Source organism: Procambarus clarkii, chromosome 11 (assembly GCF_040958095.1).
Source record: "Procambarus clarkii isolate CNS0578487 chromosome 11, FALCON_Pclarkii_2.0, whole genome shotgun sequence".
Lineage (NCBI taxonomy): Eukaryota > Metazoa > Arthropoda > Malacostraca > Decapoda > Cambaridae > Procambarus > Procambarus clarkii.
Window position 1 is genome coordinate 14,901,404 of NC_091160.1, and position 72,089 is coordinate 14,973,492.

At 46.0% G+C, this 72,089-nt stretch overlaps 4 non-coding genes across 4 annotated transcripts; all 4 read right to left on the reverse strand.

Annotated features, from left to right (window-relative positions):
• Window positions 1-41,341: 41,341 nt before the first annotated feature.
• Window positions 41,342-41,448, reverse strand: LOC138363839 (small nucleolar RNA SNORA5). Its single transcript, XR_011228157.1, has one exon. It is a non-coding gene; the product is annotated as a small nucleolar RNA SNORA5 (small nucleolar RNA).
• A 103-nt stretch (window positions 41,449-41,551) lies between these two features.
• LOC138363838 (small nucleolar RNA SNORA5) lies at window positions 41,552-41,658 on the reverse strand. Its single transcript, XR_011228156.1, has one exon. It is a non-coding gene; the product is annotated as a small nucleolar RNA SNORA5 (small nucleolar RNA).
• Window positions 41,659-41,881: 223 nt separating this feature from the next.
• LOC138363831 (small nucleolar RNA SNORA5) lies at window positions 41,882-41,988 on the reverse strand. The gene has a single exon (XR_011228150.1). It is a non-coding gene; the product is annotated as a small nucleolar RNA SNORA5 (small nucleolar RNA).
• Window positions 41,989-71,464: 29,476 nt separating this feature from the next.
• On the reverse strand, window positions 71,465-71,572 carry LOC138363830 (small nucleolar RNA SNORA5). Its single transcript, XR_011228149.1, has one exon. It is a non-coding gene; the product is annotated as a small nucleolar RNA SNORA5 (small nucleolar RNA).
• Window positions 71,573-72,089: the final 517 nt, after the last annotated feature.

Here is a 72,089-nt window from a genome sequence, read left to right on the forward strand (position 1 = left end):
ATAGTGACAGTATTGGGCAGCGCCACTCATCCTGTGAGTGGACACACCGCCATAGTGACAGTATTGGGCAGCGCCACTCATCCTGTGAGTGGACACACCGCCATAGTGACAGTATTGGGCAGCGCCACTCATCTTGTGAGTGGACACACCGCCATAGTGACAGTATTGGGCAGCGCCACTCATCCTGTGAGTGGACACACCGTCATAGTGACAGTATTGGGCAGCGCCACTCATCATGTGAGTGGACACACCGCCATAGTGACAGTATTGGGCAGCGCCACTCATCCTGTGAGTGGACACAACGCCATAGTGACAGTATTGGGCAGCGCCACTCATCCTGTGAGTGGACACACCGCCATAGTGACAGTATTGGTCAGCGCCACTCATCCTGTGAGTGGACACACCGCCATAGTGACAGTATTGGGCAGCGCCACTCATCCTGTGAGTGGACACACCGTCATAGTGACAGTATTGGGCAGCGTCACTCATCCTGTGAGTGGACACACCGCCATAGTGACAGTATTGGGCAGCGCCACTCATCGTGTGAGTGGACACAACGCCATAGTGACAGTATTGGGCAGCGCCACTCATCGTGTGAGTAAGACACAACGCCATAGTGATAGTATTGGGCAGCGTCACTCATCCTGTGAGTTGACACACCGCCATAGTTACAGTATTGGGCAGCGCCACTCATCCTGTGAGTGGACACACCGCCATAGTGATAGTATTGGGCAGCGTCACTCATCCTGTGAGTTGACACACCTCCATAGTTACAGTATTGGGCAGCGCCACTCATCCTGTGAGTAGACACAACGCCATAGTGACAGTATTGGGCAGCGCCAGTCATCCTGTGAGTGGACACACCACCATAGTGACATTATTGGGCAGCGCCACTCATCCTGTGAGTAGACACAACGCCATAGTGATAGTATTGGGCAGCGCCACTCATCCTGTGAGTGGACACACCGCCATAGTGACAGTATTGGGCAGCGCCACTCATCCTGTGAGTAGACACACCGCCATAGTGACAGTATTGGGCAGCGTCACTCATCCTGTATGTGGACAAACCCGCTGGGTTGTTCATCTTGTCACTTGTACACAGGCACAGCTGGGACTTGCTTAACTGTCCCAAGTTAACAGCTTATCAAGCAAGAAGATTAACATCTGTCAACCCTTAAAATCTTACGTTATCTTGCGGGTGCAAAATGGGGAAATCTTTTTAAGAGCAGTATCAATATTTCACAAATAGTGTTTTCTTAACTTAAACAATGTGGGGTTTATTATTCTACACATATTTCTAATGTCTCTTAGATGTTCACATTCTCTCAGGTAGTGGTCAAGGCGGTGTCCATCACTCTCATCACAGAATCTGCAACTCCGCGGCTCAGCTGTTGTTTCCATTCCAAATCTCTATTGATATTTGTATTAAAGACAGATTCTCGCTATTACCGATTCTCTCCCGCGGCCACATCCTCTTCGTTCGTCTATAATGATTGGGATTGCCAGCTGCAACTATGTTGTACCATCATACAGATTCGCTGATTTGTGCTTCTATCCTCCTTTCCTCAGTTACCTTGGCACGGTGATGTTGCCTGACAATACCCAGGGTCATTGGGCTTCCGTATGGGAATAATTATTGCGTATTTCCATTATGTGGGCAACACTCCACTTAGGAATGACTTGTTAAACAGGTGGAATAGTGGATTCCCAGACACCTCACACAGTGCATTATGTCGCAGGTGATGCCATCTTCACCAGGTGCTGTACTTTTACCCTTTTTCATAGCCCCCCTTACCTCCTGGGCTGTGGTTGGTTCCCCTTATTCGTCATCACTAGCCTGTGCTCTTGTTATCCTAATTCTTCTGTCATCATGTCGCAGGAGCTGTTCCCTGCTGATTTCCGCAGGGAGGGAGGAGGAAGATGCTGCATCACTCCTTTGTGAATTAGTTCCTCAGCCTTACCCTGGGGGTCTTTGTGAGCCGCAGGCCGGGTTCTGCCCACATTAGCTACCTGAATTTTTGCCCACACTTGTCTTGCAGATGTTTTTCTTCCACTGGAGATAGTAAAGTTAAGCCATTGTCATTCCTGCTCTTTAATCTTCTCTTCTCTGGCAACTTAACACACAGTTTTAAACAGCTCTTGGTTGCTTTCAGTGAGATATCTCCAATACTCTCTACTCATGTCTCTTACATTTGCATTGAGCATCTTTATGTAATCGTCCTCATATCATTGTATTTTCTTACTTTGAGGGTTACTTCGCCCAGTCGTACTGCTCGGAACTCTGAGACAGCTCTCAATTTGTTTATTAAGGTCATCAACAAGTGTATCAATGTCTTCTGGGATTTGGCATTCCGTGAACCAGTCACTCATCTTGTTTATGAAGTGCGGCCTCATATCCGGTCCTAGTGATAACCTTTTTCTTTTATTTGTCTCTATCCTTCTCTTGCTCATGTCGTTGGTGGTAATCAGTGCCCAGTGAAACAGAGTGACAGTTTCCGTCCATTGACATTGGGCTGATGGCAGTTGGCACCAAAGTGTGGGTGTCTGGCATTAAGGTCACCGACCAGCAAGGTAGGTTCTTCATGAACAAATTTAGGCAGTGTGTCAAGGTCAAGTTTAGTCTGTGGCACATATAGGTTGATCATATGAAGGGAATTATTGTTTAAGTGAAGGGTTATCCCCAATGATTCATACTCATCCCCCATGTGCAGGTCATCAATAATCTGTGCGGGAATGTTGTTGTTTACAAAAGTGATGAGACCCCGTTTTCTTCCCCAGAGGCAGGGAGAACTTGCGATAACCGCTGAATCTTTGGTTGAAGTCATCACCCACCAGCGTCTCCTGTAGCACTATGACGTCAGTTTGGTGTTCACGGACGTACTGTATGATGTCATTAAATCTATTCCGAACTCCATTGCAGTTCCATTGTAGTATAGTGAGATGTTCTTCGATGTGATTATCCATTTTGAGGTTGTTTGTCATCAGATGCGCTATGCGTGTAATTATTATGTTCACGTGTGTTATCGTGTATTCCATGGTGTCTGGTGTTGCTGTCTGCACTGGTGTTGCTGCGTACACTGTTGTGTTGGTGTCCTTGTTGTGTCTGCTGACGTACCTCGGCAGCATGTGTCGCATCATCTTGCACCAGGTTCTGGCTTCCAGACCTCCACTTGACGAACTCTGCTGTTGCAGGATTTTGAGCATTTGGTCCTAAGTCGTCTTAATCTGGCAGAGGGCTTTCTCAAGTTCCGTTTGCTTTTGTAATATTTGGCGGACGACTGGACGAGCTTGTATCATATGGTTTAATATTGCTTTGACACAAGCCAGAGTGACGACCTCCTGGGGGTCAGGATAGGGGTCAGGATGGAGGTCAGTAGGTGGGGCAGTGGCAGTGTGGGTGGCTGGTGTGCCTGGAGGGGGAGACGGTTGGGAGACAGAGGAGAGGTCTAGTTCATTGGTAGGGGTTCGGGGGTCGGGTGGTGGTGTGACACCTTGGGTAGACCTTCACATCATTCCTCTCATGGCACCGGTAGCAGCAGCACGTGGCGCTCACAGAGAGATCTAGGCGGTACGCTGTTTGAGCGCCCCGCACCTGCAACCACCTGCCCCTGCATATTACTGTTTCATGGGACCACCGTTTAGAACTGTCTGACATCACAACCATCACTGTGATCAGCAACATGGCTTCAGCACAAGTAGCACCTGTTGCTAACTTGCGCCGCAGCGGTCAGCCGCCGCATGGTCGGCCCCCACATGCATATTCTCATGGCAACTATGTGGGGCCACATTCTTAGTGTGGTAACTATCTGGGGCCACATTCTTAGTGTGGTAACTATCTGGGGCCACATTCTTAGTGTGGTAACTATCTGGGGTCACATTCTTAGTGTGGTAACTATCTGGGGCCACATTCTTAGTGTGGTAACTATCTGGGGCCACATTCTTAGCGTGGTAACTATCTGGGGCCACATTCTTAGTGTGGTAACTATCTGGGGCCACATTCTTAGTGTGGTAACTATCTGGGGCCACATTCTTAGTGTGGTAACTATCTGGGGCCACATTCTTAGTGTGGTAACTATGTGGGGCCACATTCTTAGTGTGGTAACTATCTGGGGCCACATTCTTAGTGTGGTAACTATCTGGGGCCACATTCTTAGTGTGGTAACTATCTGGGGCCACATTCTTAGTGTGGTAACACTATCTGGGGCCACATTCTTAGTGTGGTAACTATCTGGGGCCACATTCTTAGTGTGGTAACTATCTGGGGCCACATTCTTAGTGTGGTAACTATCTGGGGCCACATTCTTAGTGTGGTAACTATCTGGGCCACATTCTTAGTGTGGTAACTATATGGGGCCACATTCTTAGTGTGGTAACTATCTGGGGCCACATTCTTAGTGTGGTAACTATCTGGGGCCACATTCTTAGTGTGGTAACTATCTGGGGCAACATTCTTAGCGTGGTAACTATCTGGGGCCACATTCTTAGCGTGGTAACTATCTGGGGCCACATTCTTAGTGTGGTAACTATCTGGGGCCACATTCTTAGTGTGGTAACTATCTGGGGCCACATTCTTAGTGTGGTAACTATCTGGGGCCACATTCTTAGTGTGGTAACTATCTGGGGCCAAATTCTTAGTGTGGTAACTATCTGGGGCCACATTCGTAGCGTGGTAACTATCTGGGGCCACATTCTTAGTGTGGTAACTATCTGGGGCCACATTCTTAGTGTGGTAACTATCTGGGGACACTTAGTGTGGTAACCCTATCTGGGGCCACATTCTTAACGTGGTAACTATCTGGGGCCCCATTCTTAGTGTAGTAACTATCTGGGGCTACATTCTTAGTGTAGTAACTATCTGGGGCTACATTCTTAGTGTGGTAACTATCTAGGGCCACATTCTTAGTGTAGGAACTATCTGGTGCCACATTCTTAGTGTTGTAACTATCTGTGGCCACATTCTTAGCGTGGTAACTATCTGGGGCCAAACTCTTAGCGTGGTAACTATCTGGGGCCACATTCTTTGTGTGGTAACTATCTGTGGCCAAATTCTTTGGGTGGTAACGATCTGGGGCCAAATTCTTAGTGTGGTAACTATCTGGGGCAACATTCTTAGTGTGGTAACTATCTGGGGCAACATTCGTAGCATGGAAACTATCTGGGGCCACATTCTTAGCGTGGTAACTATCTGGGGCAACATTCTTAACGTGGTAACTATCTGGGGCCACATTTTTAGTGTGGTAACTTTATCTGGGGCCACATTCTTAGCGTGGAAACTATCTGGGGGCCACATTCTTAGGGTGTTAACTATCTGGGGCGACATTCTTAGTGTGGTAACACTATCTGGGGCCACATTCATAGAGTGGTGACTATCTGGGGCTACATTCTTAGCGTGGTAACTACCTCGGGCCACATTCTTAGCGTGGTAACTATGTGGGGCAACATTCTTAACGTCGTAACTATCTGGGGCCATATTTTTAGTGTGGTAACTTTATCTGGGGCCACATTCTTTGCGTGGTAACTATCTAGGGCCTCATTCTTAGTGTGGTAACCCCATCTGGGGCCACATTCTTAACGAGGTAACTACTTGGGGCCACATTCTTAGCATGGTAACTATCTGGGGCAACATTCGTAGCATGGTAACTAACTGGGGCCAAATTCTTTGTGTGGTTACTCTCTGGGGCCACATTCGTAGTGTGGTAACTATCTGGGTCCACATTCTTAGTGTGGGAACCCTATCTAGGGCCACATTCTTAGTGTGATAACTATCTGGGGCCACATTCTTAGGGTGATAACTATCTGGGGCCACATTCTTAGTGTGGTAACTATCTGTGGCCACATTCTTAGCGTGGTAACTATCTGGGGCCACATTCTTAGTGTGGTAACTATCTGTGGCCACATTCTTAGCGTGGTAACTATCTGGGGCCACATTCTTATTGTGGTAACCATCTGGGGCCACATTCTTATTGTGGTAAGTATCTGGGGCCATATTCCTAGTATGGTAACTATCTGGGGCCACATTCCTAGTGTGGTAACTATCTGGGGCCACATTCTTAGCGTAGTAACTATCTGGGGCCACATCCTCTGCGTGGTAATTATATGGGGCCACATTCGTAGCATGGTAACTATCTGGGGCAACATTCTTAGCGTGGTAACATTTTTGGGCCACATTTTTAGTGTGGTAACCCTATCTGGGGCCACATTCTTAGCGTGGTAGCTATCTGGGGGCCACATTCTTAGCGTGTTAACTTTCTGGGGCCACAATCTTAGCGTGGTAACTACCTTGGGCCATATTCTTAGCGTGGTAACTATCTGGGGCCACATTCTAAACATGGTAACTATATGGGGCCACATTCGTAGCATGGTAACCATCTGGGTTCACATTCTTAGCGTGGTAACTATCTGGGGCCACATTCTTAGTGTGGTAACTATCTTGGGCCACATTCTTAGTGTGATAACTATCTGGGGCCACATTCTTAGCATTGTAACTATCTGGGGCCACATTCTCAGCGAGGTAACTATCTGGGGCTACATTCCTTACGTGGTAACTATCTGGGGCCACATTCTTAGTGTGGTAACTATCTGTGGCCACATTCTTAGCGTGGTAACTATCTGGGGCCACATTCTTATTGTGGTAACCATCTGGGGCCACATTCTTATTGTGGTAAGTATCTGGGGCCATATTCCTAGTATGGTAACTATCTGGGGCCACATTCCTAGTGTGGTAACTATCTGGGGCCACATTCTCAGCGTGGTAACTATCTGGGGCCACATTCTCAGCGAGGTAACTATCTTGGGCCACATTCTTAGTGTGATAACTATCTGGGGCCACATTCTTAGCATTGTAACTATCTGGGGCCACATTCGTAGCATGGTAACTATCTGGGGCAACATTCGTAGCATGGTAACTATCTGGGGCCACATTCGTAGCGTGGTAACTATCTGGGGCCACATTCTTAGCGTGGTAACTAACTGGGGCCACATTCTTAGTGTGGTAACACTATCTGGAGCCACATTCTTAGTGTGGTAACACTATCAGGGGCCATATTTTTAGCGTGGTAACATTCTGGGGCCACATTCTTAGCGTGGTAACTATCTGGGGCCACATTCTTAGCGTGGTAACAATCTGGGGCCACATTCTTAGTGTGATAACTATCTGGGGCCACATTCTTAGTGTGGTAACTATATGGGTGCACATTCTTAGCGCGTCAACCCTATCTAGGGCCACATTCTTAGTGTAGGAACTATCTGGTGCCACATTCTTAGTGTTGTAACTATCTGGGGCTACATTCTTTGTGTGGTAACTATCTGTGGCAAAATTCTTTGCGTGGTAACGGTCTGGGACCACATTCGTATTGTGGTAACCCTATCTGGGGCCACATTCTTACCGTGGTAACTCTCTGGGGCACCATTCTTAGCGTGGTAACTATCTGGGTCCACATTCTTAGCATGGTAACAATCTGGGGCCACATTCTTAGCGTGGTAACTATCTGGGGTCACATTCCTAGTGTGGCAACCCTATCTGGGGCCACATTCGTAGCGTGGTAACCATCTGGGGCCACAATCTCAGCGTGGTAACTATCTGGGGCCACATTCTTAATGAGGTAACTATCTGGGGCCACATTCTTAGCGTGGTAACTATCTGGGGCCACATTCTTAGCGTCGTAACTATGTGGGGCCACAATCTCAGCGTGGTAACTATCTGGGGCCACATTCTTAATGAGGTAACTATCTGGGGCCACATTCTTAGCATGGTAACTATCTGGGGCAACATTCGTAGTGTGGTAACTATCTGGGACCACATTCTTAGTGTGGGAACCCTATCTAGGGCCACATTCTTAGTGTGGTAACACTATCTGGAGCCACACTCTTAGTGTGGTAACACTATCAGGGGCCATATTCTTAGCGTGGTAACAATCTGGGGCCACATTCTAAGTGTGGTAACCCTGTCTGGGGCCACATTCTTTGTGTGGTAACTATCTGGGGCCACATTCTTAGCGTGGTAACTATTTGGGCTACATTCTTAGTGTGGTAACTATCTGGGGCCCCATTCTTAACGTGGTAACTATCTGGGGCCCCATTCTTAGTGTGGTAACTATCTGGGGCTACATTCTTAGTGTGGTAACTATCTGGGGCCACATTCTTAGTGAGGTAACTATATGGGTCCACATTCTTAGCGCGTCAACCCTATCTAGGGCCACATTCTTAGTGTAGGAACTATCTGGTGCCACATTCTTTGTGTGGTAACTATCTGTGGCCAAATTCTTAGCGTGGTAACTATCTGGGGCCAAATTCTTAGTGTGGTAATTATCTGGGGCCACATTCTTAGCGTGGTAACTATCTGGGGCCACATTCTTTGTGTGGTAACTATCTGTGGCCAAATTTTTTGCGTGGTAACGATCTGGGGTCAAATTCTTAGTGTGGTAACTATCTGGGGCCACAATCTTAGCGTGGTAACTATCTGGGACCACATTCTTAGTGTGGTAACCCTATCTGGGGCCACATTCTTACCGTGGTAACTCTCTGGGGCACCATTCTTAGCGTAGTAACTAACTGTGGCCACATTCTTAGTGTGGTAACCCTATCTGGGGCAACATTCTTAGTGTAGTAACCCTATCTGGGGCCACATTCTTAGCGTGGTAACTACCTGGGGCACCATTCTTTGCGTGGTAACTAACTGTGGCCACATTCTTAGTGTGGTACGCCTGTCTGGGGCCACATTCGTAGTTTGGTAACCCTGTCTGGGGCCACATTCTTAATGTGGTAACTACCTGGGGCCACATTCCTAGCGTGGTAACTATCTGGGGCCACATTCTTCGCGTGGTAACTATCTGGGGCCACATTCTTTGTGTGGTAACACTATCTGGGGCCACATTCTTAGTGTGGTAACACTATCTGGGGCCACATTCTTAGTGTAGTAACACTATCTGGGGCCACACTCATAGCGTGGTATCTATCTGGGGCCACATTCTTAGTGTGGTAACCCTGTCTGGGGCCACATTCTTAGTGTGGTAACTATCTGGGGCCACATTCTTAGTGTTGTGACTATCTGGGTCCACATTCTTTGTGTGGTAACTATCTGGGGCCACATTCCTAGTGTGGCAACCCTATCTAGGGCCACATTCTTAGTGTGGTAACTGTCTGGGGATACATTCTCAGTGTGGTAACCCTATCTGGGGCCACATTCTTACCGTGGTAACTAACTGGGGCACCGTTCTTAGCGTGGTAACTAACTGGGGCCACATTCTTAGTGTGGTAACCCTATCTGGGGCCACATTTTTAGCGTGGTAACTACCTGGGTCACCATTCTTAGAGTGGTATATCTGTCTGGGGCCACATTCTTGGTGTGGTAACCCTGTCTGGGGCCACTTACTTAGTGCGGTAACTATCTGGGGCCACATTCTTAGCGTGGTAACTATCTTCGGCCACATTCTTAGTGTGGTAACAATATCTGGGGCCACATTCTTTGTGTGGTAATACTATATGGGGACATATTCTTAGTGTGGTAACTATTTGGGGACACATTCCTAGTGGGGTAACTATCTGGGGCCACATTCGTAGTGTTGTAACTATCTGAGGCCACATTCTTTGTGTGGTAACTCTCTGGGGCCACATTCTTAGTGTGGCAACCCTATCTAGGTCCACATTCTTAGTGTTGTAACTGTCTGGGGCCACATTCTTAGTGTGGTAACTATCTGGGGCCACATTCTTAGTTTGATAACTATCTGGGGCCACATTCCTAGTGGGGTAACTATCTGGGGCCACATTCTTAGTGTTGTAACTATCTGGGGCCACATTCTTTGTGTGGTAACTATCTGGGGCCACATTCGTAGTGTGGCAACCCTATCTAGGGCCACATTCCTAGTGTGGTAACTGTCTGGGGCCACATTCTTAGTGTGGTAACAATCTGGGGCCACATTCTTAGTGTGGTAACTATCTGTGGCCACATTCTTAGCGTGGTAACTATCTGGGGCCACATTCTTAGTGTGGTAACTATCTGTGGCCACATTCTTAGCGTGGTAACTATCTGGGGCTACATTATTAGTGTGGTAACTGTCTGGGGCGACATTCTTAGTGTGGCAACCCTGTTTAGGGCCACATTCTTTGTGTGATAACTATCTGGGGCCACATTTTTAATGTGGTGACTATCTAGGGCCACATTCTTAGTGTGGTAACTATCTGGGGCCACATTCTTAGTGTGATAACTATCTGGGGCCACATTCTTAGTGTGGTAACTATCTGTGGCCACATTCTTAGCGTGGTAACTATCTGGGGCTACATTCTTAGTGTGGTAACTATCTGGGGCGACATTCGTAGTGTGGTAACTATCTGGAGTCACATTCGTAGTGTGGTAACTATCTGGGGCGACATTCCTAGTGTGGTAACTATCTGGGGCCACATTCTTAGTGTGGTAACTATCTGGAGCCACATTCTTAGTGTGGTAACTATCTGGGGCCACATTCTTAGTGTGGTAACTATCTGCGGCCACATTCTTAGTGTGATAACTATCTGGGGCCACATTCTTAGTGTGGCAACCCTGTTTAGGGCCACATTCTTAGTGTGGTAACTATCTGGGGCCACATTCTTAGTGTGGTAACTATCTGGAGCCACATTCCTAGTGTGGTAACTATCTGGGGCCACATTCTTAGTGTGGTAACTATCTGGAGCCACATTCGTAGTGTGGTAACTATCTGGGGCCACATTCTTAGTGTGGTAACTATCTGGGGCCACATTCTTAGTGTGATAACTATCTGGGGCCACATTCATAGTGTGGTAACCCTGTTTAGGGCCACATTCGTAGTGTGGTAACTCTCTGGGGCCACATTCTTAGTGTGGTAACACTATCTGGGGCCACATTCTTAGTGTGGTAACTATCTGGGGCCACATTCTTAGTGTGGTATCTATCTGGGGCCACATTCTTAGTGTGGTAACTATCTGGGGCCACATTCTTGGTGTGGTAACTATCTGCGGCCACATTCTTAGTGTGGCAACCCTGTTTAGGGCCACATTCTTAGTGTGATAACTATCTGTTGCCACATTCTTAGCATGGTAACTATCTGGGGCCACATTCTTAGCATGGTAACTATCTAGGGCCACATTCATAGCGTGGTAACTATCTGGAGCTACATTCGTAGTGTGGTAACTATCTGGGGCGACATTCTTAGCGTGGTAAATATCTGGGGCCACATTCTTTGCGTGGTAACTAGCTTGGGCCGCATTCTTAGTGTGGTAACAATCTGGGGCCACATTCTTAGACTGGTAAATATCTGGGGCCACATTCCTAGTGTGGTAAATATCTGGGGCCACATTCATAGTGTGGTAACTATCTGGGGTCACATTCTTAGTGTGGTAACTCTCTGGGGCCACATTCTTAGTGTGGCAACGCTGTCTAGGGCCACATTCTTAGTGTGGTATCTATCTGGGGCCACATTCCTAGTGTGGTAACTATCTGGGGTCACATTGTTAGTGTGGTAACTATCTCGGGTCACATTCTTAGTGTGGTAACAATCTTGGCCCACATTCTTAGCGTAGTAACTACCTGTGGCCACATTCTAAGCGTGGTAACTATCTGGGGCAACATTCTTAGTGTGGTAACCCTATCTGGGGCCACATTTGTAGCGTGGTAACTACCTGGGGCCACATTATTAGCGTGGTAACTATCTGGGGCCACATTCTTAGCGTGGTAAATATCTGGGGCCACATTCTTAGCATGGTAACGATCTTGGGCCACATTCTTAGTGTGATACCTATCTGGGGCCATATTCTTTGTGTGGTAACTATCTGGGGCCACATTCTTAGAATAGTAACTATCTGGGGCCACATTCGTAGCATGGTAACTATCTGAAGCCACATTCTTAGTGAGGTAACTATCTGGGGCCACATTCTTAGTGTGGTAACTATCTGGGGCCACATTCTTAGTGTGGCAACTATCTGGGCCCACATTCTTAGCGTGGCAACCCTATCTAGGGTCACATTCTTAGTGTGGTAAATATCTGGGGCCACATTCTTAGTGTGGTAAATATCTGGGGCCACATTCTTAGCGCGGTAACTATCTGGGGCCACATTCGTAGTGTGGTAACTATCTGGGGCCACATTCATAGTGTGGTACCTATCTGTGGCCACACTCTTAGCGTTGCAACCCTATCTAGGGCCACATTCTTAGTGTGGTAACTATCTGGGGCTACATTCGTAGTGTGGTTACTATCTGGGGCCACATTCTTAGCATGGTAACTATCTGGGGCCACATTCTTAGTGTGGTAGCTATCTGGGGCCGCATTCTTAGTGTGGTAACTATCTGGGGCCACATTCCTAGTGTGGTAACTATCTGGGGTCACATTGTTAGTGTGGTAACTATCTGGGGTCACATTCTTAGTGTGGTAACAATCTGGGCCACATTCTTAGCATGGTAACTATCTGGGGCTACATTCTTAGCGTGGTAACTATCTGCGGCCACATTGTTAATGTGGTAACACTATCTGGGGCCATATTCTTAGCATGGTAACTATCTGGGGCCACATTCTTAGCATGGTAACTATTTGGGGCCACATTCGTAGCATGGTAATTATCTGGGGCCACATTCTTAGTGTGGTAACTATCTGCGGCGACATTCTTAGTGTGGAAACTATCTAGGGCCACATTCTTAGTGTGGTAACTCTTTGTGGCTACATTCTTAGTGTGGTAACTATCTGGGGCCACATTCTTAGTGTTGCAACCCTGTTTAGGGCTACATTCTTAGTGTGATAACTATCTGAGGCCAAATTCTTAGTGTTGTAACTATCTGTGCCCACATTTTTAGCATGGTAACTATCTGGAGCCACATTCTTAGTGTGGTAGCTATCTAGGGCCACATTCTTAGCGTAGTAACTATCTGGGGCTACATTCTTAGTGTGGTAACTATCTAGAGCCACATTCGTAGTGTGGTAACTATCTGGGGCCACATTCTTAGTGTGGTATCTATCTGGGGCCACATTCTTAGTGTGGTAACTATCTGGGGCCACATTCTTGGTGTGGTAACTATCTGCGGCCACATTCTTAGTGTGGCAACCCTGTTTAGGGCCACATTCTTAGTGTGATAACTATCTGTTGCCACATTCTTAGCATGGTAACTATCTGGGGCCACATTCTTAGCATGGTAACTATCTAGGGCCACATTCATAGCGTGGTAACTATCTGGAGCTACATTCGTAGTGTGGTAACTATCTGGGGCGACATTCTTAGCGTGGTAAATATCTGGGGCCACATTCTTTGCGTGGTAACTAGCTTGGGCCGCATTCTTAGTGTGGTAACAATCTGGGGCCACATTCTTAGACTGGTAAATATCTGGGGCCACATTCCTAGTGTGGTAAATATCTGGGGCCACATTCATAGTGTGGTAACTATCTGGGGTCACATTCTTAGTGTGGTAACTCTCTGGGGCCACATTCTTAGTGTGGCAACGCTGTCTAGGGCCACATTCTTAGTGTGGTATCTATCTGGGGCCACATTCCTAGTGTGGTAACTATCTGGGGTCACATTGTTAGTGTGGTAACTATCTCGGGTCACATTCTTAGTGTGGTAACAATCTTGGCCAACATTCTTAGCGTAGTAACTACCTGTGGCCACATTCTAAGCGTGGTAACTATCTGGGGCAACATTCTTAGTGTGGTAACCCTATCTGGGGCCACATTTGTAGCGTGGTAACTACCTGGGGCCACATTATTAGCGTGGTAACTATCTGGGGCCACATTCTTAGCGTGGTAAATATCTGGGGCCACATTCTTAGCATGGTAACGATCTTGGGCCACATTCTTAGTGTGATACCTATCTGGGGCCATATTCTTTGTGTGGTAACTATCTGGGGCCACATTCTTAGAATAGTAACTATCTGGGGCCACATTCGTAGCATGGTAACTATCTGAAGCCACATTCTTAGTGAGGTAACTATCTGGGGCCACATTCTTAGTGTGGTAACTATCTGGGGCCACATTCTTAGTGTGGTAACTATCTGGGCCCACATTCTTAGCGTGGCAACCCTATCTAGGGTCACATTCTTAGTGTGGTAAATATCTGGGGCCACATTCTTAGTGTGGTAAATATCTGGGGCCACATTCTTAGCGCGGTAACTATCTGGGGCCACATTCGTAGTGTGGTAACTATCTGGGGCCACATTCATAGTGTGGTACCTATCTGTGGCCACACTCTTAGCGTTGCAACCCTATCTAGGGCCACATTCTTAGTGTGGTAACTATCTGGGGCTACATTCGTAGTGTGGTTACTATCTGGGGCCACATTCTTAGCATGGTAACTATCTGGGGCCACATTCTTAGTGTGGTAGCTATCTGGGGCCGCATTCTTAGTGTGGTAACTATCTGGGGCCACATTCCTAGTGTGGTAACTATCTGGGGTCACATTGTTAGTGTGGTAACTATCTGGGGTCACATTCTTAGTGTGGTAACAATCTGGGGCCACATTCTTAGCATGGTAACTATCTGGGGCTACATTCTTAGCGTGGTAACTATCTGCGGCCACATTGTTAATGTGGTAACACTATCTGGGGCCATATTCTTAGCATGGTAACTATCTGGGGCCACATTCTTAGCATGGTAACTATTTGGGGCCACATTCGTAGCATGGTAATTATCTGGGGCCACATTCTTAGTGTGGTAACTATCTGCGGCGACATTCTTAGTGTGGAAACTATCTAGGGCCACATTCTTAGTGTGGTAACTCTTTGTGGCTACATTCTTAGTGTGGTAACTATCTGGGGCCACATTCTTAGTGTTGCAACCCTGTTTAGGGCTACATTCTTAGTGTGATAACTATCTGAGGCCAAATTCCTAGTGTTGTAACTATCTGTGGCCACATTTTTAGCATGGTAACTATCTGGGGCCACATTCTTAGTGTGGTAGCTATCTAGGGCCACATTCTTAGCGTAGTAACTATCTGGGGCTACATTCTTAGTGTGGTAACTATCTAGAGCCACATTCGTAGTGTGGTAACTATCTGGGGCCACATTCTTAGTGTGATAACTATCTGAGGCCACATTCTTTGTGTGGTAACTATCTGTGGCCACATTTTTAGCGTGGTAACTATCGGGGGCCACATTCTTAGTGTGGTAGCTATCTAGGGCCACATTCGTAGCGTGGTAACTATCTGGGGCTACATTCTTAGTGTGGTAAATATGATAGGGCCACATTCTTAGTGTGGCAACTATCTGGTTCCACATTCTTTGTGTGATAACTATCTGAGGCCACATTCTTTGTGTGGTAACTATCTGTGGCCACATTTTTAGCGTGGTAACTATCTGGGGCCACATTCTTAGTGTGGTAGCTATCTAGGGCCACATTCGTAGCGTGGTAACTATCTGGGGCTACATTCTTAATGTGGTAACTATCTAGAGCCACATTCTTAGTGTAGCAAATATCTGGGGCCACATTTTTAGTGTGGCAACCCTGTCTGTGGCCACATTTTTAGCGTGGTAACTATCTGGGGTCACATTCTTAGTGTGGCAACCCTGTCTGTGGCCACATTCTTAGCATGGTAACTATCTGTGGCTACATTTTAAGCGTGGTAACTATCTGGGGCCACATTCTTAGTGTGGTAACATTATTTGGGACCACATTCTTAGCATGTTAACTATCTGGGGCCACATTCTTAGCATGGTAACTATCTGAGGCCACATTCGTAGTATGGTAACTATCTGGGGTCACATTCTTAGTGTGGTAACTGTATGGGGCCACATTCTTAGTGTGGTAACCCTATCTGGCTCAACATTCTTAGTGGGGTAACACTATCTGGAGCCAAATTCTTAGTGTGGTAACTATCTGGGGCAAAATTCTTAGCGTGGTAACTATCTGGGCCCACATTCGTAGCGTGGTAACTACCTGGGGCCACATTCTTTGTGTGGTAACCCTATCTGGAGGAACATTCTTAGTGTGGTAACACTATCTGGGGACACATTCTTAGTGTGGTAACTGTCTGGGGCCACATTCTTAGTGTGGTAACTATCTGGGGCCACATTCTTAGTGTGGTTACTATCTGGGGCGATATTCTTAGTGTGGTAACAATCTGGGGCCACTTTCTTAGTTAGTGTGGTAACTATCTGTGGCCACATTCTTAGCGTGGTAACTATCTGGGGCTACATTCTTAGTGTGGTAACTATCTGGGGCGACATTCCTAGTGTGGTAACTATCTGGGGCCACATTCTTAGTGTGGTAACTATCTGGAGCCACATTCTTAGTGTGGTAACTATCTGGGGCCACATTCTTAGTGTGGTAACTATCTGGGGCCACATTCGTAGTGTGATAACTATCTGGGGCCACATTCTTAGTGTGGCAACCCTGTTTAGGGCAACATTCTTAATGTGATAACTATCTGGGGCCACATTCTTAGTGTGGTAACACTATCTGGGGCCACATTCTTAGTGTGGTAACTATCTGGGGCAACATTTTTAGTGTGGTAACTATCTGGGGCCACATTCTTAGTGTGGTAGCTATCTGGGGCAACATTCCTAGTGTGGTAACTATCTGGGGCCACATTCTTAGTATGGCAACCCTGTTTAGGGCCACATTCTTAGTGTGAAAACTATCTTGGGCCACATTCTCAGTGTGGTAACTATCTTTGGCCACATTCTTAGTGTGGTAACTTTCTGGGGCCACATTCGTAGTGTGGTAACTATCTAGGGCCACATTCTTAGTGTGGTAATTTTCTGGGGCCACATTCTTAGTGTGGTAACTATCTGGGGCCACATTCGTAGTGGTGTAACTATCTACGGCCACATTCTTAGTGTGGCAACCCTATCTAGGGCCACATTCTTAGTGTTGTAACTATCTGTGGCCACATCCTTAGCGTGGTAACTAACTGGGGCCACATTCTTAGTGTGGTAACTATACTATCTAGAGCCACATTCTTAGCGTTGTAACTATCTGGAGCTACATTCTTAGTGTGGTAACTATCTGGGGCGACATTCTTAGTGTGGTAACTATCTGAGGCTACATTCTTAGTGTGGTAACTATCTGGGGCCACATTCTTAGTGTTGTAACTATCTGGGGCCACATTCTTAGTGTGGTAACTATCTGGGGCCACATTCATAGTGTGGCAACCCTGTTTAGGGCCACATTCTAAGTGTGATAACTATTTGGGGCCACATTCTTAGTGTGGTAACTATCTGTGGCCACATTTTTAGCGTGGTAACTATCTGGGGCTACATTCTTAGTGTGGTAGCTATCTTGGGCCACATTCGTAGCGTGGTAACTATCTGGGGCTACATTCGTAGTGTGGTAACTATCTAGGGACACATTCTTAGTGTGGTAACTATCTGAGGCCACATTCTTAGTGTGGCAACCCTGTCTGGGGCCACATTCTTAGCGTGAAACTACCTGTGGCCACATTCTTAGCGTGGTAACTATCTGGGGTCACATTCTTAGCATGGTAACTATCAGCGGCTACATTCTTAGAGTGGTAACTACCTGGGGCCACATTCTCAGTGTGGTAACACTATTTTTGGTCACATTCTTAGCATGTTAACTATCTGGGGCCACATTCGTAGCGTGGTAACTATCTGGGGCCACATTCTCAGTGTGGTAACTACCTAGGGCAACATTCGTAGCGTGGTAACTATCTGGGGCTACATTCTTAGTGTGGAAACTATCTGGATCGACATTTTTAGTGTGGTAACTATCAGGGGACACATTCTTAGTGTGATAACTATCTGGAGCCACATTCCTAGTGTGGTAACTATCTGGGGCCACATTCTTAGTGTGGTAAACAACTGGGGCTCAATCGTAGAGTGATAACTATTTTGGGCCACATTCTTAGTGTGATAACTATCTGGGGCCACATTCTTTGTGTGGCAACCCTGTTTAGGGCCACATTCCTAGTGTGATAACTCTCTGGGGCCACTATCTTAGTGTGGAAACACTATCTGGGGCCACATTCTTAGTGTGGTAACTATATGGGGCCAAATTCTTAGTGTGGTAACTATCTGGGGCCACATTCTTAGTGTGGTAACTATCTGGGGCCACATTCTTTGTGTGGCAACCTTGTTAAGGGCCACATTCTTAGAGTGATAACTATCTGGGGCCACATTCTTAGAATGGTAACAATCTGCGGCCACATTCTTAGTGTGGTAACTATCAAGGGCCACATTCTTAGTGTAGTAACTATCTGTGGTCACATTCTTAGCGTGGTAACTATCTGGGGCCACATTCTTAGCATGGTAACTATCTGGGGTCACATTCGTAGCATGGTAACTATCTGTGGCCACATTCTTAGTGTGGTAACTATCTGGGGCCACATTCTTTGTGTAGTAACTATCTGGGGCCACATTATTAGTATGGCAACCCTGTTTAGGGCCACATTCTTAGTGTGAAAACTATCTTGGGCCACATTCTCAGTGTGGTAACTATCTTTGGCCACATTCTTAGTGTGGTAACTTTCTGGGGCCACATTCGTAGTGTGGTAACTATCTACGGCCACATTCTTAGTGTGGCAACCCTATCTAGGGCCACATTCTTTGTGTTGTAACTATCTGTGGCCACATCCTTAGCGTGGTAACTATCTGGGGCCACATTCTTAGTGTGGTAACTATACTATCTAGAGCCACATTCTTAGCGTTGTAACTATCTGGAGCTACATTCTTAGTGTGGTAACTATCTGGGGCGACATTCTTAGTATGGTAACTATCTGGGGCTACATTCTTAGTGTGGTAACTATCTGGGGCCACATTCTTAGTGTGGTAACTATCTGGGGCCACATTCTTAGTGTGGTAACTATCTAGGGCCACATTCATAGTGTGGCAACCCTGTTTAGGGCCACATTCTAAGTGTGATAACTATCTGGGGCCACATTCTTAGTGTGGTAACTATCTGTGGCCACATTTTTAGCGTGGTAACTATCTGGGGCTACATTCTTAGTGTGGTAGCTATCTTGGGCCACATTCGTAGCGTGGTAACTATCTGGGGCTACATTCTTAGTGTGGTAACTATCTAGGGACACATTCTTAGTGTGGTAACTATCTGGGGTCACATTCTTAGTGTGGCAACCCTGTCTGGGGCCACATTCTTAGCGTGAAACTACCTGTGGCCACATTCTTAGCGTGGTAACTATCTGGGGTCACATTCTTAGCATGGTAACTATCAGCGGCTACATTCTTAGAGTGGTAACTACCTGGGGCCACATTCTCAGTGTGGTAACACTATTTTTGGTCACATTCTTAGCATGTTAACTATCTGGGGCCACATTCGTAGCGTGGTAACTATCTGGGGCCACATTCTCAGTGTGGTAACTACCTAGGGGTACATTCTTAGCGTGGTAACTATCTGGGGCTACATTCTTAGTGTGGAAACTATCTGGATCGACATTTTTAGTGTGGTAACTATCTGGGGACACATTCTTAGTGTGATAACTATCTGGAGCCACATTCGTAGTGTGATAACTATCTGGGGCCACATTCTTTGTGTGGCAACCCTGTTTAGGGCCACATTCTTAGTGTGATAACTCTCTGGGGCCACTATCTTAGTGTGGTAACACTATCTGGGGCCACATTCTTAGTGTGGTAACTATATGGGGCCACATTCTTAGTGTGGTAACTATCTGGGGCCACATTCTTAGTGTGGTAACTATCGGGGGCCACATTCTTTGTGTGGCAACCTTGTTAAGGGCCACATTCTTAGAGTGATAACTATCTGGGGCCACATTCTTAGAATGGTAACAATCTGCGGCCACATTCTTAGTGTGGTAACTATCAAGGGCCACATTCTTAGTGTAGTAACTATCTGTGGTCACATTCTTAGCGTGGTAACTATCTGGGGCCACATTCTTAGCATGGTAACTATCTGGGGTCACATTCGTAGCATGGTAACTCTCTGGGGTCACATTCTTAGCGAGGTAACTATCTGTGGCCACATTCTTAGTGTGGTAACTATCTGGGGCCACATTCTTAGTGTAGTAACTATCTGGGGCCACATTATTAGTATGGTAACTATCTGGGGCCACATTCTTAGTGTGGCAACCCTATTTAGGGCCACATTCTTAGTGTGATATCTATCTGGGGCCACATTCATAGCGTGGTAACTATCTGGGGCCACATTCTAAGTGTGGTAACTATCTGGGGCCACATTCTTAGCGTGGTAACTTTCTGGGGCCACATTCATAGCGTGGTAACTATCTGGGGCCACATTCATAGCGTGGTAACTATCTGGGGCCACATTCTAAGTGTGGTAACTATCTGGGGCAACATTCCTAGTGTGGTAACTATCTGGGGCAACATTCTTAGCGTGGTAACTATCTGGGGCCACATTCTTAGTGTGGCAACTATCTGGGGCCACATTCTTAGTGTGGTAACTATCTGGGGCAACATTCTTAGTGTGGTAACTATCTGGGGCCACATTCGAAGTGTGGTAACTATCTGAGGCCACATTCTTTGACTGGTAACTATCTGGGGCCACATTCGAAGTGTGGTAACTATCTGGGGCCACATTCTTAGTGTGATAATTATCTACGGCCACATTCTTAGTGTGGTAACTGTCTGGGGCGACATTCGTAGAGTGGTAACTATCTGGGGCCACATTCGTAGTGTGGTAACTATCTGGGGCCACATTCTTAGTGTGGTAACTATCTGGGGCCACATTCTTAGTGTGGTAACTATCTGGGGCCACATTCGTAGTGTGGTAACTATCTGGGGCCACATTCGAAGCGTGGTAACTATCTGGGGCCACATTCTTAGTGTGGCAACCCTGTTTAGGGCCACATTCTTAGTGTGATAACTATCTTTGGCCACATTCTTAGTGTGGTAACTATCTGTGGGCGCGTTTTTAGCGTGGTAACTATCTGGGGCCACATTCTTTGTGTGGTAGCTATCTAGGGCTACATTCTTAGCGTGGCAACTATCTGGGGCCACATTCTTAGTGTGGTAACGCTATTTTTGGCCACATTCTTAGCATGTTAACTATCTTTCGCCATATTCTTAGCATGGTAACTATCTGGGGCCATATTCGTAGCATGGTAACTATCTGGGGTCACATTCTTAGCGTGGTAACTACCTGGGGCCACATTCTTAGCGTGGTAACTATTTGGGGCCACATTCTTAGCGTGGTAACTATCTGGGGCCACATTCGTAGCGTGGTAACTATCTGGGGCCACATTCTTAGTGTGGTAACCCTATCTGGTTCCACATTCTTTGTGTGATAACACTATCTGGAGCCAAATTCTTAGTGTGTTAACACTATCAGGGGCCATATTCTTAGAGTAGTGACTATCTGAGGCTACATTCTTAGCGTGGTAACTATCTGGGGCCACATTCTTTGTGTGGTAACCCTGTCTGGGGCCACATTTTTAGTTTGGTAACACTATCAGGGGCCACATTCTTAGTGTGGTAACTATCTGAGGCCACATTTTTAGCGTGGTAACTATCTGGGGCCACATTCTTTGTGTGGTAGCTATCTAGGGCCACATTCGTAGCGTGGTAAGTCTCTGGGGCTACATTCTTAGTGTGGTAACACTATTTGGGACCACATTCTTAGCATGTTAACTATCTGGGGCCACATTCGTAGCATGGTAACTATCTGTGGTCACATTCGTAGCGTGGAAAACTGTCTGGGGCCACATTCTTAGTGTGGTAACCCTATCTGGGGCCACATTCGTAGCGTGGTAACTAACTGAGGTCACATTCTTAGCGTGGTAACTATCTGGGGGCACATTCTTTGCGTGGAAACTATCTGGGGCCAAATTCGTAAAGTGGTAACTATCTGGGGCCACATTCTTAGTGTGGTAACCGTATCTGGCTCAACATTCTTAGTGTGGTAACACTATCTGGAGCCAATATCCTAGTGAGGTAACACTATCAGGGGCAAAATTCTTAGCGTGGTAACTATCTGGGGCCACATTCTTAGCGTGGTAACTATCTGGGGCCACATTCTTAGCGTGGTAACTATCTGGGGCCCCATTCTTTGTGTGGTAACCCTATCTGGGGGAACATTCTTAGTGTGGTAACACTATCTGGGGACACATTCTTAGTGTGGTAAATATCTGGGGCCACATTATTAGTGTGGTTACTATCTGGGGCCACATTCTTAGTGTGGTAACTATCTGGGGCCACATTGTGGTTACTATCTGGGGCGACATTCTTAGTGTGGTAACAATCTGGGGCCACATTCTTAGTGTGGTAACTATCTGTGGCCACATTCTTAGCGTGGTATCTATCTGGGGCTACATTCTTAGTGTGGTAACTATCTGGGGCGACATTCTTAGTGTGGTAACTATCTGGGGCCACATTCTTAGTGTGGTAACTATCTGGAGCCACATTCTTAGTGTGGTAACTATCTGGGGCCACATTCTTAGTGTGGTAACTATCTGGGGCCACATTCTTAGTGTGATAACAATCTGGGGCCACATTCTTAGTGTGGCAACCCTGTTAAGGGCCACATTCTTAGTGTGATAACTATCTGGGGCCACATTCTTAGTGTGGTAACTATCTGTGGCCACATTCTTAGCGTGGTAACTATCTGGGGCTACATTCTTAGTGTGGTAACTATCTGGGGCGACATTCTTAGTGTGGTAACTATCTGGGGCCACATTCTTAGTGTGGTAACTATCTGGAGCCACATTCTTAGTGTGGTAACTCTCTGGGGCCACATTCTTAGTGTGGTAACTATCTGGGGCCACATTCTTAGTGTGATAACTATCTGGGGCCACATTCATAGTGTGGCAACCCTGTTTAGGGCCACATTCTTAGTGTGGTAACACTATCTGGGGCCACATTCTTAGTGTGGTAACTATCTGGGGCCACATTCTTAGTGTGGTAACTATCTGGGGCCATATTTTTAGTGTGGTAACTATCTGGGGCCACATTCTTAGTGTGATAACTGTCTGGGGCCACATTCATAGTGTGGTAACTATCTGGGGCCACATTCTTAGTGTGGTAACTTTCTAGGGCCACATTCTTAGTGTGGTAAATTTCTGGGGCCACATTCTTACTGTGGAAACTATCTGGGGCCACATTCTTAGTGTGGTAACTATCTGCGGCCACATTCTTTGTGTGGTAACTATCTGCGGCCACATTCTTAGTGTGGCAACCCTATCTAGGGCCATATTCTCAGTGTTGTAACTATCTGGGGCCACATTCTTAGTGTGGTAACTATCAGGGGCCACATTCTTTGTGTGGTAACTATCTGTGGCCACATTCTTAGCGTGGTAACTATCTGGGGCCACATTCTTAGAGTGGTAACTATCAAGGGCCACATTCTTAGCGTGGTAACTATCTGGAGCTACATTATTAGTGTGGTAACTATCTGGGGCCACATTCTTAGTTTGGTAACTATCTGGGGCCACATTCTTTGTGTGGTAACCCTCTCTGGGGGAACATTCTTAGTGTAGTAACATAATCTGGGGCCACATTCTTAGTGTGGTTACTATCTGGGGCGACATTCCTAATGTGGTAACAATCTGGGGCCACATTCTTAGTGTGGTAACTATCTGTGGCCACATTCTTAGCGTGGTAACTATCTGGGGCTACATTCTTAGTGTGGTAACTATCTGGGGCGACATTCCTAGTGTGGTAACTATCTGGGGCCACATTCTTAGAGTGGTAACTATCTGGAGCCACATTCTTAGTGTGGTAACTATCTGGGGCCACATTCTTAGTGTGGTAACTATCTGAGGCCACATTCTTAGTGTGATAACTATCTGGGGCCACATTCGTAGTGTGGCAACCCTGTTTAGGGCCACATTCTTAGTGTGATAACTATCTAGGGCCACATTCTTAGTGTGGTAACACTATCTGGGGCCACATTCTTAATGTGGTAACTATCTGGGGCCACATTCTTAGTGTCGTAACTATCTGCGGCCACATTCGTAGTGTAGCAACCCTATCTAGGGCCCCATTCTTAGTGTGATAACACTATCTGGAGCCAAATTCTTAGTGTGTTAACACTATCAGGGGCCATATTCTTAGAGTAGTGACTATCTGAGGCCACATTCTTAGCGTGGTAACTATCTGGGCCACATTCTTTGTGTGGTAACCCTGTCTGGGGCCACATTTTTAGTTTGGTAACACTATCAGGGGCCACATTCTTAGTGTGGTAACTATCTGAGGCAACATTTTTAGCGTGGTAACTATCTGGGGCCACATTCTTTGTGTGGTAGATATCTAGGGCCACATTCGTAGCGTGGTAAGTCTCTGGGGCTACATTCTTAATGTGGTAACACTATTTGGGACCACATTCTTAGCATGTTAACTATCTGGGGCCACATTCGTAGCATGGTAACTATCTGGGGTCACATTCGTAGCGTGGTAACTGTCTGGGGCCACATTCTTAGTTTGGTAACCCTATCTGGGGCCACATTCTTAGCGTGGTAACTAACTGGGGTCACATTCTTAGCGTGGTAACTATCTGGGGGCACATTCTTTGCGTGGAAACTATCTGGGTCCAAATTCGTAAAGTGGTAACTATCTGGGGCCACATTCTTAGTGTGGTAACCGTATCTGGCTCCACATTCTTAGTGTGGTAACACTATCTGGAGCCAATATCCTAGTGAGGTAACACTATCAGGGGTAAAATTCTTAGCGTGGTAACTATCTGGGGCCACATTCTTAGCGTGGTAACTATCTGGGGCCACATTCTTAGCGTGGTAACTATCTGGGGCCCCATTCTTTGTGTGGTAACCCTATCTGGGGGAACATTCTTAGTGTGGTAACACTATCTGGGGACACATTCTTAGTGAGGTAAATATCTGGGGCCACATTCTTAGTGTGGTAACTATCTGGGGCCACATTGTGGTTACTATCTGGGGCGACATTCTTAGTGTGGTAACAATCTGGGGCCACATTCTTTGTGTGGTAACTATCTGTGGCCACATTCTTAGCGTGGTATCTATCTGGGGCTACATTCTTAGTGTGGTAACTATCTGGGGCGACATTCGTAGTGTGGTAACTATCTGGGGCCACATTCTTAGTGTGGTAACTATCTGGAGCCACATTCGCAGTGTGGTAACTATCTGGGGGCACATTCTTAGTGTGGTAACTATCTGGGGCCACATTCTTAGTGTGATAACAATCTGGGGCCACATTCTTAGTGTGGCAACCCTGTTAAGGGCCACATTCTTAGTGTGATAACTATCTGGGGCCACATTCTTAGTGTGGTAACTATCTGTGGCCACATTCTTAGCGTGGTAACTATCTGGGGCTACATTCTTAGTGTGGTAACTATCTGGGGCGACATTCTTAGTGTGGTAACTATCTGGGGCCACATTCTTAGTGTGGTAACTATCTGGAGCCACATTCTTAGTGTGGTAACTCTCTGGGGCCACATTCTTAGTGTGGTAACTATCTGGGGCCACATTCTTAGTGTGATAACTATCTGGGGCCACATTCATAGTGTAGCAACCCTGTTTAGGGCCACATTCTTAGTGTGGTAACACTATCTGGGGCCACATTCTTAGTGTGGTAACTATCTGGGGCCACATTCTTAGTGTGGTAACTATCTGGGGCCATATTTTTAGTGTGGTAACTATCTGGGGCCACATTCTTAGTGTGATAACTGTCTGGGGCCACATTCTTAGTGTGGTAACTATCTGGGGCCACATTCTTAGTGTGGTAACTTTCTAGGGCCACATTCTTAGTGTGGTAAATTTCTGGGGCCACATTCTTACTGTGGTAACTATCTGGGGCCACATTCTTAGTGTGGTAACTATCTGCGGCCACATTCTTTGTGTGGTAACTATCTGCGGCCACATTCTTAGTGTGGCAACCCTATTTAGGGCCATATTCTCAGTGTTGTAACTATCTGGGGCCACATTCTTAGTGTGGTAACTATCAGGGGCCACATTCTTTGTGTGGTAACTATCTGTGGCCACATTCTAAGCGTGGTAACTATCTGGGGCCACATTCTTAGTGTGGTAACTATCAAGGGCCACATTCTTAGCGTGGTAACTATCTGGAGCTACATTATTAGTGTGGTAACTATCTGGGGCCACATTCTTAGTTTGGTAACTATCTGGGGCCACATTCTTTGTGTGGTAACCCTATCTGGGGGAACATTCTTAGTGTAGTAACATAATCTGGGGCCACATTCTTAGTGTGGTTACTATCTGGGGCGACATTCGTAATGTGGTAAATATCTGGGGCCACATTCTTAGTGTGGTAACTATCTGTGGCCACATTCTTAGTGTGGTAACTATCTGGGGCCACATTCTTAGAGTGGTAACTATCTGGAGCCACATTCTTAGTGTGGTAACTATCTGGGGCCACATTCTTAGTGTGGTAACTATCTGAGGCCACATTCTTAGTGTGATAACTATCTGGGGACACATTCGTAGTGTGGCAACCCTGTTTAGGGCCACATTCTTAGTGTGATAACTATCTAGGACCACATTCTTAGTGTGGTAATACTATCTGGGGCCACATTCTTAGTGTGGTAACTATCTGGGGCCACATTCTTAGTGTCGTAACTATCTGCGGCCACATTCGTAGTGTAGCAACCCTATCTAGGGCCCCATTCTTTGTGTGGTAACTATCTGGGGCCACATTCTTAGTTTGGTAACTATCTGGGGCCACATTCTTAGTGTGGTAACTCTCTGGGGCTACATTCTTAGTGTGGTAACTATCTGGGGCCACATTCGTAGTGTAGTAACTATCTGGGGCCACATTCTTAGTGTTGCAACCGTGTTTAGGGCCACATTCTTAGTGTGATAACTATCTGAGGCCAATTTCTTAGTGTTGTAACTATCTGTGGCCACATTTTTAGCGTGGTAACTATCTGGGGTCACATTCTTAGTGTGGTAGCTATCTAGGGCCATATTCGTAGCGTGGTAACTTTCTGGGGCTACATTCTTAGTGTGGTAACTCTCTAGGGCCACATTCTTAGTGTGGTAACTACCTGGGGCCACATTCTTAGTTTGGAAACCCTGTCTGGGGCCACATTCGTAGCGTGAAAACTACCTGTGGCCACATTCTTAGCGTGGTAACACTATCTGGGGACACATTCTTAGTATGGTAACTGTCTGGGGCCACATTCTTAGTCTAGTAACTATCTGGGGCCACATTATTAGTGTGGTTACTATCTGGGGCGACATTCTTAGTGTAGTAACTATCTGGGGCCACATTATTAGTGTGGTAACAATCTGGGGCCACATTCTTAGTGTGGTAACTATCGGTGGCCACATTCTTAGCGTGGTAACTATCTGGGGCTACATTCTTTGTGTGGTAACTATCTGGAGCGACATTCGTAGTGTGGTAACTATCCGGGGCCACATTCTTAGTGTGGTAACTATCTGGAGCCACATTCTTAGTGTGGTAACTATCTGGGGCCACATTCTTAGTGTGGTAACTATCTGGGGCCACATTCTTAGTGTGATAACAATCTGGGGCCACATTCCTAGTGTGGCAACCCTGTTTAGGGCCACATTCTTAGTGTGGTAACACTATCTGGGGCCACATTCTTAGTGTGGTAACTATCTGGGGCCACATTCATAGTGTGGTAACTATCTGGGGCCACATTCTTAGTGTGGTAACTATCTGAGGCCACATTCCTAGTGTGGTAACTATCTGGGGCGAACATTCTTAGTGTGGCAACCCTGTTTAGGGCCACATTCTTAGTGTGATAACTATCTGGGGCCACATTCTTAGTGTGGTAACTATCTGTGGCCACATGCTTAGCGTGGTAACTATCTGGGGCTACATTCTTAGTGTGGTAACTATCTGGGGCGACATTCTTTGTGTGGTAACTATCTGGGGCCACATTCTTAGTGTGGTAACTATCTGGAGCCACATTCTTGGTGTGGTAACTATCTGGGGCCACATTCTTAGTGTGGTAACTATCTGGGGCCACATTCTTAGTGTGATAACTATCTGGGGCCACATTCTTAGTGTGGCAACCCTGTTTAGGGCCACATTCTTAGTGTGGTAACACTATCTGGGGCCACATTCTTAGTGTGGTAACACTATCTCGGGCCACATTCTTAGTGTGGTAACTATCTGGGGCCACATTCTTAGTGTGGTAACTATCTGGGGCCACATTTTTAGTGTGGTAACTATCTGGGGCCACATTCTTAGTGTGGTAACTTTCTGGGGCCACATTCTTAGTGTGGTAACTATCTAGGGCCACATTCTTAGTGTGGTAACTTTCTGGGGCCACATTCTTACTGTGTTAACTATCTGGGGCCACATTCTTAGTGTGGTAACTCTCTGCGGCCACATTCTTAGTGTGGCAACCCTATCTAGGGCCACATTCTTAGCGTGGTAACTATCTGGGGCCACATTCTTAGTGTGGTAACTATCTAGGGCCACATTCTTAGCATGGTAACTGTCTGGAGCTACATTTTTAGTGTGGTAACTATCTGGGGCGACATTCTTAGTGTGGTAACTATCTGGGGCCACATTCTTAGTGTGGTAACTATCTGGGGCCACATTCTTTGTGTGGTAACCCTATCTGGGGGAACATTCTTAGTGTGGTAACATAATCTGGGGACACATTCTTAGTGTTGTAACTGTCTAAGGCCACATTCTTAGTGTGGTAACTATCTGGGCCCACATTCTTAGTGTGGTTACTATTTGGGGCGACATTCTTAGTGTGGTAACAATCTGGGGCCACATTCGTAGTGTGGTAACTATCTGGGGCCACATTCTTAGCGTGGTAACTATCTGGGGCCACATTCTTAGTGTGTTAACTATCTGGGGCCACATTCTTAGTGTGATAACAATCTGGGGCCACATTCTTAGTGTGGCAACCCTGTTTAGGGCCACATTCTTGGTGTGGTAACACTATCACGGGCCACATTCTTAGTGTGTTAACTATCTGGGGCCACATTCTTAGTGTGGTAACTATCTGTGGCCACATTCTTAGCGTGGTAACTATCTGGGGTTACATTCTTAGTGTGGTAACTATCTGGGGCGACATTCTTAGTGTGGTAACTATCTGGCGCCACATTCGTAGTGTGGTAACTATCTGGAGCCACATTCTTAGTGTGGTAACTATCTGGGGCCACATTCTTAGTGTGTTAACTATCTGGGGCCACATTCTTAGTGTGATAACAATCTGGGGCCACATTCTTAGTGTGGCAACCCTGTTTAGGGCCACATTCTTAGTGTGGTAACTATCTGGGGCCACATTCCTAGTGTGGTAACTATCTGGGGCGAACATTCTTAGTGTGGCAACCCTGTTTAGGGCCACATTCTTAGTGTGATAACTATTTGGGGCCACATTCTTAGTGTGGTAACTATCTGTGGCCACATTCTTAGCGTGGTAACTATCTGGGGCTACATTCTTAGTGTGGTAACTATCTGGGGCGATCTTCTTAGTGTGGTAACTATCTGGGGCCACATTCTTAGTGTGGTAACTATCTGGAGCCACATTCTTAGTGTGGTAACTATCTGGGGCCACATTCTTAGTGTGGTGACTATCTGGGGCCACATTCTTAGTGTGATAACTATCTGGGGCCACATTCTTAGTGTGGCAACCCTGTTTAGAGCCACATTCTTAGTGTGGTAACACTATCTGGGGCCACATTCGTAGTGTGGTAACTATCTGGGGCCACATTCTTAGTGTGGTAACTATCTGGGGCCACATGTTTAGTGTGGTAACTATCTGGGGCCACATTCTTAGTGTGATAACTATCTGGGGCCACATTCTTAGTTTGGTAACTATCTGGGGCCACATTCTTAGTGTGGTAACTTTCTAGGGCCACATTCTTAGTGTGGTAAATTTCTGGGGCCATATTCTTACTGTGGTAACTATTTGGGGCCACATTCGTAGTATGGCAACCCTGTTTAGGGCCACATTCTTAGTGTGATAACTATCTAGGGCCACATTGTTAGTGTGGTAACACTATCTGGGACCACATTCTTAGTGTGGTAACTATCTGGGGCCACATTCTTAGTGTCGTACTATCTGGGGCCACATTCTTAGTGTCGTAACTATCTGCGGCCACATTCGTAGTGTAGCAACCCTATCTAGGGCCCCATTCTTAGTGTGGTAACTATCTGGGGCCACATTCTTAGTGTGGTAACTATCTGGGGCCAGATTCTTAGTGTGGTAACTCTCTGTGGCTACATTCGTAGTGTGGTAACTATCTGGGGCCACATTCGTAGTGTAGTAACTATCTGGGGCCACATTCCTAGTGTTGCAACCGTGTTTAGGGCCACATTCTTAGTGTGATAACTACCTGGGGCCAATTTCTTAGTGTTGTTACTATCTGTGGCCACATTTTTAGCGTGGTAACTATCTGGGGCCACATTCTTAGTGTGGTAGCTATCTAGGGGCCACATTCTTAGCGTGGTAACTATCTGGGGCCACATTCTTAGTGTGATAACTATCTGAGGCCACATTCTTTGTGTGTTAACTATCTGTGGCCAAATTATTAGCGTGGTAACTATCTGGGGCCACATTCTTAGTGTGGTAACTATCTGTGGCCACATTCTTAGCGTGGTAACTATCTGGGGCTACATTCTTAGTGTGGTAACTATCTGGGGCGACATTCTTAGTGTGGTAACTATCTGGGGCCACATTCTTAGTGTGGTAACTATCTGGAGCCACATTCGTAGTGTGGTAACTATCTGGGGCCACATTCTTAGTGAGGTAACTATCTCAGGCCACATTCTTAGTGTGATAACTATTTGGGGCCACATTCTTAGTGTGGCAACCCTGTTTAGGGCCACATTCATAGTGTGATAACTATCTAGGGCCACATTCTTAGTGTGGTAACACTATCTGGGACCACATTCTTAGTGTGGTAACTATCTGGGGCCACATTCTTAGTGTCGTAACTATCTGGGGCCACATTCTTAGTGTCGTAACTATCTGCGGCCACACTCGTAGTGTAGCAACCCTATCTAGGGCCCCATTCTTAGTGTGGTAACTATCTGGGGCCACATTCTTAGTTTGGTAGCTATCTGGGACCACATTCTTAGTGTGGTAACTATCTAGGGCCATATTCTTAGCGTGGTAACTATCTGGGGCTACATTCTTAGTGTGGTAACTATCTGGGGCGACATTCTTAGTGTGGTAACTATCTGGGGCGACATTCCTAGTGTGGTAACTATCTGGGGCAACATTCTTAGTGTGGTAACTCTCTGGGGCTACATTCGTAGTGTGTTAACTATCTGGGGCCACATTCTTAGTGTGGTAACTATCTGTGGCCACATTCTTAGTGTGATAACTATCTGGGGCCACATTCTTAGTGTGGCAACCCTGTTTAGGGCCACATTCTTAGTGTGGTAACACTATCTGGGGCCACATTCTTATTGTGGTAACTATCTGGGGCCACATTCTTAGAGTGGTAACTATCTGGGACCACATTTGTAGTGTGGTAACTATCTGGGGCCACATTCTTAGTGTGGTAACTATCTAGGGCCATATTCTTAGCGTGGTAACTATCTAGGGCTACATTCTTAGTGTGGTAACTATCTGGGGCGACATTCTTAGTGTGGTAACTATCTGGGGCGACATTCTTAATGTGGTAACTATCTGGGGCCACATTCTTAGTGTGGTAACTCTCTGGGGCTACATTCTTAGTGTGGTAACTATCTGGGGCCACATTTGTTGTGTAGTAACTATCTGGGGTCACATTCTTAGTGTTGCAACCGTGTTTAGGGCCACATTCTTAGTGTGATAACTATCTGAGGCCAATTTCTTAGTGTTGTAACTATCTGTGGCCACATTTTTAGCGTGGTAACTATCTGGGGCCACATTCTTAGTGTGGTAGCTATCTAGGGCCATATTCGTAGCGTGGTAACTTTCTGGGGCTACATTCTTAGTGTGGTAACTCTCTAGGGCCACATTCTTAGTGTGGTAACTACCTGGGGCCACATTCTTAGTTTGGCAACCCTGTCTGGGGCCACATTCGTAGCGTGAAAACTACCTGTGGCCACATTCTTAGCGCGGTAACACTATCTGGGGACACATTCTTAGTATGGTAACTGTTTGGGGCCACTTTCTTAGTGTGGTAACTATCTGGGGCCACATTATTAGTGTGGTTACTATCTGGGGCGACATTCTTAGTGTGGTAACAATCTGGGGCCACATTCTTAGTGTGGTAACTATCGGTGGCCACATTCTTAGCGTGGTAACTATCTGGGGCTACATTCTTAGTGTGGTAACTATCTGGAGCGACATTCGTAGTGTGGTAACTATCTGGGGCCACATTCTTAGTGTGGTAACTATCTGGAGCCACATTCTTAGTGTGGTAACTATCTGGGGCCACATTCTTAGTGTGGTAACTATCTGGGGCCACATTCTTAGTGTGATAACTATCTAGGGCCACATTCTTAGTGTTGTAACACTATCTGGGGCCACATTCTTAGTGTGGTAACTATCTGGGGCCACATTCTTAGTGTCGTATCTATCGGCGGCCACATTCGTAGTGTAGCAACCCTATCTAGGGCCCCATTCTTAGTGTGGTAACTATCTGGGGCCACATTCTTAGTTTGGTACCTATCTGGGGCCACATTCTTAGTGTGGTAACTATCTGTGGCCACATTCTTAGCGTGCTAACTATCTGGGGCCACATTCTTAGTGTGGTAACTATCTGGGGCCACATTCTTAGTGTGGTAACTTTCTGGGGCCACATTCTTAGTGTGGTAACTATCTAGGGCTACATTCTTAGTGTGGTAACTTTCTGGGGCCACATTCTTACTGTGGTAACTATCTGGGGCCACATTCTTAGTGTGGTAACTCTCTGCGGCCACATTCTTAGTGTGGCAACCCTATCAAGGGCCACATTCTTAGTGTTGTAACTATCTGGGGCCACATTCGCAGTGTGGTAACTATCTGTGGCCACATTCTTAGCGTGGTAACTATCAGGGGCCTCATTCGTAGTGTTATAACTATCTGTGGCCACATTCTTAGCGTGGTAACTATCTGGGGCCACATTCTTAGTGTGGTAACTATCTGGGGCCACATTCTTAGTGTGGTAACTCTCTGGGGCTACATTCTTAGTGTGGTAACTATCTGGGGCCACATTCGTAGTGTTATAACTATCTGGGGCCACATTCTATGTGTGGTAACCCTGTTTAGGGCCACATTCCTAGTGAGATAACTATCTGGGGCCACATTCTTAGTGTGGTAACCCTGTTTAGGGCCACATTCTTAGTGTGGTAACTATCTGGGGCCACATTCTTAGTGTGGTAACTATCTGGGGCCATATTCTTAGTGTGGTAACTATCTAGGGCCATATTCTTAGCGTGGTAACTATCTGGGGCTACATTCTTAGTGTGGTAACTATCTGGGGCGACATTCTTAGTGTGGTAACTATCAGGGGCCACATTCGTAGTGTGGTAACTATCTGTGGCCACATTCTTAGCGTGGTAACTATCTGGGGCCACATTCTTAGTGTGGTAACTATCTGGGGCCACATTCTAAGTGTGGTAACCCTGTTTAGGGCCACATTCTTAGTGTGATAACTATCTGGGGCCACATTCTTAGTGTGGTAACTATCTGGGGCCACATTCTTAGTGTGGTAACTATCTTGGGCCATATTCTTAGCGTGGTAACTATCTGGGGCTACATTCTTAGTGTGGTAACTATCTGGGGCGACATTCGTAGTGTGGTAACTATCTGGGGCGACATTCTTAGTGTGGTAACTATCTGGGGCCACATTCTTAGTGTGGTAACTCTCTGGGGCTACATTCTTAGTGTGGTAACTATATGGGGCCACATTCGTAGTGTAGTAACTATCTGGGGCCACATTATTAGTGTTGCAACCGTGTTTAGGGCCACATTTTTAGTGTGATAACTATCTGGGGCCAATTTCTTAGTGTTGTAACTATCTGTGGCCACATTTTTAGCATGGTAACTATCTGGGGCCACATTCTTAGTGTTGTAACTATCTGGGGCCACATTCGCAGTGTGGTAACTATCTGTGGCCACATTCTTAGCGTGGTAACTATCAGGGGCCTCATTCGTAGTGTTATAACTATCTGTGGCCACATTCTTAGCGTGGTAACTATCTGGGGCCACATTCTTAGTGTGGTAACTATCTGGGGCCACATTCTTAGTGTGGTAACTCTCTGGGGCTACATTCTTAGTGTGGTAACTATCTGGGGCCACATTCGTAGTGTTATAACTATCTGGGGCCACATTCTATGTGTGGTAACCCTGTTTAGGGCCACATTCCTAGTGAGATAACTATCTGGGGCCACATTCTTAGTGTGGTAACCCTGTTTAGGGCCACATTCTTAGTGTGGTAACTATCTGGGGCCACATTCTTAGTGTGGTAACTATCTGGGGCCATATTCTTAGTGTGGTAACTATCTAGGGCCATATTCTTAGCGTGGTAACTATCTGGGGCTACATTCTTAGTGTGGTAACTATTTGGGGCGACATTCTTAGTGTGGTAACTATCAGGGGCCACATTCGTAGTGTGGTAACTATCTGTGGCCACATTCTTAGCGTGGTAACTATCTGGGGCCACATTCTTAGTGTGGTAACTATCTGGGGCCACATTCTAAGTGTGGTAACCCTGTTTAGGGCCACATTCTTAGTGTGATAACTATCTGGGGCCACATTCTTAGTGTGGTAACTATCTGGGGCCACATTCTTAGTGTGGTAACTATCTTGGGCCATATTCTTAGCGTGGTAACTATCTGGGGCTACATTCTTAGTGTGGTAACTATCTGGGGCGACATTCGTAGTGTGGTAACTATCTGGGGCGACATTCTTAGTGTGGTAACTATCTGGGGCCACATTCTTAGTGTGGTAACTCTCTGGGGCTACATTCTTAGTGTGGTAACTATATGGGGCCACATTCGTAGTGTAGTAACTATCTGGGGCCACATTATTAGTGTTGCAACCGTGTTTAGGGCCACATTTTTAGTGTGATAACTATCTGGGGCCAATTTCTTAGTGTTGTAACTATCTGTGGCCACATTTTTAGCATGGTAACTATCTGGGGCCACATTCTTAGTGTGGTAGCTATCTAGGGCCACATTCTTAGTGTGGTAACACTATCTGGGGCCATATTCTTAGCATGGTAACTATCTGGGGCCACATTCTTAGCATGGTAACTATTTGGGGCCACATTCGTAGCATGGTAATTATCTGGGGTCACATTATTAGCGTGGTAACTATCTGGGGCCACTTTGTTTGTGTGGTAACCTTATCTGGGGCCACATTCTTAGCGTGGTAACTACCTGGGCCACATTCTTATCGGGGTAACTATCTGAGGCCACTTTCTTAGCGTGGTAAATATCTGGGGCCACATTCTTAGCGTAGTAACTATCTGGGGCCACATTCTTAGTGTGATAACTATCTGGGGCCACATTCTTAGCGTGGTAACTATCTGGGGCCACATTCTTAGTGTGATAACTATCTGGGGCCCCATTCTTAGCGTTGTAACTACCTGGGGCCACATTCTTAGCATGGTAACTATCTGGGGCAACATTCGTTGCATGGAAACTATCTGGGGCCACATTCTTAGTGTGGTAACTATCTGAGCCACATTCTTAGTGAGGTAACTATCTGGGGCCACGTTCTTAGTGTGGTAACTATCTGGGGCCACATTCTTAGTGTGGTAACTATCTGGGCCACATTCTTAGTGAGGTAACTATCTTGGGCCACATTCTTAGTGTGGTAACTATCTAGGGCAACATTCTTAGTGTCGTAACTATCTGGGGCCAAATTCTTAGCGTTGTAACTATCTGGGTCCGCATTCTTAGCGTTGTAACTACCTGGGGGCCACATTCGTAGCGTGGTAACTATCTGGGGCCGCATTCTTACCGTGGTAACTATCTGGGGCCACATTCGTAGCGTGGTAACTATCTGGGGCCACATTCTTAGTGTGGTAACCCTATCTGGTTCCACATTCTTAGTGTGGTAACACTATCTGGAACCAAATTCTTTGTGTAGTAACACTATCAGGGGCCATATTCTTAGCGTGGTAACTATCTGGGGCCACATTCTAGGTGTGGTAACTATCAGGGGCCACATTCTTTGTGTGGTAACCCTTTCTGGGGCCACATTTTTAGTGTGGTAACACTATCTGGGGACACATTCTTAGTGTGGTAAGTGTCTGGGGCCACATTCTTAGTGTGGTAACTATCTGGGGCCACATTCTTAGTGTCGTAACTATCTGGGGCCTCATTCCTAGTGTCGTAACTATCTGCGGCCACATTCGTAGTGTGGCAACCCTATCTAGGGCCCCATTCTTAGTGTGGTAACTATCTGGGGCCACATTCTTAGTGTGGTAACTATCTGGGGCCATATTCATAGTGTGTTAACTATCTGTGGCCACATTATTAGCGTGGTAACTATCTGGGGCCACATTCTTAGTGTGGTAACTATCTAGGGCCACATTCTTTGCGTGGTAACTATCTGGGGCTACATTCTTAGTGTGGTAACTATCTGGGGCGACATTCTTAGTGTGATAACTATCTGGGGCCACATTCTTAGTTTGGTAACTCTCTGTGGCTACATTCCTAGTGTGGTAACTATCTAGGGCCACATTCATAGTGTGGTAACTATCTGGGGCCACATTCTTAGTGTGGTAACTATCTGGGGCCATATTCATAGTGTGTTAACTATCTGTGGCCACATTATTAGCGTGGTAACTATCTGGGGCCACATTCTTAGTTTGGTAACTCTCTGTGGCTACATTCATAGTGTGGTAACTATCTGGGGCCAAATTCCTAGTGTTGTAACTATCTGTGGCCACATTTTTAGCGTGGTAACTATCTGGGGCCACATTCTTAGTGTGGTAGCTATCTAGGGCCACATTCTTAGAGTGGTAACTATCTGGGGCTACATTCTTAGTGTGGTAACTATCTCGGGCCACATTCTTAGTGTAGTAACTATATGGGGCCACATTCTTAGTGTGGTAACTATCTGGGGCCACATTCTTAGTGTGGTAACAATCTGCGGCGACATTCTTAGTGTGGAAACTATATGGGGCCACATTCTTAGTGTGGTAACTATCTGGGGCCACATTCTTAGTGTGGTAACTATCTAGGTCCACATTCTTAGTGTTGTAACTGTCTGTGGCCACATTTTTAGCATGGTAACTATCTGGGGCCACATTCTTAGTATGGTAGCTATCTAGGGCCACATTCTTAGCGTGGTAACTATCTGGGGCTACATTCTTAGTGTGGTAACTATCTAGAGCCACATTCTTAGTGTGGTAACTATCTGGGGCCACATTCTTAGTGTGATAACTATCAGGGGCCACATTAACTGTAGTTAGGGGCCACTAACTGTACATGACACCAAGGTACAACCAGCTGTAGCACAGAGCTCGGTGGCAGCGGCGCCTGAGCAGGGCGCGGAGTCGGGGATGCCTGAGCAGGGCGCGGAGTCGGGGATGCCTGAGCAGGGCGCGGAGTCGGGGATGCCTGAGCAGGGCACGGAGTCGGGGATGCCTGAGCAGGGCGCGGAGTCGGGGATGCCTGAACAGGGCACGGAGTCGGGGACCCCTGAGCAGAGCGCGGTGTCACAGGCACCGGAGCAGAGCGCGGTGTCACAGGCACCGGAGCAGAGCGCGGTGTCATAGGCACCGGGGCAGAGCGCGGTGTCACAGGCACCGGAGCAGAGCGCGGTGTCACAGGCACCGGAGCAGAGCGCGGTGTCACAGGCACCGGAGCAGAGCGCGGTGTCACAGGCACCGGAGCAGAGCGCGGTGTCACAGGCACCGGAGCAGGGCACAGTGTCGGGGGCGCCGCAGCAGAGTGCGGTCCCTGGCAGAGGGAAACAAACAAAACAAGGCCCCAAAATCTGTTGGTATTACAGATGGGCTACCTGTAAGCATGGGGAATCGGGAAGAATAAATGGAACATGTACACACGATCACCCTAGAAAGTGCAGAAAGCTCCTCAATACAGGTAAATGTACCAAAAGCTGTGAATTCTTTCACCCAGAAATTTGCAAGAACTCTTTGGACAGGAAAGAGTGCTTCAATGCTGAATGTCCAGCTTTTCATATAAGAGGTACCAGGCGAATAAAACCGACAGACTACCACTATGAAAACAGCCACTACTCCATCAACCGGGATAATTTCTTAGCAAGAGGAGGAGGAGAAGAATGGCTAAAAATGACCAGACACTACCACCAACTCGGTCAAATGCTAGAGAGGACGCAAACACAGTGGCCTCCTTACCAGAGCCTCAGATATTAACACCAATTGAAGCATCCAGCACTTCCACTAACACGATAACATCATTTATATTTGCCAACATCCAGGGTATAAAAACACGCAAATCCAACAAAGTTCATTTTATAGATGGTCTCCTTCATGAGGCAAATGCAGTGTTTGCAGCCCTAACGGAAACTCACACAAAGGACTACCTTGATGGTGAAATATGGATCTCAGAATACAATCTCTTCAGATGTGATAGGAAACACCGGCTTCAGGGTGGGGTCAGCCTCTACATCAAAGACACACTCATCTGTACTGAGCTGCTAAACACCTCAAATGATAAGGTGGAAGTGCTGATAGTCAAAATAGAGATCCTAAATGTAGTTGTTGTCCTTGTATATAAGTCACCGGAGGCAAACCCTCAGCAGTTTAAAGACCAACTAATGAAAATAGAACACTGCTTGGAAAACCTCACAAATCCAGCTCCGAACATCATCCTGCTTGGGGACTTCAACCTACGGCACCTGAAATGGAAGCACCTGGCTAATACAGTAATATCAGAAAGAATACCAGGAAGTAGCCTAAATGAGCAGGCACATGCAAATGACCTGCTACGGATGTGCGATAGGTTTGCCTTAAACCAGCAAATAGTAGAACCAACTAGGAAGGAGAACACGCTGGACCTCATTTTCACTAATAATGATGAGTTGATCGGGAACATAATGATTACAAATACCTGTTACTCAGATCACAACTTAATTGAAGTTCTGACAACCATGGGAAATGGACCTTCAAAACCAGTCCAGATTCCCGGTGGAGGAGATTTCAGCAAATTCAACTTCAATAATAAACGGATAAACTGGGAGCAAATAAACCAGGACTTCACAGAAATAAACTGGGAAGAACAGCTAGGAAATGCAAACCTGAACCAGTGCCTGGAAAAAATAAGCTCAGTAGCACTAGAAATATGTTCAAACCGCATACCCCTAAGAAAAAAGAGAAAGAGATGCAGACTGGAACGGGAACGTCGTTCCCTATATAGGCGAAGAAAACGAATCGCGGAACAACTTGAGAGTCGCACCCTATCTCAAGAACGGCGTAGAAGGTTAGGTAGAGAAATAGAAACAATTGAACTCAAGCTACAAGAATCATACAAAACCCAGGAGAGGCAAAGAGAGCAAAAGGCCATCAGTGAAATAGAGAGAAATCCGAAATATTTTTTCTCCTATGCAAAATCAAGATCAAAAACCACATCTAGTATCGGGCCCCTGCGAAAGGGAGATGGAACTTTCACAGATGACAACAAAGAAATGAGCGAGTTACTGAGGAAGCAGTACGACTCTGTTTTCAGTGAGCCATTAAATGCACTAAAGATTGATAACCCAAATGAATTTTTCATGGATATGATACCAACATCAAATCTCATATCAGACGTCGCCCTATCCCCACTAGATTTTGAAGAAGCCATAAACAGTATGCCTATGCACTCTGCACCAGGCCCGGATTCTTGGAACTCCATATTCATCAAGAACTGTAAAAAACCACTGTCGCAGGCCCTTCACATTCTGTGGAGACAAAGCCTAGATACTGGCGTTATCCCTGACATACTAAAAACAGCAGAGATAGCACCACTCCATAAAGGAGGAAATAAGGCAGAGGCAAAAAATTACAGACCGATAGCACTAACATCGCACATCATAAAAAATTTTGAGAGAGTGCTAAGGAGTAAGATCACAAAATATATGGAATCACAGCATCTCCATAACCCCGGACAACATGGTTTCAGAACAGGGCGCTCTTGCCTGTCGCAGTTGCTGGACCACTATGATATGGCATTAGATGCTATGGAAGACAAACAAAACGCTGATGTAATTTACACAGATTTCGCAAAAGCTTTTGATAAATGTGACCATGGTGTTATTGCACATAAAATGCGTTCAAAAGGAATTACCGGGAAAATAGGCAGATGGATCTACAATTTCCTGACTGACAGAACCCAATGTGTAATAGTCAACAAAATAAAATCCAGCCCATCAACCGTGAAGAGCTCAGTCCCCCAGGGTACTGTGCTTGCTCCAGTACTTTTTCTCATCCTCATATCGGACATAGACCAGAACACAACCTATAGCACTGTATCATCCTTTGCAGATGACACTAGGATTTTCATGAGAGTTGGCAACATAGAGGACACGGCAAACCTCCAATCAGATGTAGATCAGGTCTTTCTATGGGCTACAGAAAATAATATGGTATTCAACGAGGATAAGTTTCAGCTCATGCGCTACGGAAAAATTGAAAATATAAAAACAGAAACCACGTACAAAACGCAGGCAAATCATAACATAGAACGAAAAGGCAATGTAAAGGACCTGGGTGTACTCATGTCGGAAGACCTTACCTTTAAAGAACACAATAAAGTAGCCGTCGCAACTGCAAGAAAAATGACAGGTTGGATAACAAGAACTTTTCACACTAGAGATGCTATACCGATGATGATACTTTTCAAAACGCTTGTGCTCTCTAGAGTGGAGTACTGCTGCACAATGACAGCCCCTTTCAAAGCTGGAGAAATTGCTGACCTAGAGAGCGTGCAGAGATCCTTTACTGCTAGAATCCACTCAGTAAAACATCTAAACTACTGGGACCGACTAAAGAGCCTAAATCTGTACTCCCTTGAGCGCAGGCGGGAGAGATACATAATAATTTACACGTGGAAAATAATTGAGGGGCTGGTCCCAAACCTGCACACAGAAATAACACCACATGAGACCAGAAGACATGGCAGGATGTGCAGAATACCCCCGTTGAAAAGCAGAGGTGCAACAGGTACTCTGAGAGAGAACTCTATCAACATCAGAGGCCCGAGACTGTTCAACACACTTCCACTACACATAAGGGGCATAACTGGCAAACCCCTCACAGTGTTCAAGAGAGAACTGGATAAGCACCTCCAAAGGATACCTGATCAACCAGGCTGTGACTCATACGTCAGGCTGCGAGCAGCCGCGTCTAACAGCCTGGTTGATCAGTCCAGCAACCAGGAGGCCTGGTCGACGACCGGGCCGCGGGGACACTAAGCCCCGGAAGCACCTCAAGGTAGCCTCAAGGTAGGTGGCCACATTTTTAGCGTGGTAACTATCTGGGGCCACATTCTTAGTGTGGTAGCTATCTAGGGCCACATTCGTAGCGTGGTAACTATCTGGGGCTACATTCTTAGTGTGGTAACTATCTAGGGCCACATTCTTAGTGTGGTAACTATCTGGTTCCACATTCTTTGTGTGATAACTATCTGAGGCCACATTCTTTGTGTGGTAACTATCTGTGGCCACATTTTTAGCGTGGTAAATATCTGGGGCCACATTCTTAGTGTGGTAGCTATCAAGGGCCACATTCGTAGCGTGGTAACTATCTGGGGCTACATTCTTAGTGTGGTAACTATCTAGGGCCACATTCTTAGTGTGGTAACTATCTGGTTCCACATTCTTTGTGTGATAACTATCTGAGGCCACATTCTTTGTGTGGTAACTATCTGTGGCCACATTTTTAGCGTGGTAAATATCTGGGGCCACATTCTTAGTGTGGTAGCTATCAAGGGCCACATTCGTAGCGTGGTAACTATCTGGGGCTACATTCTTAGTGTGGTAACTATCAAGAGCCACATTCTTAGTGTAGTAACTATATGGGGCCACATTCTTAGTGTGGTAACTATCTGGGGCCACATTCTTAGTGTGGTAACAATCTGCGGCGACATTCTTAGTGTGGAAACTATATGGGGCCACATTCTTAGTGTGGTAACTATCTGGGGCCACATTCTTAGTGTGGTAACTATCTAGGTCCACATTCTTAGTGTTGTAACTGTCTGTGGCCACATTTTTAGCATGGTAACTATCTGGGGCCACATTCTTAGTATGGTAGCTATCTAGGGCCACATTCTTAGCGTGGTAACTATCTGGGGCTACATTCTTAGTGTGGTAACTATCTAGAGCCACATTCTTAGTGTGGTAACTATCTGGGGCCACATTCTTAGTGTGATAACTATCAGGGGCCACATTAACTGTAGTTAGGGGCCACTAACTGTACATGACACCAAGGTACAACCAGCTGTAGCACAGAGCTCGGTGGCAGCGGCGCCTGAGCAGGGCGCGGAGTCGGGGATGCCTGAGCAGGGCGTGGAGTCGGGGATGCCTGAGCAGGGCGCGGAGTCGGGGATGCCTGAGCAGGGCACGGAGTCGGGGATGCCTGAGCAGGGCGCGGAGTCGGGGATGCCTGAACAGGGCACGGAGTCGGGGACCCCTGAGCAGAGCGCGGTGTCACAGGCACCGGAGCAGAGCGCGGTGTCACAGGCACCGGAGCAGAGCGCGGTGTCATAGGCACCGGGGCAGAGCGCGGTGTCACAGGCACCGGAGCAGAGCGCGGTGTCACAGGCACCGGAGCAGAGCGCGGTGTCACAGGCACCGGAGCAGAGCGCGGTGTCACAGGCACCGGAGCAGAGCGCGGTGTCACAGGCACCGGAGCAGGGCACAGTGTCGGGGGCGCCGCAGCAGAGTGCGGTCCCTGGCAGAGGGAAACAAACAAAACAAGGCCCCAAAATCTGTTGGTATTACAGATGGGCTACCTGTAAGCATGGGGAATCGGGAAGAATAAATGGAACATGTACACACGATCACCCTAGAAAGTGCAGAAAGCTCCTCAATACAGGTAAATGTACCAAAAGCTGTGAATTCTTTCACCCAGAAATTTGCAAGAACTCTTTGGACAGGAAAGAGTGCTTCAATGCTGAATGTCCAGCTTTTCATATAAGAGGTACCAGGCGAATAAAACCGACAGACTACCACTATGAAAACAGCCACTACTCCATCAACCGGGATAATTTCTTAGCAAGAGGAGGAGGAGAAGAATGGCTAAAAATGACCAGACACTACCACCAACTCGGTCAAATGCTAGAGAGGACGCAAACACAGTGGCCTCCTTACCAGAGCCTCAGATATTAACACCAATTGAAGCATCCAGCACTTCCACTAACACGATAACATCATTTATATTTGCCAACATCCAGGGTATAAAAACACGCAAATCCAACAAAGTTCATTTTATAGATGGTCTCCTTCATGAGGCAAATGCAGTGTTTGCAGCCCTAACGGAAACTCACACAAAGGACTACCTTGATGGTGAAATATGGATCTCAGAATACAATCTCTTCAGATGTGATAGGAAACACCGGCTTCAGGGTGGGGTCAGCCTCTACATCAAAGACACACTCATCTGTACTGAGCTGCTAAACACCTCAAATGATAAGGTGGAAGTGCTGATAGTCAAAATAGAGATCCTAAATGTAGTTGTTGTCCTTGTATATAAGTCACCGGAGGCAAACCCTCAGCAGTTTAAAGACCAACTAATGAAAATAGAACACTGCTTGGAAAACCTCACAAATCCAGCTCCGAACATCATCCTGCTTGGGGACTTCAACCTACGGCACCTGAAATGGAAGCACCTGGCTAATACAGTAATATCAGAAAGAATACCAGGAAGTAGCCTAAATGAGCAGGCACATGCAAATGACCTGCTACGGATGTGCGATAGGTTTGCCTTAAACCAGCAAATAGTAGAACCAACTAGGAAGGAGAACACGCTGGACCTCATTTTCACTAATAATGATGAGTTGATCGGGAACATAATGATTACAAATACCTGTTACTCAGATCACAACTTAATTGAAGTTCTGACAACCATGGGAAATGGACCTTCAAAACCAGTCCAGATTCCCGGTGGAGGAGATTTCAGCAAATTCAACTTCAATAATAAACGGATAAACTGGGAGCAAATAAACCAGGACTTCACAGAAATAAACTGGGAAGAACAGCTAGGAAATGCAAACCTGAACCAGTGCCTGGAAAAAATAAGCTCAGTAGCACTAGAAATATGTTCAAACCGCATACCCCTAAGAAAAAAGAGAAAGAGATGCAGACTGGAACGGGAACGTCGTTCCCTATATAGGCGAAGAAAACGAATCGCGGAACAACTTGAGAGTCGCACCCTATCTCAAGAACGGCGTAGAAGGTTAGGTAGAGAAATAGAAACAATTGAACTCAAGCTACAAGAATCATACAAAACCCAGGAGAGGCAAAGAGAGCAAAAGGCCATCAGTGAAATAGAGAGAAATCCGAAATATTTTTTCTCCTATGCAAAATCAAGATCAAAAACCACATCTAGTATCGGGCCCCTGCGAAAGGGAGATGGAACTTTCACAGATGACAACAAAGAAATGAGCGAGTTACTGAGGAAGCAGTACGACTCTGTTTTCAGTGAGCCATTAAATGCACTAAAGATTGATAACCCAAATGAATTTTTCATGGATATGATACCAACATCAAATCTCATATCAGACGTCGCCCTATCCCCACTAGATTTTGAAGAAGCCATAAACAGTATGCCTATGCACTCTGCACCAGGCCCGGATTCTTGGAACTCCATATTCATCAAGAACTGTAAAAAACCACTGTCGCAGGCCCTTCACATTCTGTGGAGACAAAGCCTAGATACTGGCGTTATCCCTGACATACTAAAAACAGCAGAGATAGCACCACTCCATAAAGGAGGAAATAAGGCAGAGGCAAAAAATTACAGACCGATAGCACTAACATCGCACATCATAAAAAATTTTGAGAGAGTGCTAAGGAGTAAGATCACAAAATATATGGAATCACAGCATCTCCATAACCCCGGACAACATGGTTTCAGAACAGGGCGCTCTTGCCTGTCGCAGTTGCTGGACCACTATGATATGGCATTAGATGCTATGGAAGACAAACAAAACGCTGATGTAATTTACACAGATTTCGCAAAAGCTTTTGATAAATGTGACCATGGTGTTATTGCACATAAAATGCGTTCAAAAGGAATTACCGGGAAAATAGGCAGATGGATCTACAATTTCCTGACTGACAGAACCCAATGTGTAATAGTCAACAAAATAAAATCCAGCCCATCAACCGTGAAGAGCTCAGTCCCCCAGGGTACTGTGCTTGCTCCAGTACTTTTTCTCATCCTCATATCGGACATAGACCAGAACACAACCTATAGCACTGTATCATCCTTTGCAGATGACACTAGGATTTTCATGAGAGTTGGCAACATAGAGGACACGGCAAACCTCCAATCAGATGTAGATCAGGTCTTTCTATGGGCTACAGAAAATAATATGGTATTCAACGAGGATAAGTTTCAGCTCATGCGCTACGGAAAAATTGAAAATATAAAAACAGAAACCACGTACAAAACGCAGGCAAATCATAACATAGAACGAAAAGGCAATGTAAAGGACCTGGGTGTACTCATGTCGGAAGACCTTACCTTTAAAGAACACAATAAAGTAGCCGTCGCAACTGCAAGAAAAATGACAGGTTGGATAACAAGAACTTTTCACACTAGAGATGCTATACCGATGATGATACTTTTCAAAACGCTTGTGCTCTCTAGAGTGGAGTACTGCTGCACAATGACAGCCCCTTTCAAAGCTGGAGAAATTGCTGACCTAGAGAGCGTGCAGAGATCCTTTACTGCTAGAATCCACTCAGTAAAACATCTAAACTACTGGGACCGACTAAAGAGCCTAAATCTGTACTCCCTTGAGCGCAGGCGGGAGAGATACATAATAATTTACACGTGGAAAATAATTGAGGGGCTGGTCCCAAACCTGCACACAGAAATAACACCACATGAGACCAGAAGACATGGCAGGATGTGCAGAATACCCCCGTTGAAAAGCAGAGGTGCAACAGGTACTCTGAGAGAGAACTCTATCAACATCAGAGGCCCGAGACTGTTCAACACACTTCCACTACACATAAGGGGCATAACTGGCAAACCCCTCACAGTGTTCAAGAGAGAACTGGATAAGCACCTCCAAAGGATACCTGATCAACCAGGCTGTGACTCATACGTCAGGCTGCGAGCAGCCGCGTCTAACAGCCTGGTTGATCAGTCCAGCAACCAGGAGGCCTGGTCGACGACCGGGCCGCGGGGACACTAAGCCCCGGAAGCACCTCAAGGTAGCCTCAAGGTAGGTGGCCACATTTTTAGCGTGGTAACTATCTGGGGCCACATTCTTAGTGTGGTAGCTATCTAGGGCCACATTCGTAGCGTGGTAACTATCTGGGGCTACATTCTTAGTGTGGTAACTATCTAGGGCCACATTCTTAGTGTGGTAACTATCTGGTTCCACATTCTTTGTGTGATAACTATCTGAGGCCACATTCTTTGTGTGGTAACTATCTGTGGCCACATTTTTAGCGTGGTAAATATCTGGGGCCACATTCTTAGTGTGGTAGCTATCAAGGGCCACATTCGTAGCGTGGTAACTATCTGGGGCTACATTCTTAGTGTGGTAACTATCTAGGGCCACATTCTTAGTGTGGTAACTATCTGGTTCCACATTCTTTGTGTGATAACTATCTGAGGCCACATTCTTTGTGTGGTAACTATCTGTGGCCACATTTTTAGCGTGGTAAATATCTGGGGCCACATTCTTAGTGTGGTAGCTATCAAGGGCCACATTCGTAGCGTGGTAACTATCTGGGGCTACATTCTTAGTGTGGTAACTATCAAGAGCCACATTCTTAGTGTAGTAACTATCTGGGGCCACATTCTTAGTGTGGCAACCTTGTCTGTGGCCACATTTTTAGCGTGGTAACTATCTGGGGTCACATTCTTAGTGTGGCAACCCTGTCTGTGGCCACATTCTTAGCATGGTAACTATCTGCGGCTACAGTCTAAGCGTGGTAACTATCTGGGGCCACATTCTTAGTGTGGTAACATTATTTGGGACCACATTCTTAGCATGTTAACTATCTGGGGCCACATTCTTAGCATGGTAACTATCTGAGGCCACATTCGTATTAGGGTATCTATCTGGGGTCACATTCTTAGTGTGGTAACCCTATCTGGTTCAACATTCTTAGTGGGGTAACACTATCTGGAGCCAAATTCTTAGTGTGGTAACTATCTGGGGCAAAATTCTTAGCGTGGTAACTATCTGGGCCCACATTCGTAGCGTGGTAACTACCTGGGGCCACATTCTTTGTGTGGTAACCCTATCTGGGGGAACATTCTTAGTGTGGTAACACTATCAGGGGACACATTCTTAGTGTGGTAACTATCTGGGGCCACATTCTTAGTGTGGTTACTATCTGGGGCGATATTCTTAGTGTGGTAACAATCTGGGGCAACATTCTTAGTGTGGTAACTATCTGTGGCCACATTCTTATCGTGGTAACTATCTGGGGCTACATTCTTAGTGTGGTAACTATCTGGGGCGACATTCCTAGTGTGGTAACTATCTGGGGCCACATTCTTAGTGTGGTAACTATCTGGAGCCACATTCTTAGTGTGGTAACTATCTGGGGCCACATTCTTAGTGTGGTAACTATCTGGGGCCACATTCGTAGTGTGATGACTATCTGGGGCCACATTCTTAGTGTGGCAACCCTGTTTAGGGCCACATTCTTAATGTGATAACTATCTGGGGCCACATTCTTAGTGTGGTAACACTATCTGGGGCCACATTCTTAGTGTGGTAGCTATCTGGGGCAACATTCCTAGTGTGGTAAGTATCTGGGGCCACATTCTTAGTATGGCAACCCTGTTTAGGGCCACATTCTTAGTGTGAAAACTATCTTGGGCCACATTCTCAGTGTGGTAACTATCTGGGGCCACATTCTTAGTGTGGTAACTTTCTGGGGCCACATTCTTAGTGTGGTAACTATCTAGGGCCACATTCTTAGTGTGGTAACTTTCTGGGGCCACATTCTTAGTGTGGTAACTATCTGGGGCCACATTCTTAGTGTGGTAACTATCTACGGCCACATTCTTAGTGTGGCAACCCTATCTAGGGCCACATTCTTAGTGTTGTAACTATCTGGGGCCACATTCTTAGTGCGGTAACTATCAGGGGCCACATTCTTATTGTGGTAACTATCTGTGGCCACATCCTTAGCGTGGTAACTATCTGGGGCCACATTCTTAGTGTGGTAACTATACTATCTAGAGCCACATTCTTAGCGTTGTAACTATCTGGAGCTACATTCTTAGTGTGGTAACTATCTGGGGCGACATTCTTAGTGTGGTAACTATCTGGGGCTACATTCTTAGTGTGGTAACTATCTGGGGCCACATTCTTAGTGTGGTAACTATCTGGGGCCACATTCTTAGTGTAGTAACTCTCTGGGGCCACATTCATAGTGTGGCAACCGTGTTTAGGGACACATTCTAAGTGTGATAACTATCTGGGGCCACATTCTTAGTGTGGTAACTATCTGTGGCCACATTTTTAGCGTGGTAACTATCTGGGGCTACATTCTTAGTGTGGTAGCTATCTTGGGCCACATTCGTAGCGTGGTAACTATCTGGGGCTACATTCTTAGTGTGGTAACTAGCTGGGGCCACATTCTTAGTGTGGCAACCCTGTCTGGGGCCACATTCTTAGCGTGAAACTACCTGTGGCCACATTCTTAGCGTGGTAACTATCTGGGGTCACATTCTTAGCATGGTAACTATCAGCGGCTACATTCTTAGAGTGGTAACTATCTGGGGCCACATTCTCAGTGTGGTAACACTATTTTTGGTCACATTCTTAGCATGTTAACTATCTGGGGCCACATTCTTTGTGTGGCAACCTTGTTAAGGGCCACATTCTTAGAGTGATAACTATCTGGGGCTACATTCTTAGTGTGGTAACTATCTAGGGACACATTCTTAGTGTGGCAACCCTGTCTGGGGCCACATTCTTAGCGTGAAACTACCTGTGGCCACATTCGTAGCGTGGTAACTATCTGGGGTCACATTCTTAGCATGGTAACTATCAGCGGCTACATTCTTAGAGTGGTAACTATCTGGGGCCACATTCTCAGTGTGGTAACACTATTTTTGGTCACATTCTTAGCATGTTAACTATCTGGGGCCACATTCGTAGCGTGGTAACTATCTGGGGCCATATTCTTAGTGTGGTAACTACCTAGGGCAACATTCTTAGCGTGGTAACTATCTGGGGCTACATTCTTAGTGTGGAAACTATCTGGATCGACATTCTTAGTGTGGTAACTATCTGGGGACACATTCTTAGTGTGATAACTATCTGGAACCACATTCCTAGTGTGGTAACTATCTGGGGCCACATTCTTAGTGTGGTAAACAACTGGGGCACAATCGTAGTGTGATAACTATTTTGGGCCACATTCTTAGTGTGATAACTATCTGGGGCCACATTCTTTGTGTGGCAACCCTGTTTAGGGCCACATTCTTAGTGTGATAACTATCTGGGGCCACTATCTTAGTGTGGTAACACTCTCTGGGGTCACATTCTTAGCGAGGTAACTATCTGTAACCACATTCTTATTGTGGTAACTATCTGTGGCCACATTCTTATTGTGGTAACTATCTGGGGCCACATTCTTAGTGTAGTAACTATCTGGGGCCACATTCATTGTGTGGCAACCCTATTTAGGGCCACATTCTTAGTGTGATATCTATCTGGGGCCACATTCTTAGTGTGGTAACTATCTGGGGCCACATTCTTAGCGTGGTAACTTTCTGGGGCCACATTCCTAGTGTGGTAACTATCTGGGGCCACATTCTTTGTGTGTTAACTTTCTGGGGCCACATTCTTTGTGTGGTTACTATCTGGGACCACAGTCTTAGTGTTACAACCCTGTTTATGGCCACATTCTTAGTGTGATAATTATCTACGGCCACATTCTTAGTGTGGTAACTATCTGGGGCTACATTCTTAGTGTGGTAACTATCTGGGGCTACATTCTTAGCGTGGTAACGATCTGGGGCCACATTCTTAGTGTGGTAACTATCTGGGGCCACATTCTTAGTGTGGTAACTATCTGGGGCCACATTCTTAGTGTGGTAACTATCTGGGGCCACATTCGTAGTGTGGTAACTATCTGGGGACACATTCGAAGCGTGGTAACAATCTGGGGCCACATTCTTAGTGTGGCAACCCTGTTTAGGGTCACATTCTTAGTGTGATAACTATCTTTGGCCACATTCTTAGTGTGGTAACTATCTGAAGCCACATTCGAAGTGTGGTAACTATCTGAGGCCACATTCTTTGTGTGGTAACTATCTGGGGCCACAGTCTTAGTGTTACAAACCTGTTTATGGCCACATTCTTAGTGTGATAATTATCTACGGCCACATTCTTAGTGTGGTAACTACATTGGGCTACATTCTTAGTGTGGTAACTATCTGGGGCCACATTCTTAGTGTGGTAACTATCTGGGTCCACATTCTTAGTGTGGTAACTATCTGGGGGCCACATTCTTAGTGTGGTAACTATCTGGGGGCCACATTCTTAGTGTGGTAACTATCTGGGGCTACATTCGAAGCGTGGTAACTATCTGGGGCCACATTCTTAGTGTGGCAACCCTGTTTAGGGCCACATTCTTAGTGTGATAACTATCTGGGGCCACATTCTTAGTGTGGTAACACTATTTTTGGCCACATTCTTAGCATGTTAACTATCTTTCGCCATATTCTTAGCATGGTAACTATCTGGGGCCATATTCGTAGCATGGTAACTATCTGGGGTCACATTCTTAGCGTGGTAACTACCTGGGGCCACATTCTTAGCGTGGTAACTATTTGGGGCCACATTCTTAGCGTGGTAACTATCTGGGGCCACATTCGTAGCGTGGTAACTATCTGGGGCCACATTCTTAGTGTGGTAACCCTATGTGGTTCCACATTCTTAGTGTGGTAACTATCTGGGGCCACATTCTTAGTGTGGTAACTATCTGGGGCCACATTTTTAGTGTGGTAACTATCTGGGGCCACATTCTTAGTGTGATAACTATCTGGGGCCACATTCTTAGTGTGGTAACTATCTGGGGCCACATTCTTAGTGTGCTAACTTTCTAGGGCCACATTTTTAGTGTGGTAAATTTCTGGGGCCACATTCTTACTGTGGTAACTATCTGGGGCCACATTCTTAGTGTGGTAACTATCTGCGGCCACATTCTTAGTGTGGTAACTATCTGCGGCCACATTCTTAGTGTGGCAACCCTATCTAGGGCCACATTCTCAGTGTTGTAACTATCTGGGGCCACATTCTTAGTGTTGTAACTATCAGGGGCCACATTCTTAGTGTGGTAACTATCTGTGGCCACATTCTTAGCGTTGTAACTATCTGGGGCCACATTCTTAGTGTGGTAACTATCAAGGGCCACATTCTTAGCGTGGTAACTATCTGGAGCTACATTCTTAGTGTGGTAACGATCTGGTGCGACATTCTTAGTGTGGTAACTATCTGAGGCCACATTCTTAGTTTGGTAACTATCTGGGGCCACATTCTTTGTGTGGTAACCCTATCTGCGGGAACATTCTTTGTGTAGTAACATAATCTGGGGACACATTCTTAGTGTGGTAACTGTCTGAGGCCACATTCTTAGTGTGGTAACTATCTGGGGCCACATTCTTAGTGTGGTTACTATCTGGGGCGACATTTCTAATGTGGTAACAATCTGGGGCCACATTCTTAGTGTGGTAACTATCTGTGGCCACATTCTTAGCGTGGTAACTATCTGGGGCTACATTCTTAGTGTGGTAACTATCTGGGGCGACATTCTTAGTGTGGTAACTATCTGGGGCCACATTCTTAGTGTCGTAACTATCTGGAGCCACATTCTTAGTGTGGTAACTATCTGGAGCCACATTCTTAGTGTGGTAACTGAGGCCACATTCTTAGTGTGATAACTATCTGGGGCCACATTCTTAGTGTGGCAACCCTGTTTAGGGCCACATTCTTAGTGTGATAACTATCTAGGGCCACATTCTTAGTGTGGTAACACTATCTGGGGCCACATTCTTAGTGTGGTAACTGTCTGGGGCCACATTCTTAGTGTCGTAACTATCTGCGGCCACATTCGTAGTGTAGCAACCCTATCTAGGGCCCCATTCTTAGTGTGGTAACTATCTGGGGCCACATTCTTAGTTTGGTAGCTATCTGGGGCCACATTCTTAGTGTGGTAACTATCTGTGGCCACATTCTTAGCGTGGTAACTATCTGGGGCCACATTCTTAGTGTGGTAACTATCTAGGGCCATATTCTTAGCGTGGTAACTATCTGGGGCTATATTCTTAGTGTGGTAACTCTCTGGGGCTACATTCTTAGTGTGGTAACTATCTGGGGCCACATTCGTAGTGTAGTAACTATCTGGGGCCACATTCTTAGTGTTGCAACCGTGTTTAGGGCCACATTCTTAGTGTGATAACTATCTGGGGCAAATTTATTAGTGTTATAACTATCTGTGGCCACATTTTTAGCATGGTAACTATCTGGGGCCACATTCTTAGTGTGGTAGCTATCTAGGGCCACATTCTTAGCGTGGTAACTATCTGGGGCCACATTCTTAGTGTCATAACTATCTGAGGCCACATTCTTTGTGTGGTAACTATCTGTGGCCACATTTTTAGCGTGGTAACTATCTGGGGCCACATTCTTTGTGTGTTAGCTATCTAGTGCCACATTCGTAGCGTGGTAACTTTCTGGGGCTACATTCTTAGTGTGGTAACTATCTAGGGCCACATTCGTAGTGTGGTAACTCTCTGGGGCCACATTCTTAGTGTGGCAACCCTGTCTGGGGCCACATTCTCAGTGTTGTAACTATCTGGGGCCACATTCTTAGTGTGGTAACACTATCTGGGGCCACATTCTTAGTGTGGTAACTATCTGGGGCCACATTCTTAGTGTGATAACTATCTGGGGCCACATTCTTAGTGTGGTAACTATCTGGGGCCACATTCCTAGTGTGGTAACTATCTGGGGCGAACATTCTTAGTGTGGCAACCCTGTTTAGGGCCACATTCTTAGTGTGATAACTATCTGGGGCCACATTATTAGTGTGGTAACTATCTGTGGCCACATTCTTAGCGTGGTAACTATCTGGGGCTACATTCTTAGTGTGGTAACTATCTGGGGCGACATTCTTAGTGTGGTAACTCTCTGGGGCCACATTCTTAGTGTGGCAACCCTGTCTGGGGCCACATTCTCAGTGTTGTAAGTATCTGGGGCCACATTCTTAGTGTGGTAACACTATCTGGGGCCACATTCTTAGTGTGGTAACTATCTGGGGCCACATTCTTAGTGTGGTAACTATCTGGGGCCACATTCTTAGTGTGGTAACTATCTGGGGCCACATTCCTAGTGTGGTAACTATCTGGGGCGAACATTCTTAGTGTGGCAACCCTGTTTAGGGCCACATTCTTAGTGTGATAACTATCTGGGGCCACATTCTTAGTGTGGTAACTATCTGTGGCCACATTCTTAGCGTGGTAACTATCTGGGGTTACATTCTTAGTGTGGTAACTATCTGGGGCGACATTCTTAGTGTGGTAACTATCTGGGGCCACATTCTTAGTGTGGTAACTATCTGGAGCCACATTCTTAGTGTGGTAACTATCTGGGGCCATATTCTTAGTGTGGTAACTATCTGGGGTCACATTCTTAGTGTGGTAACTATCTGGGGCCACATTCTTAGTGTGTCAACCCTGTTTAGGGCCACATTCTTAGTGTGGTAACACTATCTGGGGGCCACATTCCTAGTGTGGTAACTATCTGGGGCCACATTCTTAGTGTGGTAACTCTCTGGGGCCACATTTTTAGTGTCGTAACTATCTGGGGCCACATTCTTAGTGTGATAACTATCTGGGGCCACATTCGTAGTGTGGTAACTATCTGGGGCCACATTCTTAGTGTGGTAACTTTCTAGGGCCACATTCTTAGTGTGGTAAACTTCTGGGGCCACATTCGTACTGTGGTAACTATCTGGGGCCACATTCTTAGTGTGGTAACTATCTGCGGCCACATTCGTAGTGTGGTAACTATCTGCGGCCACATTCTTAGTGTGGCAACCCTATCTAGGGCCACATTCTCAGTGTTGTAACTATCTGGGGCCACATTCGTAGTGTGGTAACTATCAGGGGCCACATTCTTAGTGTGGTAACTATCTGTGGCCACATTCTTAGCGTGGTAACTATCTGGGGCCACATTCTTAGTGTGGTAACGATCAAGGGCCACATTCTTAGCGTGGTAACTATCTGGAGCTACATTCTTAGTGTGGTAACTATCTGGTGCGACATTCTTAGTGTGGTAACTATCTGAGGCCACATTCTTAGTTTGGTAACTATCTGGGGCCACATTCTTTGTGTGGTAACCCTATCTGGGGGAACATTCTTTGTGTAGTAACATAATCTGGGGACACATTCTTAGTGTGGTAACTGTCTGAGGCCACATTCTTAGTGTGGTAACTATCTGGAGCCACATTCTTAGTGTGGTAACTATCTGTGGCCACATTCTTAGCGTGGTAACTATCTGGGGCTACATTCTTAGTGTGGTAACTATCTGGGGCGACATTCTTAGTGTGGTAACTATCTGGGGCCACATTCTTAGCGTGGTAACTATCTGGGGCTACATTCTTAGTGTGGTAACTATCTGGGGGCCACATTCTTAGTGTGGTAACTATCTGGGGCTACATTCGAAGCGTGGTAACTATCTGGGGCCACATTCTTAGTGTGGCAACCCTGTTTAGGGCCACATTCTTAGTGTGATAACTATCTGGGGCCACATTCTTAGTGTGGTAACACTATTTTTGGCCACATTCTTAGCATGTTAACTATCTTTCGCCATATTCTTAGCATGGTAACTATCTGGGGCCATATTCGTAGCATGATAACTATCTGGGGTCACATTCTTAGCGTGGTAACTACCTGGGGCCACATTCTTAGCGTGGTAACTATTTGGGGCCACATTCTTAGAGTGGTAACTATTTGGGGCCACATTCGTAGCGTGGTAACTATCTGGGGCCACATTCTTAGTGTGGTAACCCTATGTGGTTCCACATTCTTAGTGTGGTAACTATCTGGGGCCACATTCTTAGTGTGGTAACTATCTGGGGCCACATTTTTAGTGTGGTAACTATCTGGGGCCACATTCTTAGTGTGATAACTATCTGGGGCCACATTCTTAGTGTGGTAACTATCTGGGGCCACATTCTTAGTGTGCTAACTTTCTAGGGCCACATTTTTAGTGTGGTAAATTTCTGGGGCCACATTCTTACTGTGGTAACTATCTGGGGCCACATTCTTAGTGTGGTAACTATCTGCGGCCACATTCTTTGTGTGGTAACTATCTGCGGCCACATTCTTAGTGTGGCAACCCTATCTAGGGCCACATTCTCAGTGTTGTAACTATCTGGGGCCACATTCTTAGTGTTGTAACTATCAGGGGCCACATTCTTAGTGTGGTAACTATCTGTGGCCACATTCTTAGCGTTGTAACTATCTGGGGCCACATTCTTAGTGTGGTAACTATCAAGGGCCACATTCTTAGCGTGGTAACTATCTGGAGCTACATTCTTAGTGTGGTAACTATCTGGTGCGACATTCTTAGTGTGGTAACTATCTGAGGCCACATTCTTAGTTTGGTAACTATCTGGGGCCACATTCTTTGTGTGGTAACCCTATCTGCGGGAACATTCTTTGTGTAGTAACATAATCTGGGGACACATTCTTAGTGTGGTAACTGTCTGAGGCCACATTCTTAGTGTGGTAACTATCTGGGGCCACATTCTTAGTGTGGTTACTATCTGGGGCGACATTCCTAATGTGGTAACAATCTGGGGCCACATTCTTAGTGTGGTAACTATCTGTGGCCACATTCTTAGCGTGGTAACTATCTGGGGCTACATTCTTAGTGTGGTAACTATCTGGGGCGACATTCTTAGTGTGGTAACTTCTGGGGCCACATTCTTAGTGTGGTAACTATCTGGAGCCACATTCTTAGTGTGGTAACTATCTGGGGCCACATTCTTAGTGTGGTAACTATCTGGGGTCACATTCTTAGTGTGATAACTATCTGGGGCCACATTCTTAGTGTGGCAACCCTGTTTAGGGCCACATTCTTAGTGTGGTAACACTATCTGGGGGCCACATTCTTAGTGTGGTAACTATCTGGGGCCACATTCTTAGTGTGGTAACTCTCTGGGGCCACATTTTTAGTGTCGTAACTATCTGGGGCCACATTCTTAGTGTGATAACTATCTGGGGCCACATTCGTAGTGTGGTAACTATCTGGGGCCACATTCTTAGTGTGGTAACTTTCTAGGGCCACATTCTTAGTGTGGTAAACTTCTGGGGCCACATTCGTACTGCGGTAACTATCTGGGGCCACATTCTTAGTGTGGTAACTATCTGCGGCCACATACGTAGTGTGGTAACTATCTGCGGCCACATTCTTAGTGTGGCAACCCTATCTAGGGCCACATTCTCAGTGTTGTAACTATCTGGGGCCACATTCTTAGTGTGGTAACTATCAGGGGCCACATTCTTAGTGTGGTAACTATCTGTGGCCACATTCTTAGCGTGGTAACTATCTGGGGCCACATTCTTAGTGTGGTAACGATCAAGGGCCACATTCTTAGCGTGGTAACTATCTGGAGCTACATTCTTAGTGTGGTAACTATCTGGTGCGACATTCTTAGTGTGGTAACTATCTGAGGCCACATTCTTATTTTGGTAACTATCTGGGGCCACATTCTTTGTGTGGTAACCCTATCTGGGGGAACATTCTTTGTGTAGTAACATAATCTGGGGACACATTCTTAGTGTGGTAACTGTCTGAGGCCACATTCTTAGTGTGGTAACTATCTGGGGCCACATTCTTAGTGTGGTAACTATCTGTGGCCACATTCTTAGCGTGGTAACTATCTGGGGCTACATTCTTAGTGTGGTAACTATCTGGGGCGACATTCTTAGTGTGGTAACTATCTGGTGCCACATTCTTAGTGTGGTAACTATCTGGAGCCACATTCTTAGTGTGGTAACTATCTGGGGCCACATTCTTAGTGTGGTAACTATCTGAGGCCACATTCTTAGTGTAATAACTATCTGGGGCCACATTCTTAGTGTGGTAACTATCTGGGGCCACATTCTTAGTGTGGTAACTATCTGGGGTCACATTCTTAGTGTGATAACTATCTGGGGCCACATTCTTAGTGTGGCAACCCTGTTTAGGGCCACATTCTTAGTGTGGTAACACTATCTGGGGGCCACATTCTTAGTGTGGTAACTATCTGGGGCCACATTCTTAGTGTGGTAACTCTCTGGGGCCACATTTTTAGTGTCGTAACTATCTGGGGCCACATTCTTAGTGTGATAACTATCTGGGGCCACATTCGTAGTGTGGTAACTATCTGGGGCCACATTCTTAGTGTGGTAACTTTCTAGGGCCACATTCTTAGTGTGGTAAACTTCTGGGGGCCACATTCGTACTGTGGTAACTATCTGGGGCCACATTCTTAGTGTGGTAACTATCTGCGGCCACATTCGTAGTGTGATAACTATCTGCGGCCACATTCTTAGTGTGGCAACCCTATCTAGGGCCACATTCTCAGTGTTGTAACTATCTGGGGCCACATTCTTAGTGTGGTAACTATCAGGGGCCACATTCTTAGTGTGGTAACTATCTGTGGCCACATTCTTAGCGTGGTAACTATCTGGGGCCACATTCTTAGTGTGGTAACGATCAAGGGCCACATTCTTAGCGTGGTAACTATCTGGAGCTACATTCTTAGTGTGGTAACTATCTGGTGCGACATTCTTAGTGTGGTAACTATCTGAGGCCACATTCTTAGTTTGGTAACTATCTGCGGCCACATTCTTTGTGTGGTAACCCTATCTGGGGGAACATTCTTTGTGTAGTAACATAATCTGGGGACACATTCTTAGTGTGGTAACTGTCTGAGGCCACATTCTTAGTGTGGTAACTATCTGGGGCCACATTCTTAGTGTGGTAACTATCTGTGGCCACATTCTTAGCGTGGTAACTATCTGGGGCTACATTCTTAGTGTGGTAACTATCTGGGGCGACATTCTTAGTGTGGTAACTATCTGGGGCCACATTCTTAGTGTGGTAACTATCTGGAGCCACATTCTTAGTGTGGCAACCCTGTTTAGGACCACATTCTTAGTGTGGTAACACTATCTGGGGCCACATTCTTAGTGTGGTAACTATCTGGGGCCACATTCTTAGTGTGGTAACTATCTGGGGCCACATGTTTAGTGTGGTAACTATCTGGGGCCACATTCTTAGTGTGATAAATGTCTGGGGCCACATTCTTAGTGTGGTAACTATCTGGGGCCACATTCTTAGTGTGGTAACTCTCTGGGGCCACATTTTTAGTGTCGTAACTATCTGGGGCCACATTCTTAGTGTGATAACTATCTGGGGCCACATTCGTAGTGTGGTAACTATCTGGGGCCACATTCTTAGTGTGGTAACTTTCTAGGGCCACATTCTTAGTGTGGTAAACTTCTGGGGCCACATTCGTACTGCGGTAACTATCTGGGGCCACATTCTTAGTGTGGTAACTATCTGCGGCCACATACGTAGTGTGGTAACTATCTGCGGCCACATTCTTAGTGTGGCAACCCTATCTAGGGCCACATTCTCAGTGTTGTAACTATCTGGGGCCACATTCTTAGTGTGGTAACTATCAGGGGCCACATTCTTAGTGTGGTAACTATCTGTGGCCACATTCTTAGCGTGGTAACTATCTGGGGCCACATTCTTAGTGTGGTAACGATCAAGGGCCACATTCTTAGCGTGGTAACTATCTGGAGCTACATTCTTAGTGTGGTAACTATCTGGTGCGACATTCTTAGTGTGGTAACTATCTGAGGCCACATTCTTATTTTGGTAACTATCTGGGGCCACATTCTTTGTGTGGTAACCCTATCTGGGGGAACATTCTTTGTGTAGTAACATAATCTGGGGACACATTCTTAGTGTGGTAACTGTCTGAGGCCACATTCTTAGTGTGGTAACTATCTGGGGCCACATTCTTAGTGTGGTAACTATCTGTGGCCACATTCTTAGCGTGGTAACTATCTGGGGCTACATTCTTAGTGTGGTAACTATCTGGGGCCACATTCTTAGTGTGATAACTATCTGGGGCCACATTCTTAGTGTGGCAACCCTGTTTAGGACCACATTCTTAGTGTGGTAACACTATCTGGGGCCACATTCTTAGTGTGGTAACTATCTGGGGCCACATTCTTAGTGTGGTAACTATCTGGGGCCACATGTTTAGTGTGGTAACTATCTGGGGCCACATTCTTAGTGTGATAAATGTCTGGGGCCACATTCTTAGTGTGGTAACTATCTGGGGCCACATTCTTAGTGTGGTAACTTTCTAGGGCCACATTCTTAGTGTGGTAAATTTCTGAGGCCACATTCTAACTTTGGTAACTATCTGGGGCCACATTCTTAGTGTGGGAACCATCTGCGGCCACATTCTTAGTGTGGTAACTATCTGCGGCCACATTCTTAGTGTGGCAACCCTATCTAGGGCCACATTCTCAGTGTTGTAACTATCTGGGGACACATTCTTAGTGTGGTAACTATCAGGGGCCACATTCTTTGTGTGGTAACTATCTGTGGCCACATTCTTAGCGTGGTAACTATCTGGGGCCACATTCATAGTGTAGTAACTATCAAGGGCCACATTCTTAGAGTGGTAACTATCTGGAGCTACATTCTTAGTGTGGTAACTATATGGGGCCACATTCTTAGTTTGGTAACTATCTGGGGCCACATTCTTTGTGTGGTAACCCTATCTGGGGGAACATTCTTAGTGTAGTAACATAATCTGGGGACACATTCTTAGTGTGGTAACTATCTGGGGCCACATTCTTAGTGTGGTAACTATCTAGGGCCATATTCTTAGCGTGGTAACTATCTGGGGCTACATTCTTAGTGTGGTAACTCTCTGGGGCTAAATTCTTAGTGTGGTAACTATCTGGGGCCACATTCGTAGTGTAGTAACTATCTGGGGCCACATTCTTAGTGTTGCAACCGTGTTTAGGGCCACATTCTTAGTGTGATAACTATCTGGGGCCAATTTCTTAGTGTTGTAACTATCTGTGGCCACATGTTTAGCATGGTAACTATCTGGGGCCACATTCTTAGTGTGGTAGCTATCTAGGGCCACATTCTTAGCGTGGTAACTATCTGGGGCCACATTCTTAGTGACTTAACTATCTGAGGCCACATTCTTTGTGTGGTAACTATCTGTGGCCACATTTTTAGCGTGGTAACTATCTGGGGCCACATTCTTAGTGTGGTAGCTATGTAGTGCCACATTCGTAGCGTGGTAACTTTCTGGGGCTACATTCTTAGTGTGGTAACATTCTAGCGCCACATTCGTAGTGTGGTAACTCTCTGGGGCTACATTCTTAGTGTGGCAACCCTGTCTGGGGCCACATTCTCTATGTTGTAACTATCTGGGGCCACATTCTTAGTGTGGTAACACTATCTGGGGCCACATTCTTAGTGTGGTAACTATCTGGGGGCCACATTCTTAGTGTGGTAACTATCTAGGGCCACATTCTTAGTGTGGTAACTATCTGGGGCCACATTCCTAGTGTGGTAACTATCTGGGGCGAACATTCTTAGTGTGGCAACCCTGTTTAGGGCCACATTCTTAGTGTGATAACTATCTGGGGCCACATTCTTAGTGTGGTAACTATCTGTGGCCACATTCTTAGCGTGGTAACTATCTGGGGCTACATTCTTAGTGTGGTAACTATCTGGGGCGACATTCTTAGTGTGGTAACTATCTGGGGCCACATTCTTAGTGTGGTAACTATCTGGAGCCACATTCTTAGTGTGGTAACTATCTGGGGCCACATTCTTAGTGTGGTAACTATCTGGGGTCACATTCTTAGTGTGATAACTATCTGGGGCCACATTCTTAGTGTGGCAACCCTGTTTAGGGCCACATTCTTAGTGTGGTAACACTATCTGGGGGCCACATTCTTAGTGTGGTAACTATCTGGGGCCACATTCTTAGTGTGGTAACTATCTGGGGCCACATTTTTAGTGTCGTAACTATCTGGGGCCACATTCTTAGTGTGATAACTATCTGGGGCCACATTCGTAGTGTGGTAACTATCTGGGGCCACATTCTTAGTGTGGTAACTTTCTAGGGCCACATTCTTAGTGTGGTAAACTTCTGGGGCCACATTCGTACTGTGGTAACTATCTGGGGCCACATTCTTAGTGTGGTAACTATCTGGGGCCACATTCGTAGTGTGGTAACTATCTGCGGCCACATTCTTAGTGTGGCAACCCTATCTAGGGCCACATTCTCAGTGTTGTAACTATCTGGGGCCACATTCTTAGTGTGGTAACTATCAGGGGCCACATTCTTAGTGTGGTAACTATCTGTGGCCACATTCTTAGCGTGGTAACTATCTGGGGCCACATTCGTAGTGTGGTAACGATCAAGGGCCACATTCTTAGCGTGGTAACTATCTGGAACTACATTCTTAGTGTGGTAACTATCTGGTGCGACATTCTTAGTGTGGTAACTATCTGAGGCCACATTCTTAGTTTGGTAACTATCTGGGGCCACATTCTTTGTGTGGTAACCCTATCTGGGGGAACATTCTTTGTGTAGTAACATAATCTGGGGACACATTCTTAGTGTGGTAACTGTCTGAGGCCACATTCTTAGTGTGGTAACTATCTGGGGCCACATTCTTAGTGTGGTTACTATCTGGGGCGACATTCCTAATGTGGTAACAATCTGGGGCCACATTCTTAGTGTGGTAACTATCTGTGGCCACATTCTTAGCGTGGTAACTATCTGGGGCTACATTCATAGTGTGGTAACTATCTGGGGCGACATTCTTAGTGTGGTAACTATCTGGGGCCACATTCTTAGTGTGGTAACTATCTGGAGCCACATTCTTAGTGTGGTAACTATCTGGGGCCACATTCTTAGTGTGGTAACTATCTGAGGCCACATTCTTAGTGTAATAACTATCTGGGGCCACATTCTTAGTGTGGTAACTATCTGGGGCCACATTCTTAGTGTGATAACTATCTGGGGCCACATTCCTAGTGTGGCAACCCTGTTTAGGACCACATTCTTAGTGTGGTAACACTATCTGGGGCCACATTCTTAGTGTGGTAACTATCTGGGGCCACATGTTTAGTGTGGTAACTATCTGGGGCCACATTCTTAGTGTGATAAATGTCTGGGGCCACATTCTTAGTGTGGTAACTATCTGGGGCCACATTCGTAGTGTGGTAACTTTCTAGGGCCACATTCTTAGTGTGGTAAATTTCTGGGGCCACATTCTTACTTTGGTAACTATCTGGGGCCACATTCTTAGTGTGGGAACCATCTGCGGCCACATTCTTAGTGTGGTAACTATCTGCGGCCACATTCTTAGTGTGGCAACCCTATCTAGGGCCACATTCTCAGTGTTGTAACTATCTGGGGACACATTCTTAGTGTGGTAACTATCAGGGGCCACATTCTTTGTGTGGTAACTATCTGTGGCCACATTCTTAGCGTGGTAACTATCTGGGGCCACATTCTTAGTGTGGTAACTATCAATGGCCACATTCTTAGCGTGGTAACTATCTGGAGCTACATTCTTAGTGTGGTAACTATCTGGGGCCACATTCTTAGTTTGGTAACTATCTGGGGCCACATTCTTTGTGTGGTAACCCTATCTGGGGGAAAATTCTTAGTGTAGTAACATAATCTGGGGACACATTCTTAGTGTGGTAACTGTCTGAGGCCACATTCTTAGTGTGGTTACTATCTGGGGCGACATTCTTTATGTGGTAACAATCTAGGGCCACATTCTTAGTGTGGTAAATATCTGTGGCCACATTCTTAGCGTGGTAACTATCTGGGGCTACATTCTTAGTGTGGTAACTATCTGGGGCGACATTCCTAGTGTGATAACTATCTGGGGCCACATTCTTAGAGTGGTAACTATCAGGAGCCACATTCTTAGTGTGGTAACTATCTGGGGCCACATTCTTAGTGTGGTAACTATCTGAGGCCACATTCGTAGTGTGATAACTATCTGGGGCCACATTCGTAGTGTGGCAACCCTGTTTAGGGCCACATTCTTAGTGTGATAACTATCTAGGGCCACATTCTTAGTGTCTTAACTATCTGCGGCCACATTCGTAGTGTAGCAACCCTATCTAGGGCCCCATTCTTAGTGTGGTAACTATCTGGGGACACATTCTTAGTATGGTAACTGTTTGGGGCCACATTCTTAGTGTGGTAACTATCTGGGGCCACATTATTAGTGTGATTACTATCTGGGGCGACATTCTTAGTGTGGTAACAATCTGGGGCCACATTCTTAGTGTGGTAACTATCGGTGGCCACATTCTTAGCGTGGTAACTATCTGGGGCTACATTCTTAGTGTGGTAACTATCTGGGGCGACATTCTTAGTGTGGTAACTATCTGGGGCCACATTCTTAGTGTGGTAACTATCTGGAGCCACATTCGTAGTGTGGTGTCTATCTGGGGCCACATTCGTAGTGTGGTAACTATCTGGGGCCACATTCTTAGTGTGATAACAATCTTGGGCCACATTCCTAGTGTGGCAACCCTGTTTAGGGCCACATTCTTAGTGTGGTAACACTATCTGGGGCCACATTCTTAGTGTGGTAACTATCTGGGGCCACATTCTTAGTGTGGTAACTATCTGGGGCCACATTCTTAGTGTGGTAACTATCTGGGGCCACATTCCTAGTGTGGTAACTATCTGGGGCGTACATTCTTAGTGTGGCAACCCTGTTTAGGGCCACATTCTTAGTGTGGCAACCCTGTTTAGGGCCACATTCTTAGTGTGATAACTGTCTGGGGCCACATTCTTAGTGTGGTAACTATCTGTGGCCACATTCTTAGCGTGGTAACTATCTGGGGCTACATTCTTAGTGTGGTAACTATCTGGGGCGACATTCTTAGTGTGGTAACTATCTGGGGCCACATTCTTAGTGTGGTAACTATCTGGAGCCACATTCTTAGTGTGGTAACTATCTGGGGCCACATTCTTAGTGTGGTAACTATCTGGGGCCACATTCTTAGTGTGATAACTATCTGGGGCCACATTCTTATATTGGCAACCCTGTTTAGGGCCACATTCTTAGTGTGGTAACACTATCTGAGCCACATTCTTTGTGTGGTAACTATCTGGGGCCACATTCTTAGTGTGGTAACTATCTGGCGCCACATTTTTAGTGTGGTAACTATCTGGGGCCACATTCTTAGTGTGATAACTATCTGGGGCCACATTCTTAGTGTGGTAACTATCTGGGGCCACATTCTTAGTGTGGTAACTTTCTAGGGCCACATTCTTAGTGTGGTAAATTTCTGGGGCCACATTCTTACTGTGGTAACTGTCTGGGGCCACATTCTTAGTGTGGTAACTATCTGAGGCCACATTCTTAGTGTGGTAACTATCTGCGGCCACATTCTTAGTGTGGCAACCCTATCTAGGGCCACATTCTCAGTGTTGTAACTATCTGGGGCCACATTCTTAGTGTGGTAACTATCTGCGGCCACATTCTTAGTGTGGCAACCCTATCTAGGGCCACATTCTCAGTGTTGTAACTATCTGGGACCACATTCTTAGTGTGGTAACTATCAGGGGCCACATTCTTAGTGTGGTAACTATCTGTGGCCACATTCTTAGCGTGGTAACTATCTGGTGCGACATTCTTAGTGTGGTAACTATCTGAGGCCACATTCTTAGTTTGGTAACTATCTGGGGCCACATTCTTTGTGTGGTAACCCTATCTGGGGGAACATTCTTTGTGTAGTAACATAATCTGGGGACACATTCTTAGTGTGGTAACTGTCTGAGGCCACATTCTTAGTGTGGTAACTATCTGGGGCCACATTCTTAGTGTGGTTACTATCTGGGGCGACATTCCTAATGTGGTAACAATCTGGGGCCACATTCTTAGTGTGGTAACTATCTGTGGCCACATTCTTAGCGTGGTAACTATCTGGGGCTACATTCTTAGTGTGGTAACTATCTGGGGCGACATTCTTAGTGTGGTAACTATCTGGGGCTACATTCTTAGTGTGGTAACTATCTGGAGCCACATTCTTAGTGTGGTAACTATCTGGGGCCACATTCTTAGTGTGGTAACTATCTGAGGCCACATTCTTAGTGTGATAACTATCTGGGGCCACATTCTTAGTGTGGCAACCCTGTTTAGGGCCACATTCTTAGTGTGATAACTATCTAGGGCCACATTCTTAGTGTGGTAACACTATCTGGGGCCACATTCTTAGTGTGGTAACTGTCTGGGGCCACATTCTTAGTGTCGTAACTATCTGCGGCCACATTCGTAGTGTAGCAACCCTATCTAGGGCCCCATTCTTAGTGTGGTAACTATCTGGGGCCACATTCTTAGTTTGGTAGCTATCTGGGGCCACATTCTTAGTGTGGTAACTATCTGTGGCCACATTCTTAGCGTGGTAACTATCTGGGGCCACATTCTTAGTGTGGTAACTATCTAGGGCCATATTCTTAGCGTGGTAACTATCTGGGGCTACATTCTTAGTGTGGTAACTCTCTGGGGCTACATTCATAGTGTGGTAACTATCTGGGGCCACATTCGTAGTGTAGTAACTATCTGGGGCCACATTCTTAGTGTTGCAACCGTGTTTAGGGCCACATTCTTAGTGTGATAACTATCTGGGGCCAATTTCTTAGTGTTGTCACTATCTGTGGCCACATTTTTAGCATGGTAACTATCTGGGGCCACATTCTTAGTGTGGTAGCTATCTAGGGCCACATTCTTAGCGTGGTAACTATCTGGGGCCACATTCTTAGTGTCATAACTATCTGAGGCCACATTCTTTGTGTGGTAACTATCTGTGGCCACATTTTTAGCGTGGTAACTATCTGGGGCCACATTCTTAGTGTGGTAGCTATCTAGTGGCACATTCGTAGCGTGGAAACTTTCTGGGGCTACATTCTTAGTGTGATAACTATCTAGGGCCACATTCGTATTGTGGTAACTATCTGGGGCCACATTCTTAGTGTGGCAACCCTGTCTGGGGCCACATTCTTAGCGTGAAAACTACCTGTAGCCACATTCTTAGCGTGGTAACTATCTGGGGTCACATTCTTAGTGTGGTAACACTATCTGTGGCCACATTCTTAGCATGGTAACTATCTGCGGCCACATTCTTAGCATGGTAACTATCTGCGGCTACATTCTTAGCGTGGTACCTATCTGGGGCAACATTCTTAGTGTGGTAACACTATTTGGGACCACATTCTTAGCATGTTAACTATCTGGGGTCACATTCTTATCATGGTAACTATCTGAGGCCACATTCGTAGTTTGGTAACTATCTGGGGTCACATGCTTAGCGTGGTAACTGTCTGGGGCCACATTCGTAGTGTGGTAACCCTATCTGGGGACACATTCTTAGCGTGGTAACTAACTGGGGCCACATTCTTAGCGTGGTAACTATCTGGGGCTACATTCGTAGCGTGGTAACTATCTGGCGCCACATTCTTTGTGTGGTAACTATCTGGGGCCACATTGTTAGTGTTGTAACCCTATCTGGTTCAACATTCTTAGTGTGGTAACACTATCTGGAACCAAATTCTTAGTGTTGTAACACTATCAAAGGCAAAATTCTTAGCGTGGTAACTATCTGGGGCCACATTCTTAGCGTGGTAACTATCTGGGGCAACATTCGTAGCGTGGTAACTATCTGGGGCCAAATTCTTAGCGTGGTAACTATCTGGGGCCACATTCTTAGCGTGGTAACTATCTGGGGCCACATTCTTAGTGTGGTAACTATCTGGGGCCACATTCTTAGTGTTGTAACCCTATCTGGTTCAACATTCTTTTTTTTTTTTTTTTTTTTTTTTTTGAGATATATACAAGAGTTGTTACATTCTTGTACAGCCACTAGTACGCGCAGCGTTTCGGGCAAGTCCTTAATCCTATGGTCCCTGGAATACGATCCCCTGCCGCGAAGAATCGTTTTTTCATCCAAGTACACATTTTACTGTTGCGTTAAACAGAGGCTACAGTTAAGGAATTGCGCCCAGTAAATCCTCCCCGGCCAGGATACGAACCCATGACATAGCGCTCGCGGAACGCCAGGCGAGTGTCTTACCACTACGCCACGGAGACTGCTGGTGTGGTCTTAGTGTGGTAACACTATCTGGAACCAATTTCTTAGTGTTGTAACACTATCAAAGGCAAAATTCTTAGCGTAGTAACTATCTGGGGCCACATTCTTAGCGTGGTAACTGTCTGGGATCCCATTCTTTGTGTGGTAACCCTATCTGGGGAACATTCTTAGTGTGGTAACACTATCTGGGGACACATTCGTAGTGTGGTAACTGTCTGGGGCCACATTCTTAGTGTGGTAACTATCTGGGGTCACATTCTTAGTGTGGTTACGATCTGGGGCGACATTCTTAGTGTGGTAACAATCTGGGGCCACATTCTTAGTGTGGTAACTATCTGTGGCCACATTCTTAGCGTGGTAACTATCTGGGGCTACATTCATAGTGTGGTAACTATCTGGGGCCACATTCGTAGTGTGATAACTATCTGGGGCCACATTCTTAGTGTGGTAACTATCTGTGGCCACATTCATAGCGTGGTAACTATCTGGGGCTACATTCTTAGTGTGGTAACTTTCTGGGGCCACATTCGTAGTGTGGTAACTATCTAGGGCCACATTCTTAGTGTGGTAACTTTCTGGGGCCACATTCTTACTGTGGTAACTATCTGGGGCCACATTCTTTGTGTGGTTACTCTCTGCGGCCACATTCTTAGTGTGGCAACCCTATCTAGGGCCACATTCTTAGTGTTGTAACTATCTGGGGCCACATTCTTAGTGTGGTAACTATCAGGGGCCACATTCTTAGTGTGGTAACTATCTGTGGTCACATTCTTAGCGTGGTAACTATCTGGGGCCACATTCTTAGTGTGGTAACTATCTAGGGCCACATTCTTAGCGTGGTAACTGTCTGGAGCTACATTCTTAGTGTGGTATCTATCTGGGGCGACATTCTTAGTGTGGTAACTATCTGGGGCCACATTCTTAGTTTGGTAACTATCTGGGGCCACATTCTTTGTGTGGTAACCCTATCTGGGGGAACATTCTTAGTGTGGTAACATAATCTGGGGACACATTCTTAGTGTGGTAACTGTCTAAGGCTACATTCTTAGTGTGGTAACTGTCTAAAGCTACATTCTTAGTGTGGTAACTATCTGGGGCCACATTCTTAGTGTGGTTACTATTTGGGGCGACATTCTTAGTGTGGTAACAATCTGGGGCCACATTCTTAGTGTGGTAACTATCTGTGGCCACATTCTTAGCGTGGTAACTATCTGGGGCTACATTCTTAGTGTGGTAACTATCTGGGGCGACATTCTTAGTGTGGTAACTATCTGGGGCCACATTCTTAGTGTGGTAACTATCTGGAGCCACATTCTTAGTGTGGTAACTATCTGGGGCAACATTCTTAGTGTGTTAACTATCTGGGGCCACATTCTTAGTGTGATAACAATCTGGGGCCACATTCTTAGTGTGGTAACACTATCTGGGGCCACATTCTTAGTGTGGTAACTATCTGGGGCCACATTCTTAGCGTGGTAACTATCTGGGGCTACATTCTTAGTGTGGTAACTATCTGGGGCGATCTTCTTAGTGTGGTAACTATCTGGGGCCACATTCTTAGTGTGGTAACTATCTGGAGCCACATTCTTAGTGTGGTAACTATCTGGGGCCACATTCTTAGTGTGGTAACTATCTGGGGCCACATTCTTAGTGTGATAACTATCTGGGGCCACATTCTTAGTGTGGCAACCCTGTTTAGGGCCACATTCTTAGTGTGGTAACACTATCTGGGGCCACATTCTTAGTGTGGTAACTATCTGGGGCCACATTCTTAGTTTGGTAACTATCTGGGGCCACATTCTTAGTGTGGTAACTTTCTAGGGCCACATTCTTAGTGTGGTAACTATCTGCGGCCACATTCTTAGTGTGGCAACCCTATCTAGGGCCACATTCTCAGTGTTGTAACTATCTGGGGCCACATTCTTAGTGTGGTAACTATCAGGGGCCACATTCTTAGTGTGGTAACTATCTGTGGCCACATTCTTAGCGTGGTAACTATCTAGGGCCACATTCTTAGTGTGGTAACTATCAAGGGCCACATTCGTAGTGTGATAACTATCTGGGGCCACATTCTTAGTGTGATAACTATCTGGGGCCACATTCTTAGTTTGGTAACTATCTGGGGCCACATTCTTAGTGTGGTAACTTTCTAGGGCCACATTCTTAGTGTGGCAACTATCTGCGGCCACATTCTTAGTGTGGCAACCCTATCTAGGGCCACATTCTCAGTGTTGTAACTATCTGGGGCCACATTCTTAGTGTGGTAACTATCAGGGGCCACATTCTTAGTGTGGTAACTATCTGTGGCCACATTCTTAGCGTGGTAACTATCTAGGGCCACATTCTTAGTGTGGTAACTATCAAGGGCCACATTCTTTGCATGGTAACTATCTGGAGCTATATTCTTAGTGTGGTAACTATCTGGTGCGACATTCTTAGTGTGGTAACTATCTGGGGCCACATTCTCAGTTTGGTAACTATCTGGGGCCACATTCTTTGTGTGGTAACCCTATCTGGGGGAACATTCTTAGTGTAGTAACATAATCTGACGACACATTCTTAGTGTGGTAACAGTCTGAGGCCACATTCTTAGTGTGGTAACTATCTGGGGCCACATTCTTAGTGTGGTTACTATCTGGGGCGACATTCCTAATGTGGTAACAATCTGGGGCCACATTCTTAGTGTGGTAACTATCTGTGGCCACATTCTTAGCGTGGTAACTATCTGGGGCTACATTCTTAGTGTGGTAACTATCTGGGGCGACATTCTTAGTGTGGTAACTATCTGGGGCCACATTCGTAGTGTGGTAACTATCTGGAGCCACATTCTTAGTGTGGTAACTATCTGGGACCACATTCTTAGTGTGGTAACTATCTGAGGCCACATTCTTAGTGTTATAACTTTTTGGGGCCACATTCTTAGTGTGGCAACCCTGTTTAGGGCCACATTCTTAGTGTGATAACTATCTAGGGCCCCATTCTTAGTGTTGTAACTATCTGGGACCACATTCTTAGTGTGGTAACTATCTGTGGCCACATTCTTAGCGTGGTAACTATCTGGGGCCACATTCTTAGTGTGGTAACACTATCTTGGGCCACATTCTTAGTGTGGTAACTATCTGGGGCCACATTCTTAGTGTGGTAACTATCTGGGGCAACATTTTTAGTGTGGTAACTATCTGGGGCCACATTCTTAGTGTGATAACTGTCTGGGGCCACATTCTTAGTGTGGTAACTATCTGGGGCCACATTCTTAGTGTGGTAACTTTCTAGGGCCACATTCTTAGTGTGGTAAATTTCTGGGGCCACATTCTTACTGTGGTAACTATCTGGGGCCACATTCTTAGTGTGGTAACTATCTGCGGCCACATTCTTAGTGTGGTAACTATCTGCGGCCACATTCTTATTGTGGCAACCGTATCTAGGGCCACATTCTCAGTGTTGTAACTATCTGGGGCCACATTCATAGTGTGGTAACTATCAGAGGCCACATTCTTAGTGTGGTAACTATCTGTGGCCACATTCTTAGCGTGGTAACTATCTGGGGCCACATTCTTAGTGTGGTAACTATCAAGGGCCAAATTCTTAGCGTGGTAACTATCTGGAGCTACATTCTTAGTGTGGTAACTATCTGGGGCCACATTCTTAGTTTGGTAACTATCTGGGGCCACATTCTTTGTGTGGTAACCCTATCTGGGGGAACATTCTTAGTGTAGTAACATAATCTGGGGACAGATTCTTAGTGTGGTAACTGTCTGAGGCCACATTCTTAGTGTGGTTACTATCTGGGGCCACATTCTTAGTGTGGTTACTATCTGGGGCGACAATCCTAATGTGGTAACAATCTGGGGCCACATTCTTAGTGTGGTAACTATCTGTGGCCACATTCTAAGCGTGGTAACTATCTGGGGCTACATTCCTAGTGTGGTAACTATCTGGGGCGACATTCTTAGAGTGGTAACTATCTGGAGCCACATTCTTAGTGTGGTAACTATCTGGGGCCACATTCTTAGTGTGGTAACTTACTGAGGCCACATTCTTAGTGTGATAACTATCTGGGGCCACATTCGTAGTGTGGCAACCCTGTTTAGGGCTACATTCTTAGTGTGATAACTATCTAGGGCCACATTCTTAGAGTGGTAACACTATCTGGGGACACATTCTTAGTTTGGTAGCTATCTGGGGCCACATTCTTAGTGTGGTAACTATCTGTGGCCACATTCTTAGCGTGGTAACTATCTGGGGCCACATTCTTAGTGTGGTAACTATCTAGGGCCATATTCTAAGCGTGGTAACTATCTAGGGCTACATTCTTAGTGTGGTAACTATCTGGGGCGACATTCTTAGTGTGGTAACTATCTGGGGCCACATTCTTAGTGTTGTAACTATCTGTGGCCACATTTTTTGCGTGGTAACTATCTGGGGCCACATTCTTAGTGTGGTAGCTATCTAGGGCCACATTCGTAGCGTGGTAACTTTCTTGGGGCTACATTCTTAGTGTGGTAACTCTCTAGGGCCACATTCTTAGTGTGGTAAATACCTGGGGCCACATTCTTAGTTTGGCACCCATGTCTGGGGCCACATTCGTAGCGTGAAAACTACCTGTGGCCACATTCTTAGCGTGGTAACTATCTGGGGCCCCATTCTTTGTGTGGTAACCCTATCTGGGGGAACATTCTTAGTGTGGTAACACTATCTGGGGACACATTCTTAGTATGGTAACTGTCTGGGGCCACATTCTTAGTGTGGTAACTATCTGGAGCCACATTATTAGTGTGGTTACTATCTGGGGCGACATTCTTAGTGTGGTAACAATCTGTGGCCACATTCTTAGTGTGGTAACTATCGGTGGCCACATTCTTAGCGTGGTAACTATCTGGGGCTACATTCTTAGTGTGGTAACTATCTGGGGCGACATTCGTAGTGTGGTAACTATCTGGGGCCACATTCTTAGTGTGGTAACTATCTGGAGCCACATTCTTAGTGTGGTAACTATCTGGGGCCACAT